This window comes from Antedon mediterranea, chromosome 4, assembly GCF_964355755.1.
Source record: "Antedon mediterranea chromosome 4, ecAntMedi1.1, whole genome shotgun sequence".
Classification (NCBI taxonomy): Eukaryota; Metazoa; Echinodermata; class Crinoidea; order Comatulida; family Antedonidae; genus Antedon; species Antedon mediterranea.
This window is the reverse complement of record NC_092673.1, coordinates 13,649,737-13,721,825: the sequence shown is the minus strand read 5'-3', so window position 1 is coordinate 13,721,825 and position 72,089 is coordinate 13,649,737. Positions and strand designations below refer to the sequence as shown.

Here is a 72,089-nt window from a genome sequence, read left to right as displayed (position 1 = left end):
GTTTCATTGGAAACCAGGTTCAAGGTCAGTTTTTACAATATTGGAAGTTTTCCTTCAGTTGGGTGAAGTCCAGGTTTTAATGGAAACCGAGTTTGAAATTCCTAGCGCCCATGTTAAGCGCCTTATACAAGGAAATTGATATTTCAATAGAGGGGTACATTACTTAAAATTTGTGACACCTTAATTTTGTAGTATTTGTCCATAGTGTTTCAAGAACGAATTCTGCTCATTATAATATAGTTTTAATTTATTTCCACATCTGTTCAATAAATTGCCCCCAAATGTTAAAAATAGTTTGATAATAATATTGATGAATAAAGAGATTAAAAAAAACAAACAATACATTGCCTTTTGTTTTTCCAGAATTAAACATCAAGACTTCTTAAAGGCCAGGTGCGGGCAAAAAATTTCTATTGATCATACATTCCAATAATTATCGATCTATAGTTTCCCCTATGTTTCATAATTTTTGGGATTTTATTTGTGTTACACGAGCTTGTTGAAAATAAGCATTTTCATATCAGTGGGGGGATAGTTCAAATTACACAGTAAAATCTCTATTCTTTTGTATACACATTTTGTAAATAGAGAGGCATTTTAAAAAGCTGTGAAAAATAAATGGTGTGGTAAAAAAATGTTATCAGATGACTAAATATAGGTATAACTTGAATATTACATTTCTGATATTTTTATTCAACTTCAGATTTTTATTTTCATGCTATAGCAAAAATTATCCACCGTATATCCACCATCTTTTTTCACCGTCTAGGGACATGTTATTACATTAGGTTAACTACCTAACTACTGAAAAAAAGTCTTCCTGGTTTTTATGGAATTTTGCCAAATTTTGTATTTGACCATATTAAGGGAAATTCATGTTTTTTCGTCTCGATTTCTGTTACAAATATTTGATTTATGTACAATTAACCAAATATTATATTTAAAATTCATGTCTGTACCTGAGCTTTAAAAACCTACAAAGAAAATGAATTTTCTATAACTCCAAAAATCCACATGATGGGCATGTTGATCATTTGCACTGGAAAGTGGGTCTTGGCCTGGTGAGCTCATCCATGCATCATTTAACAGGCGAAAGTGAGTAGTTGGTGGTATGCGAAGTGGCCTTGCACAAGCATTGTCAGTAATAAAATCACATTTAACATTCTGCCAGCTAGACGCTTAAGCAAAAAGGAAAATATATCGTTATACCTGTAAGAAATACTGTAAACAAGCTTGTGTACATTTTATCTTGATTTTTTATATTTTTTTTTTTAAAACAGGCAGAAGAAATTAAGACAAAAGAGCAAAAGAGTACAAACCGGTTAGTTACTTGTTTTTTGTTAAGATACAGTAGTTGCCAGCATTTATAAAATATAACTAATTTATTTTTTTATTTTTTAGTTGATATATTTAATTTTAAGATCTTTTTTGGATAATTTAATAGTGCTTACTTTTTACATTTATTTTAATATAATTATTATTATTGTAAACTTTTTTTTTGTATGCATAAAACATATAATATCATATAATAATATGCTGTTTTCAGTCTAAAATAAATGTGTTATCAATATTAATCAATATTAGCCTGATTGATTGTATAAAGTGGATAGTTCAAGCTATATTATTTATTTTTATTTATTACTTCATTAGATTAAAAACTCCTACACTGAATTGATGAGAAAATATTACATTAAAAAAGCACTATCATAAATTATGTGATTTTATTATTATATTTATTTCAGCATGATCTGGGACAACCAAAAGGATCAGATCCCAATAGGAGAAGTAATTTTGGCTAGATCTTTCCAGTTCAAGAGGGCACAACTGAGCGGGGAAAGGCATGGCTGATGCAATGAAGGCCTGTGAATACAAAGTTGACAGACGGGCAGTGCGAGATCGCATATCTTATTTGATGGATAAGGTGAAAGGAAAAACTAACAAAAAAAAGGCAGCCAGTGGAATTGCAGTAGAGGAGACAGATGAGGAAAAGCAAATAAGGGAAAGTATTAAAGAAATTCATCCAAGAAAAAGAGGACATAGAAATGTTACCAAAGGAAAGAGGAGTTGAAGAGAAGAAAAAGGCTGATGGTGCAGAAATGAGAAAACGTGCATGCGAAACATTTGGAGAAACACGGAAAAGGTAATGCCAAATATATGTAAAATGTAGAGGCAGATTATTTTTGTAAATTTATTTTTAGGCTTGGTGGTGAAAGTAGAGGAGGAACAGTGGGAATGACGCACTCAGTATAATTCAGAAAAAAATGGAGATGGATCAGCAACTGCGAAGGGAGGAGATGGAGAGGAAAAAAGAGGAAGAAGAAAGAAGGAGGGCAGAAGAAAGAGGAAGGGAGAGACGATTTGAGGCTTTTCAACAGCAACAACTGCAACAACAACAACAAATGCAGCAGCAAATACCCTTAACAAAGGAAAAAAAAACACTTATTTCATTTTTTCATTTCTTTATTCGACAACAAGCGGTCCAGGGATTGCGACAGCAACAGAGCACCATAACACATTTGTGTCCGCAATCCCTGTAACATACAACTTAATACAAGTTAAAAATGAATAAAAAATATACAGAATATATAAAAAATTTAATTAATTTGTATTACTGTGTTACACAATTTAAAATACTCCTATACAATTAAAATAAATTTAGCGTACTTTTAAGTAAAACACTTAAGGGAAAAATATCCAATCATTTTCCCTCATAAAAACCTCATTTGCATATTCAATAAAAACTTTTGCTAGCAAAAAAAAAATGGCAGCAAAAAAACAAAAACCTGATTGGAAAGATGAAGAAAAGGAGGTGTTGCCGAATACGGAAAACGAACAAATATTTTAAGAGCTGCTTTCGATAGCAATATAACGTACAAACAAAAAACACAAGCCTGGCAAGAAATAACAGCTGCCGTCAAGCAAACAAATCCAACTGCAGACAGGGATTAGCAAAATGTAAAAAAATTGGAAAACCTTTGTCGCAGGCTATGGGGAATATTATGTCTCACAAAAAAGACATAATGCAAACAGGTAAAATTTAGTTTAATATTATGACTGTTTTAAGGCCCAAACCTACAGATACAGTAACAATAATGTTTTTCGATAGTTTGGCATGCTTAACGCATGGCACTTTTATGTTACTTATATAACGAAATTTTTCAGTCCAAAGATAGCAATAAATAACAAAATATGTATGTATTTGTACAGTATAACAATAATATTGTAGTATTAGCAGAACAATACAAATATATAAATTTATTCATTTAAGATTCAAACAATGCAACTTGTGTTCATTGACTTACCGATACCAAGAGTACACAGACGGAATTCATAATTACAACGACAACTGGTTAATATCCTTGCACCTACTTGTGTTTTTACGCCACAGTCAGATGGTAAGTTATCGTTTATCATTATTACCATCACCATCTTCACAACCACAAATAGCATCTATTGTTTTGGCCTACCTCAATTGGTTATAGCGTCGGGTTCGAATCTCGATTGGGGCGAAGTATCACCCAGTATGTATCTCTTTTTTTTTCAGAGTCACACGGCTGCCAGTAGTGTCCTTCATGCTTTAGAAAACACCATAAACGAAAAACTACCATCAAAAGTATTACTATGTGGTTTGGAGCACTTCGAAGCCTTAAGTGACCGATCTTATAATTTTACATGTGTTGCATGTGGTATTCATCCCCCTATCCTTACAACGAACTTGCAGAAAAAGGCATGTTTTTCATTGGATGGTAAGTTCATGGACTGACTATTCAGTAGGCCTATATCATTAGCAATTTAAAAAAAATGTGTGTAATCCCCGCCCAGTCTCATCCCAGAAATATAAATGGAGGATACGTATAAGCAATTTACTTCAGATTATTAGAAGTAATACATAGCAAACCACCTTGAAATTGTAGTTTCAGAGTTGGAGCTGCCGGACCTTACAGATGAGAGCGACCGTTGACATTGAAGACTTTTGGACGAACGTAAAAAAAGAGAAGCTGATGAATGGGTTACTCACAGGTTAGTGTTTTTTTTTAATTGGATAAAATAATCAATATTATAATTACAAATACATGCAGAAATAATATCAACTAGAGGGTACTCCGAGAGTACAAACCTCCGCCTACTGTAAAATTCCCCTACATAAAATTCCCCCCGAAAATGTTTTTTTTTTTTTATTAGTTCTAAAGTGTAAATAGGCTAACTGCACACTACAAAGTTGTGGATGAGTGTTTGGTGTAATGGTTATGTATCCAGCCTCTCACAGTTAAGGTCCCTGGTTCAAGTCCCTGGTTCAAGTCCTGCTGAGAGTTTTTTTAAATTTTTTTATTAATTTTTTTTTTTTTTTGTGGACCTTGATCTTTAACCCTGACCCTTCAAAATGTAACCAAAATTATATGATGAGTCATTGATCATTGTGGCTAAGTTTGGTGAGAATCGGATCAAAACTGTGGTCTGTAGGCAGTAATATAGTTTTTTGTTAGTTGTGACCTTGACCTATGACCTTTCCCCCTCAAATTCGAACTCGTCCGAGATTTTTGGGCATAGATCATTGTGTCCAAATTTGGTTAGAATCGGATAAAAACTGTGGCCTCCAGGCTGTTCACAGACACACAAACATACAGGGGTGAAAACATAACCTCCTTGGCGGAGGTAATTAGGATAGGAGTTAGGATACAAACTGACCAGGTAATGTTTGATGTGCTTATGCATTTATTTTAAACAAGGCCATATAGGTGGCTGCAGTCGCATGCTCATTAGTGTTTACCGACCAACCTACCAACTGACCGAAATTACTGAACATGTTTAAAAATGTTGAACTGTTTAAACTTTTGACGTGCTCGTATAACGTAATTTCGAGTTGAAAAGTAAGTCAAGAAAACAGAAATCGGGCAAAAAGAGTGCGCAATAACATTTAACGCGCAGTGCGCGCGCAACAATCTGCGCACTCATGGCAATTTTGTAAACGCTTAAAATTGCCTGAAACGTACTCTTATTTCACCGAAAATAAATTTTGACAATTTTTAGCGCGCGAGTACCAAATTTTATTTAATTGTGATTCATGGTTGTGAAGATATGATTACAAACGTGATTTTGTTAAATCGTGCGTAGACCGCGTAATTTTTTATTGCACACCGTGAAAACATAACCATATCGATTCCTGGCCATTATGAATATACTGTGAAAAATTGACTTAGCTAGATTAAACTGATATCAAGATAAGGTCAGAAAGCGATAACGTAAATAACTTATACTAAAATTCATCTTATAGTAGAGCAGTTAATGACCTGAGCTGTGCATTTTATTACCAAAGCATGAAACTTGGCACAAAGTTTCTTTGATGTATATAGATTCAAAATATCGGCGGGTGCCAAGTGTCCAACGTCCGGTATGGCGGCCATCTTGATTTCAAAATGGCCACCATAAAAACAAAAAATGTTCATATCTTGGCAACTATACACATTAGAGACTTAATTCTGGTCTCAAATTGTTCACAAACTATATATTTCTATTTGCTCTAATGAAAAGTTTCGTCCAAAAATGACCGGAAATGACGTTTCTTACAGTTTGACCTTTGACCTCGTATTTGTATATCTCTGTAACTACTGGTCATTTTCAATCGATTTTGGTGTCATTTTGTTCAGAATAAATACATTTATATTTGTAGTAATGAAACATTTTCACATAAAATGACCGGAAATACAATTTATGACCTTTGACATAATTATGTGAACATACTGTATGTGGTTAAATTGGTATAAATGCACCTACTTTTTTTAAGAAGGGGGTACGGTGCCCGATATTTAAATTAAATTGTTTCGACTATCCATTTTAGATGATATTGGAACTGATACCGTTATGATAACAGACGACGTCGATGTTCTTTCCGATTGCATCGTAAATGAAACACCTCAAACAAGGACAGAAGATTATGAAATCCTGTCGCTTGGAAGCGAAACAACGGCATCAATAGACGACAGTGACACTGTTGCCGTCAATGCAATGCCAACAACACAATTTCATCACGTCATTGACTCGCTTCCAGAATCTTGGGACGATGATATGAATGGCAAGATATTTTCTTTAAGATACTACTTCTACTACGCAATGATAAAATGTATGATGATATTTATATTTGTTTTTCCATTTAACAGCTTATGTTGAAGAAACCCCAAGTATAATTGATGCAATAAATGCGTCTCGTAAGACTGCATCAGATGAATCGAACTGGGTAGAGTAGTTAAAAGAAAAACTTGTGCAATGTGGTTTAAAGTTGTCAACACCGGCAACACCAGGTGATGGAAACTGCCTTTACCATGCCCTTGCATATCAAGCCAATACCTTTTTGAAATGGACTGGTGTCACGCACATTGATTTGCGAAATTCGATTGCTGAATTCCTTGAGGCACACAAGACACAGGTGAGTTTCGAATGCTATGCACGGTCGAGGCGGCTTATCTATTCAAATATTATATACATCTTATCATTTAAATGATTTTAATTGCAGGAGAAAGTAACACAAGACATTTTAGATATGAATTTGACGTGGGATCAGTTCATCCGTAATGTAAAGACGCCTGGTGTCTGGGGTGACTAGATTGTTTTAACAGCGGCTGCTTGGATGTTACGGTGCAACATCAAATTAATATCGGCAACATTAACAAGAGAAATATGTCCTCCAAGTAAAACTAATCTACCAACCATTCACTTGGGTTATGTCACAGGTCTACATTATACGTCAATAGAACCGATAGGACAACATAACCTGAGGGCTTGTCCACCAAAGGTAGGTACACTACTATGATAAATTTCTGTAGTACCATTAACATTAATATAACATTCATAGATAGTAAATTGATCCATTGGATTGAAACATGTTGATAAAATAGCATATGCACGTACATACATATAAATAGATTGACGAATTTTGAACGCTGTTGAAATAATAATAACGTTTAATTACAGAAACGGTTTTCAGATAATTGGGTGTGTGGCACAACTATTTCAAGTTGTACCCAGAAAAAGTCAACCAGGTAGGTACATTGTATATTTCTCTTGTACGATTATCATCTCCTTTATTACACTATATTGTAAAATAACAACAATTGATACATTTTTTTTCAGAAACCATTCAAAAATAACTGAAGATTACATACTTTCAAAGGTGAGCAACATAATTTCATGTGAATTCATTCAAATTTGTAATGAGAATGATTGAAAATAAACAGCATTAATTTATTTATTTCAGTTTGAAATTACAAGAAAAAGAATTCTTGAAATTATGCAAGGAAATGTTACATGTGCAAAGTAAGATACTTTATGTATAAACTATGATATATATATATAGCTGTAAAAAATATTAATAGCAAAATATTACAACAAACATTGCAATTACCACTGTATAATTAATATTTAAACAAAGTTAATGTAGGTAAATTATTCAGGAATTTGTCCTGGAGAGTCCCCATGAAGTCAAACTTCGAGAAAAAAATATTGCTGGTTTTGCCGAAGATGTCTTTGAAGATGAGGTAGTCTATGGAAAATATATAAAGTTTTTTTTTTATTGATATACATACTGTACGTGTAAATAAATAATAGGCATTATACAATTTTTTGGTTCAATGGTAAAGATCATGTCTTTCTTTTTCAGGCATATGATTTTTTGTGTGTGAATCTATTTAAGAAGATGTGTTACAAAACCTACACAGACGTAAAGTAAGTAACCACTTTTCCATACTTCAATACAATTAATTAATTCATACATTTTTCAACCGATTCTGCTACTGTCCCTCGGTGATATCTGTATAACTATAGAAAGTTTAAGAGCTGCTTTCGATAGCAATATAACGTACAAACAAAAAACACAAGCCTGGCAAGAAATAACAGCTGCCGTCAAGCAAACAAATCCAACTGCGGACAGGGATTAGCAAAATGTAAAAAAAAATTGGAAAACCTTGTGTCGCAGGCTATGCAGAACATTATGTCGTACAAAAAAGACATAATGCAAACAGGTAAAATTTAGTTTAATATTATGACTGTTTGTAGTCCTATAAATACGTTTTAAGGCCCAAACCTACAGATACAGTAACAATAATGTTTTTCGATAGTTTGGCATGCTTAACGCATGGCACTTTTATGTTTACTGTATATAACAAAATTTTTGTTGTTCTGATTTATAAAAGAAAATATTATTTTGTTATTCTGTCCAAAGATAGCAATAAATAACAAAATTTATTTTGTGTCTTATTAATTAATTTTAATGTGTTTACTAATCTTTAGTGCTAATCAACAATTTTAGCAGCACTGCTGCATGCACCAAAAGTCTGCCAAGTGATAGCCGATTTTGAGACTGGAATCTGGTCAGCATTTGGAAAGCTGCTGCCCCAAGTTGAACTCAGGGGATGCGGATTCCACTGGGCCCAAGCAATATAGAGAAAGGTACAATATTGTTGTTTATTGTTGTTAAACATGAGCATAGAAGCTGATTACCATTTTTGTTTGTAAAAAATTAAAATGAACAGTATATGGTTAACCTTTACTTAAAACTTACATTGTACTAATTTCTATGCTCAAAAAGAGATAGTGTAATGTTATTTACATCAGGGGATCATTATTATCTTGAAATTACTGCCGTAATGTTGATTTATGAATTACTATTTGTTGATGTATTTATTAATTAGTACACTGTAGTATATACATTACAAAAATAAAATATGGCATTTTTCCACACAAGAGAAATGTAGAACAGCTTATTACAATAACAACACCAATAAAAGGTCGAAACGCTTTAAACATATTATTAGCGTAATCTCCCGAAGGTTAAAAAATATACACTTACAAAACAGTACACACGTACATCGGCCACCAGATGATATATCAACAACATAATGACCCTTCCGAACTTGCCTGAAGGGCAAATTGAACCTACATTCAAAAAGCTCAAAAGACAATGTCCAAAAGGACAAGATGGCTTTAAAAAGTTGAATAAGTATTTACTTTATTTGGAAATGTTCTTTTTTTCAAACCAATAATTAGTAAACTAACCTTGACATCGGACAGCTTCTTAAGAAATAATGACGATCTAAAATTTATAAAACCTTTTTAATTTAAATTTTTAGCAGTGGTTAAAAAGCTTGGTCGAAGAGACCAAAAGTAAAAAGCACAAAGACAGAAAAGCATGCAAGTACTTTTCACTCAGCATATTTTTATGACTGTAAAGGGGCAGAATGCTAAGATGCAGTATTTATTAAACTCCTCATAATTGCTTAAAAAATTAAAGTAATCATTAATTAATTAATATGTAATATCTATAATAATTGTTTATTAAAAAGGTTTAGTGCATGCAAGAGTGTGGTAGGCATGACAAAATATTTAATTAATTTAAATTGTTCAGGTATGAGAGTGGAGCAGTAACAGACACTGAACTATTTATAGATGTAATCAAAGGGAGTGCAGAAGCCGATCAAGTGGATGCATTTACCACGATGATAATAAAGAAGATGAGAAGGATTAAGGAGGAAGACAATGAAGAAATAGAATTGTTTAATAACAAGATTTCTTGATTGCAACAATGTTTATATAAAATCACTGGTTCAGTTCCTACAGAAGATATTTTTTAATAAAAAATATATATATATATACTGTATATAAAATGAACAAGGAACTAATGAAGCAAGTGAAATTTGCAGATAGAAAATTGAGAAATACTGCCGAAAGAACCGGCAAAGTATAATTGAACAGACTTTTTCCGACTATGATTTTCGAATAAAATCTCAAGCTATAGAAATTGAGGGCCTAAAGAGGCAGTTGAGAATTCAGACAGCGTAATCCAAGAAAATAAAATGTTCTCAAGAAAATCAACCATCCAGCAGTCAAAAAACTGAAAGCGATGAAGTTTTGTTTTTAGCATTGGATACAACACCATTAACTCCAAATAGGAAAAAGAGTAAATATGATTATTAAGTATCTTTTTTAAATTGAATTGCATTTCTTAAAATTTGCTCTGGACATTTAATCATAACTAGTCTAAACTTGACTTATCAGATGATTTACAAATTTTGAATTGTACAATCAGGAACAGGGTCTACAGGAAATCCTAAAAAACACAGACAACTTTTAAATGCAAATGAATCATGTTCTCCTCTGTGTATCACTTTATTCCTCTTCGAAGTCGTTATGGAGACTGTGCACAGGTTTCAGTTCAGCAACTTGGGGGAAACTGTAAACAAACAAACATTGTTTTCACTCTGGCATGGGCTGAATCCGCAAACAAGAAAAATGCAGCAAGTGGTTTGGAAAGGCCGGCCTATTTCCATTTCCAGTGGAGGCAATCGATCAAAAGATTCAACCCTCCAAAGTGCTTATTAGACTTAGAATTTATTACTTTTTCAGAAGCTAAAGCAAACAAAAAGGCCTAAGAAGATGCCGCAAAAGAAAAATGCGAAAAAGAACACAAAGCAAAAAAAAATTGAAGGACCTAGTTACAAAACAAAACATTTGCAGTGGCATTGCATAGGCTGGTGTTGTGGAATTGATGATAATGCAATCTATGCTAGAAAATAAATTGACCTAATTATTTAATTGTTTTTCTGTCCATTATTGCCTAAATCATCTTGTTGCCTTCTCTGTGCATCATCTCTTTTGAACCGTTTTGACAATTATTATATTATATATATTATATATTATGAATAGCCCATACAATATAGAACAAAAAAGTTGACTTCCATTTAACTTTTCATTAGGTACCTTCTACTAATAGACTAGTATCCTACACTAAAGGATTGGTCATTTAATAAGAAATGCACAAGAATGCAGAAGCTAGCTTGAACTGAGTGCTACTACTGTATATCTTTTCTATCTATTAGTTTAAACCCTAGGTTTAAGTCAAATATATTTTCAGGTGTACAATTTTAAAAACTGTACAGTTGGCATCGGTGATATGATACTTTCATATAAAAAATTAATCAGATAATTGTCTGTTTAATAATTATGTTTGAAATTATTTTGAATTAAAATGCAATTCTGTAAGTAGTAAAAACAAATCGGTAATATTTGAAGGCAACATTATATAAATCAAATTTAAAAAATTTACAATGTAAACTTTCATGCATTTGTCATGGATGTATACATAGTTCTATTTGCTTAGACCTATTTTTGTAGTCTCTCGACTATATATATTATATGCCAACCATTGTTATGATATAATATTTTTGGTCAATGTAAATGTTTCTTGAATTGAATTGAATGTTTTAACGCCTTGCATTAAATAATAACAACCCTACCTAGCCATGAGTCTGAATATTTATGAAAACAGGTGGTAACATGATTGTTTGTAGTTAAAGGTCATTGCTCTGTATATTTTTATCTGGCAATTGAAAAATATATCTTACAAAAATATTTTGACACATTAAAGTCTAACTTAAATGAACCTATAAAGTTGAAGTCCACAATGTTGTTTAGTGGTACAGTACATTGGAGTCAAAGTCAAGTATATAGATAATTCACCACAATTTGGTTGTTTCCTCTTAGTTTCTTTTGGTTTGTTTCCATTGACCTTAAAGTTAAACAACAATTCTTTTCAATGTGTCTTCGGGTACAAAACCACAGGTTAACCATCTTCAGTCTTAGTTGTCTGCTTGCACTTGGCTTATATATTACAACTTTCTCTGCTTGATAAATAAATTTGATTTATTGTTTTTACTTCTTTATAAACTGCAAGCCACTTTAAGCAGACAACCAACCATTGCTTTAAAACAGATGTTTGGATGGTGATTTGAGTTTCAATCTTTTTAATGTAAAGATGACATTCTTTCATCTGCCTGTGAGAACACAAAAGTTGCCTGGGCTAATGTAGAAGAACAATCAATATCACTAAACTTCTACAAATCATGAGCATGAGCCCACTACCATCATATTCTGCTTGATCAACACGACATTGTAATAGGTCATTGAAGATCAGTATTTCTTTCTCATTTCCCAAAAATAGTTCCATACTATACGAAATGGTTTAATCCTGTCATGATAGTTTGTGCATCCAAAGCGTGTTCAACTTCTTTATTGTTTTATTCTACAGGTAATATATTCTGCATCAATTCTCCACTGCCAATAAACTGTGCACATTTCCATTATCATAGAATAACAACATCAATATTCAGGTTTAATTTGTTTCGTCATATTAAAATTGACGAACTTCATCCCTTCCATAATGTAGCTATTAGTCATACTATCCCTAGAAGTGGATGCTTTTATTAAAAAGAGATATCGTGATTCGTTTGTTGCTAAGGGTCATCTCTCTTCTTTGATGAAGATTATAAAGATAATTGTGGATGCTTTCCTATTTCTCTCTTTATATATTTTTTACTGCAAACTCTTGTAATTTCTTCGGATTGGAGATAATATAGTTTTCTTATGACTCTGTTCTAAGTTCAAAATTCATCATATGATCTATGTAATCTTCATAACATGGACAACAAAACTTGATTCAGACATAAACTTCTAAGTTGTGGTATGGAAACATAATACGTCCGTTCTTGAAGTTTCCAAAAAAATGGTTGAGAGATATAGAAACAGATAACAAGATGTTAGCCTGTGGTATTGTAACAGCGACACCTTTTAAAGAAATGTGTTGAATCTGCAAAGTTTTCATATATATTTTAATGTACTGGGTTTGTTTTTACACTTACATAACATATTCCTAATTGTTAAAAAGTCGATATTGCCAAATAAAAAAATAAAAGTACAGAAAATGATCTTTAACTCCAGAAATCATGTTTGCACCTAGTTTATCTAATTTTGTTTTTGTTTGACTTGTAAATCAGAACTATACCTTTAGCTAGCTGAATTAGTGGGGTTATTTTGCTTACTCTTAAAAAAATGTTGACAGCAAATTTTATAGCAGTGGGAATTTAAAGCATGAGAGGCACCTATACTAGACTCAAAATGCATGCAGAAATATTATTATCAAAGAAGGTTAACCAAGATGTTATATTTAATACATACAAGGAAAACAGGTTTGCTATTCATTTTGTATACCAAACACTGATATTATTTTAAAACAAATTATTTATATTGTTTGCTAATCATACTTATGCATATGTGTAGATCAAAGAAAATTTATTTAGTACAAGACCCTGATACGGGAAACCTTTCCAAATATTACATTAAGAAAGTAAATAAATAAAAATCTTCTCATAAGTCATATGTTGTAGGGATGTTTGACGGAAAGTTTCAACTCAATAACAAAATGGGAATTCAACCTATATATGTTGTAAAGAACTTAAATGAACCTTTCCTTGACTTTGAAAGTAATTAACAAATTTGAAAATGTGAACACAAGTATAACCAAGTCTTAATTGAAACGGGAAAATCTGTGAATCTTTAATGATCTAGGTTTGCTAAGAACTGTATATATATGCTATTAAGCTTCAGGAAAACGCTAAACCATTCACACTAACTACGCCAATGAGGATACCTCTTCCACTACAAGAGCAAACAAGGTGTTATATCGCCAATTCAAGAGAAAAACAACATGCACGAATATATAAATCAAACACTTTGCAGCAAATGCTATGAAGAACGTCCCCATGACTAAATTCAAGCGTGTCTAAAGACACAATATTATCAAAGGTCATAACCTAATTATAAAGACGGTCAGCCAGATAAAACCCGGAGTAGTAAGTAAGTAACTCCGGGTATAATTCCATATTGGAAACAAGGAAAGAGAATCCAAAGGACTTTTACAGATTGGAACATTTTTAAAAAGTTATAAAAGATGAAGCACGAGCACATACAGACGGGGCACAGAGGAAGTATATTTTTGGGCAAATGCAACTACTGGCTCTTTTTGACAGATGTCAAAAATGTAGAGGTATGGCATGTATCAGCTGCAATTTTAGTGTCAGGTAAGAAGATGAACCAAAATGTATATTAAAATAATTTAACCAACATTTTGCTTTATTTATAGAATATATTACATATATTACTGTACAGTAACACTAAATTGTTTGATGAATTAATTTGTAGAACAGGATCTGTAAACACAATTTTTAAGGGCGTTGAAATTCATCAATGTTGCTATGTGACAGAACATTTTTCTACCTTCAAAAGTGGCAAGTGCAGAGATGTTTCAAAAATAATCCTTCTCAACAGTTCTTTATTATTGTCTGTTTTGTTATTTTTCACCATACAAATTATTTGTGACATTAAGCTTGTTATTGAACGGAATTAATGCATATGAACTTCTCGTAAGTTGAGTTCTACTGTAAAAATGTTGAATATTCAACCTAAATCTTGGCCAATGGATTTTTACTTTACTAGATAGTTGCTACTAGCTGAATTATGAACAAAAAGAACAATTTCAAAGTGAAGTGGAAATCTCTTTGTTGTGAGATATGAGATGTCATCCATATTGAAGTTGTACAGGTATGGCTAGACCAGTGTACTATAATAATTTACTTTGGTTTTTAATTACGCAGGGATTTATCAAGGTCATTCAACAACAATCAAGAAAATATTGAATGGAATGAAATATATTGAAGCACAGCAGGCCATCAAAAAAAATAAAATATTTATATATGTTCCATGAGTTAGTCGGGTGAAAATGTAGATTAATTCAGGGTAAAAAAAGTCCTTGACAATAAACTATAAATGCATATCCTATTTATAATTTTAGGCCTATCGATCATTTTATAAAAATAGCAGTTATTTGACTGACCGTTTTTTTTTATACGCCATTATGAATAATTGGATTTTAATTTATATATTAACACCCGGCTGAGTATTGTGTTATGTTTATGAATGTTCATATTTTTTACAGAACAAACTCAGAAAATGTTAGCCCCTAAACATTAGACATTAATCAAGTCTACAGATCATTAGTAGATACAATTTAGAAGACCTTTTAAATATGTTCCACAGTATTGGTGAATGTACATTGACAGCCGATGTATGGAATACGAGCTTGAAATTGGTGAAAGAAGTGAGTATGATATTATTGATATTTATTATGTGATAGATCAACAGTGATGGACTAGTCCGAATTTTACATATCGGGGCAAATTACTGGAAAAATATGACAATACTGACAATTATACCCCGCCAGTAAAAATGCGGAGTTGATCCGGAATTGTATAACCAGAGTCATAACCGGGACGCAAAAATGCGGAAATGTAGGCCAGTGTAAACGACGTAAAACGGAATGTATTCAGCGTGAAGTCAACCCGGGACACACCCGGGATGAACCCGTGTTGGCGGTGTAAAATGCTCAACGTATCTTTACCCGTTTACTATCCTCGCTCAATAAGTAATTTTAAAATGATAATATTTTGTTTTTAAATAATCTGCAAAATTAAATTGGAAAAGAATATTAATACTTTTAGTATAATAATTCTACGATCGACGATACGATCCTATCACCGCGGTAAATATAAACTGAAAATCAAAAAGAAAGATAAAGTTTTAAAATCATGCATATACCCAATGGACTACGGATGAAATACAAGTATTATTAAGTATCAGAACAGATACAGAAATCTGTAAAATGGTGAATGGTACCAGCAGGGAGAGGAGAGTTTATGAAGCGGTTACAAGGAAGTTACTAGTGAGTAAATATATCCATACACATAGGCCTAGGGCCTAGGCCTACTAGTACTAGGGGCCTATCTATACTGTACCAGCTAGGCCTAGGCTAGATGCTAATAGGCCTAGGCTAGTTTTTTAAGTAGTCCCTAGTCCCCTTTGGCCTAATAATAATAGGGCAATTATATAACTTGGTTACATACTTAATTAGCATAGGCCTAGGCCTAGTCTTTGCCTATCTAGTAGGCCCCTATGCCTGGGCCTATATTTATTATATAATAGGCTTAGGCCTAGACCTAGAATAGATAGAGGCAGTCTAGGCCTAACCTGGTTTTCATTAAACTAGCCTAGGCTTAAATTAGCCTACTCTAGCCTATATAATGAATAAGGCCTAGCTATGCCCTATAATAGGTAGGCCTATATAGACTATGCAGGCTATATATTTGCTGTTATAAAATCTAAAAAAGGTAATGGTTGCTTCTTTTCTATTATATAGGAAGTAGGTGTTGTTAATAAAACACACCTCTAAAAAAAACAAGGACATCTGGGGAAAGAAGAAAGAACTTCTTTGCTTATGATCTATGCTATTCGATCTGGGGACACACCCCACTTGCAAGACCACTGACTGTTATCAGTTCAGTACAGGGTGGAAACGTGGAAGAGCAAAGTAGTAGTAGTAGTCAAGAGAGCGATAGTTGTATGATAGTAGGCCAAGATTCAGAAGAAGTAGTAGTGGAAGAACAACAAAATGCTGGCCTCGTACCAAATTGTAAGAAATATTTTGAATAAAATAAATTAAAATACAATATCCCATGACTACGTCTAATTTACAGATTACACATCATACTTTCTAAATCTAATATTAAATTACTAAAATTTTTGGTTTATCATATTCATGAACACAGTAATATTAGGCTAATAATATTAATATTTATGGGCCTAACTATAGGCCTATGTCACGTGTATGACGCATAGCCAAGATAGGCATAAAAGGGCCTATTTCTATTGCTAAATAAATAATGTGTTTATTTGATAATATAATTAATAGAGAAAAAAAGATAAACAGAATGAAACACAAATGGAATTAGAATCTGATCTAGGCATAGTAGAGGCAGGCATACTATTAGATGATGATATACCAGCAGCAGCAGTAGAGATAGGGCTTGACATTGAAGAAGTCTTGTTAAAAATGTTGCCCCCAATTCAACAAGAAGTGGACAAAGTAGGGTGTGTAGAAAGCGACGACCACGAATTGGACGACCCCAACGACCTCGAATTGGACGACCTAGAATTGGACGACCCATAACACGAAACCGACGACCCATATAGCCTAGCCTAGCCTAGGCCTAAGAGTGGTATAACATCCCGAAGCCGAACATAGCCAAAGATCTTTAAACCATACCTTATATTATTATAATACTCGCAAGCAAGCAATTGATTGAAAAAATACAGAAATGTGTCGACACGAACAAAAAAACAGATATGGAACGCCAAGAGTGCATCATTAAAACTGCATTCGACTCGATTAGCACACGAAATATCATAAACATGGCAAAGCAGGTCAAAACGGCCCCTTTTTCAGCGGCGGGTAAGTTAATATTGTTTGTACTGTGTATATTTTTTATCTGTCAACAATTTTAACTTCTATAGGAATTTTATATAATCAATGTAAATTTATAGGTCTATATTATGTCATTTGAATATTTAATATTTAATGTGTTGTACTGTATGTATGTTTTATCGAGGGCATGATCAGTTCTATTGGAACTGGATAGGCTACCCTCAGTAAAGATGGTAATAAATAAAATAAATAAAAAGTTAACCAAATTCATGCCACAAGCATCCAAAGTGGACATTACCAAGATCCGCCTCTCTGACACAGAATTTGACTCGGCGTTAGTGTCTGCTCTAACTACATTCAGGAAGTATCCTGCAGGAATGTGAAAGAGTGACTTGACAGGGGTAAAACGAATATCTGTGCCACGGACTGCAATTGCTCGAAGAAAACGAATGGCTGTTGGTGGCCGGAAAAGTGACAGGCGGGGACGGCCTAGTAAATTGGCCCGCATCGCCGAACATGGATATTCAGCTAAAAAATCAAAATCATCAGAGCTGCTACCTTCCATACTACCCAAAGGCCGCCGCCGAGCTCAGCCCCACAGCCTATCTACATGCGTTATTGCCAACTCGTCCCTTGGAAAAGCGCATTAAAGTGAAACGCCGGAGGAAAAACAGTTTCCAAGAAAAAAAAATTATCCATAGTGCGATATCCTTTGCGAAAACCAGCCTGTTACCTGATTTAATATATCACAACTCTCCATCGGCATTCAGTTAATCTTGAGTTGAGTAAATAGATATATTTTTTACCTAAAACTGGAATCAATGATACCCCTCTAGTTATTTGGAGCCTTACGATTTCCTTTTTTAAATATTGGTACAAATAAACTTGGAAATTTCCCATTGTAAAAACTTGTATTTAAAGATGTATTGTCCCTTTGAATAAATAAAAATGAAAAAAAAAAGATTTTAAGTCTGTATCTCAGTTAAATGATTTTTTAAAAATCTAATTTTTGGTCAAAGTGAATAAATATTATGATACGTCGTACGTGTATATTGTATATGCATCGCATAGCTTAATGCTAGCCAGCGGATATCAGCACGGCAGCGGGAAATGTGTTATGTTGGCTTGGCGTGCCTACGATGTACATGGGTTATGGAAATGGTTTTACCCAACAAAATTAACAGAAATAATAAAAAAAGAAATACAAATAAATGGTAGCAAATGTAATGTTTTTGCAGATGAATGCAGATTATTATTAATTTAACTGAATTTAAGCTGATTATTTAATGAATATTCACTTGTGACATTTCAATTATTGTGATCGTTATTATTTTATAATAGTTTGCTCCGTGGCGTAGAGAACTTTATCAACCAATCAGAAGCTGACGTCGTGGACACAGGTCTGGACTTATTTTTGAAAAGTAAATTGTTAAATCCGATTGACTTATAATTACATCATTCCATGTAGCTAAACGTTAAATTAGGTTTTAGATTGTAGAGTTAAAAGATATTAAAAATTATTTTTAAAATATTAAAAAAATATGGACCTGTGTCTCATCTCAGCCAAACAAAAGAAACAGCAAGCCATACGTGATGCCTTTAAAAATTCTGACCTCGAACACTAAAGTCAAGAAAACGACCTACAGTTTATTTAAGCGAGCCAACCTAAGGTGGCGACTTTTCAAGAGGTTTGCGGCAGCAATCGGGCAAAACCATAGAAGATACAAACGCCCAAATGGTACATAGTAATTAATTATTTTTTTCATTTTCGTACGATGTAGGCCTATTGCACACTTCTAAAGCATTTCATATTGGTTTTAAATTTGTTAATATAATTACATCAACAGGTGGTGTGAACATCAGGTACAATCATAATTTACCAATCTTGATAGGCTACTGCAATCAACAAATATCGCACCCACATAACAGGTCTATGGTTTAAGTGAAGCCAAAGTTGGAGGGAATTTTATACATGTTGACCCGCATTGATCACCTGTTATTTAACTCTATAAAGTACGATATACTACTAGAAATCCGGCCTTTAACTAAGGTTTTGCAGAAAGCCGATATCATTCTACCAGAATTGGTATCGATATGCAAGTCGATATGTCAAAAAATAACAACGTTGTCCAGCATTATCAATGATGCGGACTCGGATGTGTTTACCGATCGGATGCGATTTCCTACAGCCACCAACTAATTGATGACATCCATGAAGATGATGCTGTGTTATGGCCAAAGAGGGGGACAAGAAATGACCATCCAGTACAAAAGTACACTTATTTTGGATATCTCCTCGAGGGATCGTTGGATGAAAGCAAAACTAAATGCCTTTAGCAATTTCAATAAATTTTCCATGTCCTAAAAGTTTCTATGCATGAGCGTCTTAAATGTATTACGGAAGATCATTTCTTTGTCAGTGTTGCCCAAATTAAAACGACAGATGACTTATTCCACAGCGCAAATACTGTGATTGAGAGGTTTGATGTCGTTTTAAGAGAAAATGGGTGTGACACGACAAGGATTTGTTCATAAGTAGATATTCTACGCAATCACGTTTCTGTATTCATGGCTGAAAATGATTGGCCACAAATGTTTATGATGAAACATCTCTTGGGCATATTAGCAACATCTTGCATGTATTAATCAAATTGTGTTTGGTCCTACCCACTGGAAACGCTGAAAGTGTTTTCGTTTTTGTGGAGAACATTCACTAAAGGTCGTCAGTCGATGATGAATTCTACGATGACTGATATTCTTCGTCTACGGAACGATCGAGACTACAGCGTTGACCGTTATAATAAGGCTATCGAGTTATTTCTTACGGTGTAAACAGAATGTCGAGAATAACAACGATTTTCAATTTTAGACTGTTGACTGATTTAAAATCTATTTTTAGAAATTGAAAACAGAAAACTTTACTGCTAATTTCCCTAAAACTATATTTAATGGAAGTATATTTGTATTGTGTGATGAAGTACCTAAACATAAAGGGAAAATACTACTCATTCACAAACAAAGGAATTAAAAACCATTTACCTTATTTTAAGTTGTAACCGCTACATTGTTTTGGCCAGTCCATTTCTTCAAACAGCGAAGTGTGTCCCAGAGTATTAGAACAGCTATGACCGCGAATTGTTTAATCATCAGTTATTTTTAACTGTTTCGAAGACAGTTGTAGTTTAGATGTTGAAAATTATAAGTTAGACTTAAAGATGTATTGTCCTCCTGAAAAATAATTTTTAAAATATTTTTTGTTGAATATGGAATTTTAAATTTACACAATAGTTATCCACTATGACCAAAACTCAGATCTAAACAAATTGTATTTACCTAAAAAAAATGTAATTTAAAGCAAAAAATGGTCAAATTGGCTGCCAGCCAATGGATTTTTGGTTGAATTTAACCATTTATATGTTATAGTCAGGCAGCATTTGTATTTTAAATATTTGTATTTACTTCATATATTTAGCCAAGTTTGATTTTTCACTTTTAAGTGATCAAGGACATCACAACGAACAACTTCCAACTTGTTGTCCAAATTCTAAACGCGTTTTTCATTCGCTGGGGGCGCCTTTTTCAAAATGGCCGCTTATGCTATCAAGTACTTGTATCTCGGCAACCACTAATCGTAGAGACTTGGTTTTAATCTTTAAATGTTCGTAAGGTACATATTTCTATTTACTCTAATGGAACATTTTGACCAGAAATAACTGGAAATGCCATTTCTGACCATTTGACCTTTGACCTTCTATCATCATATCTCGGTAACTAATGGTCACACAGACTTGAAATTTGTTTCAAATTGTTCGCAGTATGCCTTTTTATATTTACTGTAATAAAATGTTTTTTTTTAAAGCAAACAGAAATGCCATATCTGACCTCTTCCCCTAATGCATGTACCGTATATTTCGGTGTATAAGTCGCACTTTTGACACGCAAATTTGACCTCTAAATTAAGGGTGCGTCTTATACACCGAACATAAATGCCTCACCACACAGATTGTACATAGGCCTAGGCTATCGTCACCTCGTTTGCTAGGCCTGAGTAGGCTAGGCCTAGCTAAAGTAACTAACTAACGTAACGGCAACCTGCTTCTGCCTAGTTTTCAAGGCATTTTAGCATGATGTTATACTAAAAATATGATGGAAAGATTTGTTCATTATGGCGATAAAATTTCATTTGTAAACGTTTACGTACGATTGGAATAGTATTTATTTATACAGTAGTTATACGCACGATCGCCGTACCCCCAGCGCAAGCCCTTCTTGGCGGCCACATGGTGTACGGTATTCGACTAGTATATTCTCCAGGTGATTATAGCCGTATCCGGATATTCACCCCCTGGACATTTACCCCCCGGAAAACTACCCCCCCCGGACAACCACCACCTGGACCACTACCCCCTTAGGACAACTACCCCTTTAGGACAACTACCCCTTTAGGACAACTACCCCTTTAGGACAACTACCCCTTTAGGACAACTACCCCTTAGGACAACTACCCCCTGGACAATTACCCCCTAGGGACAATTACCCCCTAGGGACAATTACCCCCTAGGGACAATTACCCCCTAGGGACAATTACCCCGGACAATTACCCCCTCCTCCCCGGGTAATTACCCCGCGGACAACTACCTCTGCTGACACAATACTCCCCGTAGGACAACTACTTCCTGGACAATACTCCGAGGGCAAATAATCTTTTAGGACAACTACCTCCGTAGGACAACTAACCCCTGGACAATTACCCCCTAGGAACAATTACCCCTTGACAATTACCCCCCCCCCCCCCCCCGGGTAATTACCCCGCGGACAACTGCCTCTGACACAATACTCCCCGTAGGACAACTACCTCCTGGACCTGGACAATACTCCGAGGACAAATAATCTTTTAGGACAACTACCTTCGTAGGACAACTAACCCCTGGACAACTACCACCCAGAAAACTATCCCTTTAGAACAACTATCCCTTTAGAACAACTACCCCCCGGACGGACAACTACCACCCAGACCATTCAACAACCTGACTCTGCAACAGCGTATAATAGGAATTAATAACTATATTTTAATTCGTTACTTTGACGAATTACTATTCATTATTGTAAACAAAAGTAAAAGATTGAACATAAATATAGCCTGGTATAAACTGAAGATTGTCACACATGATCATAGGATAGTCGAACGTATTATATAGTACTCCCTGTATTTACTGTAAAGACTGGGTTCGCTAATAATAATAATAATTTTTGCGTCAGGACAATGCTTCGATAACCACTGGTCTTAAAAGAATTAATTTTTGTCTCAAATTTGTCATTTGTATTTTTGTACACTTGAAGAATAATATCACTTTTGATATTTGACCTCAATGTTCACTCACCGAATAAACGGCGATCTTTAAATAAATTCCCCTCAAATAAACGGTGACCATGTCATTCTCATGACACATCATATGGAATAATCGGCGTCTATTTCCATTAGATTATACCCCCTCCCATTGAATAAACAACTTCCTTCCAATAAATGTCCACCTAAAAACCACCTAAACAATAAACAGCCCACGCCGTTTTTTTCAATAAATACGGTACTTTAAATCTAGCACATCTAGGGCCTAGCGTGCTGTTAAACAGAATAATCGGTTAAAAACGGGTGTTTCGAAACTAGAGACCCGAGACCAGAGACCATGAGACCCGAGACCCAATACGAAAAGGGAGACCTAAATATACGAAAAGGGAGACCCACGTACGAAAAGGGAGACCCCACTATACGAAAAGGGAGACCCCACTATACGAAAAGGGAGACCCTAATATACGAAAAGGGAGACCTAAATATACGAAAAGGGAGACCAAATATACGAAAAGGGAGACCCAAATATACGAAATGGGAGACCCAAATATACGAAAAAAGAGACCAGACTATACGAAAAGGGAGACCCTAATATACGAAAAGGGAGACCCAAATATAGGTCTCCCTTTTCGTATTGGGTCTCGTGTCAGGTCTCTGGTCTCGGGTCTCTAGTTTCGAAACACCCGTTAAAAACAGATGATTTCATTTTTACAGAAACCGGTCCTATATATTTGTCTACTTTTAGATTGGGGGGGGGGGGGGTAGTTGACCGGGGGGTAGTTGACCGGGGGTAGTTGACCGGGGGGTAGTTGTCCTAAGGGGGTAGTTGTCCTAAGGGGGTGGTTGTCCGGGGGTTAGTTGTCCGGGGGTTGTTGTCCGGGGGTTGTTATCCTAAGGGGGTAGTTGTCCTAAGGGGGTAGTTGTCCGGGGGGTAATTGTCCGGGGGTAGTTGTCCTAAGGGGGTAGTTGTCCGGGTGGTAAACATCCGGGGGGTAACTGACTAGGGGGTAACTGTCTAGGGGGTAGGTGTCCTAGAACCGATTATAGCATGGACCTAGCGTATACACTTCTTAGATACATGGATACTAATCGAATACGATTGTCCGTGAAAACGTCCGCCCTCTCGAAATGATCAAGCGAGGCTAGCACACATGTACGTGTATACACACATGGTCATGCACTCGATGTTGCGGCTGTTGAGGCTGGGCGCGGCCGAGCCTAGGTAAGAAAAAACCTAAATAAAGGACGCCGTTGCAGATATAACAAAATATATTATTACAATAATATTGATTACAATTTTAAAAAACATTGTTTTGATGAAATATAAGGTGCGTCTTATACACCGACGATATAAAAAATACTGATATTTTACTCTCAGTTAGGAGGTGCGTCTTATACACAGGTGCGACTTATACACCGAAATATACGGTAATATCCACAACTGAGAGACTATAGATTTGTCTAGTATTGTTTATAACTTGTACCGGTACTTGTGGTTTTCTTGATGATATCCCTTGTTCCAAAATCAATATTTCAAATCACCAATGGAACTGTTATAATAAATAAATACATACCATAAATATTGATGATAGTCAGATTCCCTTTTCAAAATGCTCTGCTTAGCCGCTCCATTTAATCTCATATTCCTTATGTCAAATATTTAACTCAAGTTTAATAAATGGTATTATACCAGATGACTGGAAAATAGCAAGAGTTACTCATATTTATAAAAATAAAGGTGCTAAAAACGATATGTGTAACTATAGACCAATCTCAGTGATTGGCCACATAGCAAAAATAATGGAAAAGGAGATACAGTTACAGGTTATTGAATATCTTGTAAATCATAACTTAATTAGCATTGATCAATTTGCCTTCTTAAAAGGCCACTCAACAATAACATCCCTACATAGGGTTGTTGATAAATGGTTAGAATATTTAAATGATTCAGAAATGATAGGTGCATGTTTTCTCTATATTTCAAAATGTTTTGACACAATAAACCATGATATATAATATTATATAAACTAAACAAATACGGTTTTGACACAGTATCAGTTAAATGGTTTGAAAACTACTTAAAAGGGAGAAAACAATTTGTGTTTTGTAATGGTAATAAATCTGATTTTGAGCTAATCAAAATTGGAATTCCACAAGGGTCAGTCCTTGGACCGTAACTATTTCTTATTTTTATGAATGATATTTATGGGAGTATGTTTCCATAGGTGTTTGATCATAAAATGACTGGGGTAATAATGTTCAGCGCTTGCTTATGAGAGAGCTTGCTTATATGCGCTATATAAGAATGAACTATTATTATTATTATTTATTTCACAGTCTGTGGAAACTGGAACATGTAATGTATTTGCTGATACCCCTTTCACACCAAAACTCCGGAGTGTCTCCGGAGACACCCCGGGGTTTATGACCATTCGAAACGTCGAGAAACTCCGGAGATACCCCTTTCACACCAACCTAGCAACTCCGGAGTTTTGTAAATAAAAATATAAATACCGCCCTCTATTCTGTTCGTTTACATCGCGACGATGGACCATCAAAATCAATCAATTTTACTAATTAATCACATGTTATCAAATAATTACCTTTTTTTATTACAAATCAACAACGCCAATCAACAGTTAAGTTTTTCTATAAATGAAAGCAATTCCAATTTCAGAAAAGGACGCGTCCGTCGTTGTGAGAGATTTTGTAGGCTGCAGCAACAAACCATCACGGCCCACTTGATCGCGGCGACCGTCAGATCTTCAACGATCGAGCGAGGCCTATGGGCTCGAAACAGAGAGTATGGACGTTTATTTTGGACTTATGAAGTCAATCATTATAATAATCAAATTTTTCGTTCGCATTTCCGCATGTGTCGCGATACATTTAATAATTTATGCGAGTTATTGAGGCCCGAGATAGAGAAGAGCGACACAAATTTCCGGCGATCAATCCCATTTCATGAACGAGTAGGAATTACTCTTTGGTGGTTGGCAACGCCAACTGAATATAGGTACTGTATTGTATCTATCTCTCTAGTGATTAATAATTTATTTCATTCTACTATATGGCATACATAGGAATAACAAAGATTCCCTTCAATCAATCAATTAGTAAATTGGTCAAGGTGGGCACTGGACGAGAGAAGCCCTTGATCAATATCAGGACCAATCAAGGTGCTTTAAACAGTCCTAGCTTTGTTTGTATCAAACCTGTTAGTGGCGGTAATTATCGCTGTTGGTTTCGATTGAATAAAATAAAATAAAATAAAAAATAATTAATTACTGAGATCAGCCCACTCCTTTTTGTAACTAAATATAGGCCTCCTACATTCTCTAAATTCTTTTACTCCTACCTTGGAATTAGATATATGTCCATTACATGAGTCAATAAAAATATAAGGCTATATCAGAATTATTTCCTATATCTTTTTAATCTAGGCCTAGGCCATATATGTGAGCATATTACACGTAGCACCTACACACCGAGAAGTTAGAGTCACAAATGAATGATATAGCCGATGCGTGCAAATGCCAAGGGCTTTTGCTTGTGAGGAAATTGTAACATTTTGTTACAATTTTCATCATCTGTTTAGGGGTCAATAGTTTGCTTTTACTATGTTTACTAGGCCTATATAAACAAAACAAAAACTTATAAAAAAGATTTAATTTCCCTTATAATATGGCCCGTAATATGGATAGGCATAATGAAAATTCACTCTGCACCATTACCATAATTGATAACTCAAAATGTTATTAGCTATATTACCTGACTATAACAAAATGCTTTTTTTTAAATTGTCAGGTCACTGGCCAATATGTTTGGAATAGGAATATCGACGCTATGTACAATAGCACATCAAGTTGTGGCTGCCTTAAAGAATAGAGAGTTTCTTCAACGCTATATTTCACTGCCAAAGGGTATATGCGAATTTTTTTTTTTTTTATTATAAAAATACAACATAGTTATTTTTCCCTTGAAAAAAAACTTGGATCATAAAAATCAGTAATTTAAAAAAAAAAAAGTCAAATTGACTAGAAGTTCTTTGTTGAATTTATTCGATTATTTTGTATTTTCTTTCTACGAAAATGATTAACTTTATTGAAACTGCAAAATGGCCTATTCAAAGTTTTTTTTTAATCCTCATCTTCCATGTTTTTGTACAATATTGTACAACTTATTTATTTTATCATTTACCAAATGGCATTTTTTTATTTACAAATATACAGGTCAGAGATTAGATGATACCATCAGTGGATTTGAACAGAAAGGTTTTCCACAATGTGCTGGCGCCTTGATGGTACCCACCTTCCGGTTCTCGGCCCATCAGAGAACAAGGCGGACTATCACAACAGGAAAGGATGGTACAGCATCATTCTTCAAGCCGTTGTGGACCATAAGTATAGGTACCATATAACAATTAATTTATAAGTTACTGTAACTGGTATACTGTATCCTTAACAGTAACTGAATGATATTCTTTCACACACACACCATTCTTGATAAAAATTGAACAGCTGATATATATGCAGGATGGCCAGGTCGCACACACGATGCTAGGGTCTTTGCCCACTCAGCTCTGCCTGAATTAGATGCCAACAACAATGGCCTACTCTTCAGTGCAGAGGTACGTTTCTTAAACATGTTTGAATATTACTATACATAAAACATTTTATTTTACATGAAATGCAATTTAGATACTGTACAGTACATAATATGTCATCTCCCCTTTTGTGTTTGTAGAAAAACAAGCAGTTGAGTGGGTTGAATGTCCCAGTGTGTTTAATTGGCGATCCTGCATATCCGTTGCAGCCATGGTTGATGAAAGGTTACATCAACAACAACAACCTAACTCCAACGTCATTTCAACCGGCAATTAAGTTCAGCCAGAGTTGTAGTGGAAAACGCCTTTGGAAGACTTAAAGGGCGATGGAGACGACTACTTAAGCGCAACGACACCTCCACAATATTTTCAAGTGACATTGTTGCAGCCTGCTGTGTGTTGCACAACTTTTGTGAAATTCACAAAGATGTGTATAACCCACAGTGGATGTGACAATAAATGAAGAGGTGCAGCATGGTTTGATTCAACCCGATGAAGATCCAATTAATGACCGACCTGAAACAGCATCTGAAATAAGAGATGCTATTGCAGCATACCTCACGATTTAATTTAAAAAGTAATTCAAATACCAATAAGCTTTGTTTTTTTAATTTTATTTTTGTACACCATTTGTTAATTATAAATACTGTATGAATGTGTCATTTTCAAATACAGTTTAGTAGTTTAATCAATATTTTATTAATTTAGTACATATCTTACCTTAATAATAATTTTTATTTATTATAAATTCAATATACTGTAATTATATAACAACTTGGTGAGGCAGCATAAGGAACATATGTATTAATAGACAAGTTCTATTTCCTCTGAAATATGGTGTAAGAAGCATTTTTGGGTAGAAGCTGGGATCCACTTGATTTAGGATATTTCGACCTCGCTGATTACGAATATGGCGGATCCCAAGCGAAATTCGGCCATCTAAGGCCTTAATTTGCATAATTAAAAATGGTGGCCATTTTTTATAATAAATAAGATACAGGCAAAAAAGTGTATTTTTACTTGTGTGAACAGCGCCCTCAATCTTCATTTTTTTCCCAAAAACTTTGTTTTAAAATGGATATGAAACAATGTTAAAAAAAATGAGTTAGTTTCATTATCGGAAAGTACGCATAGAATCATGTCAGTGACCTTCATGCTAAATATTATGGATGTCTGGGTCCCCCTCTAATCGGTGACAAAAAATCTTTTTGTGACGTCACAAAAAGAAAAATTTGCATTAGGAGAATGCGTCATTCACAGACTTTTGCAGATTGGCTCTATACTATTACAGCGTTGGCTTATCCGCTTTACATTTTTGTTTATGAATATGTTTTAAATGTTTTCGGATAAAATTTTTGTTTGTTTGTCAACCGATTATTTTTTAAAATGAGTTTTAAAATCTGTTCTTATGGCAATCTTCTGCAAATTGACTAACGTTTTGCACCGGGAAGCTGGAGAAACGTAGATACAGTGCGCATGTGTGAAAATATCAATTACACGACGATCGCTATGGAGAAACCCCGACGCCATTTTTTTTCCACTATCGACGGAGGAGTGTTTAGTTTATTTTTATCATTATTTTGGAATGGATAGTGAAGAGGAATATTTTGTAGCGGATATAGAAATAGAAGAAGATTTATTACCAGTAAATCCTGACAATTTAAGACCGTTCGATAATGACCCACGTCTACCACCATTGCAAAGGCCCGCAGCAGACGATCGGTTAGGCCTAGGCCTACCTCCTGACGCTCATCGGGCCAGGGAATTCGAACGGTTTGGGCTTCCACCTAACATGCATGTTAGGCAAGGTCGAGAATGGTAAGCGATAAGTAAGAGAGATGTGATGGGACCCTCCGTTTTTTTAGACCTACTTTTGGAGTTACTGCTGTTCCCACCTTTTCGATTTTTCACTCTTTGTACTCAACGCGAAAATAAAGCCTCCCTGTCCTGCCTACTAGGCCTAGGCTAGCTAACATAGGCCTATCCTAGTACAGAGGCCTAGGCCTAGCTAGGCCTATATAAATATAGTCCACCTGCTACTAGGCCTAGCTATATTAGAGATAGAGCTAGAGGCCTAGGCTATATTCAATAGTCCTACTACTACTATAGGCCTAGGCTCATATATGATATAGCCTAGCCTAGTCCTGGCTAGTTAGACTAGTACTATCAGTATCAGGAAGTTGTAGTTATTATAATTACCAGGCCTAGTAGTAGGGGTGTGTAGAAAGCGACGACCTCGAATTGGACGACCCCAACGACCCGGGCGACCTCGAATTGGACGACCTAGAATTGGACGACCCATAACACGAAACCGACGACCCCTATAGCCTAGCCTAGCCTAGGCCTAAGTATGGTATAACATCCCGAAGCCGAACATAACCAAAGATCTTTAAACCATACCTTATATAATACTCGCAAGCAAGCAATTGATTGAAAAAATACAGAAATATCGCCATTTGATACTGAATGTGTTGACACGAACAAACGAACAGATATGGAACGCCAAGAGTGCATCATTAAAACTGCATTCGACTCGATTAGCACACGAAATATCATAAACATGGCAAACCAGGCCCCTTTTTCAGCAGCAGGTAAGGTTTGACCATGGAGGTATATCCATGGTTTGACCAGCTCCATGGTTTGGTAAAAATATTTTTATACCTCCATGGTTTGACCGTATACAATGCATGTGTGAAATGTAAAGCTTTCTTATGGCCCTCCCCATGCAGGATTAGGCCAAGTTGAGCCGCCGACAAGTTGAGGCGCCGCCAGAAAACGTTATTTTCTATGAAACGTCAAATGCTTACTTTCGCTGGTGCTCGTTTCTATTTAATAGAAGTTCTATTTATATTAATTATTAGATATAACGATGTATATTCCAAAGTTTATATATCACGGTTTTTAGTATATATTATTAAATATTATAATTAAAGAGAAATAATTATGAATATCTGACTTGTAGATTCCAAAATATAAGGCCTAAAACATGACCGAAAATGATCGTTTTTAGCCAAAAATGACGTAAACATGTTGCCCCCTCAGGCGGCAGTTGAAGTAAAATAATTGCATAAAATCACCGTTTTTTAGTAAAATATTTTGTGTATTAACATTGTAAAATTCAATAAAATATGATATTAAAAGATAGTAAATAAAAAATAATAATTATTTAACCTCATTCGAAGAATATCAATACTCTATTAGTCCTGAGAGACAACGTGATTTTACGTGGTAGGCATACACGCGAGAAAAATATTATGGAGTGCACTGCATTTTTACCTTGAAAGATTAAAAACAATTAAATTATTAAATATGACTACTTTCCTTTGCTGTTTCAAACCAACAAAATTGTAGTATGTAATTATTATTTATTTTCATGACACAATAAACCTAAAGACCATGAACTTATGTAGGGCCTACTAGGACACCACTCTATCACTACGCGAAATGTCGTAAAAGACGCACTGGCCGTTTCATAGAAATTACCGGCGGCTCAACTTGTCGGCGGCCCAACCGGTCATATCCCCCCATGCACATGTTACGCTGCTTGGTAGGCCTATAGTGTTCGTTATAAGAAGACGAGATGTAATTATACGTCCATGGTTTAACCATGTATTGTATAATATTTATTTCTTTTTAATTTATTTTTAATATGTCGAATGCAGTTTTAATGATGCACTTTTGGCGTTCCATATCTTTTCGTTTGTTCGTGTCGACACAATCAGTATCAAATGGCGATATTTCTGTATTTTTTCAATCAATTGCTTGCTTGCGAGTATTATATAATAAGGTATAGTTTAAAGATCTTTGGCTATGTTCGGCTTCGGGATGTTATACCACACTTAGGCCTAGGCTAGGCTATAAGGGTCGTCGGTTTCGTGTTATGGGTCGTTCAATTCGAGGTCGCCCGGGTCGTTGGGGTCGTCCAATTCGAGGTCGTCGCTTTCTACACACCCCTAGTAGTAGGCTACTATTAGTATTATTTTAGGCTAGGTAGGAGAATTACTTTTAGAATATAAAAAATAGACTACAGAGTAGATTAGTATAGTAGGTATGTATGGTAGGCTAGCTAAGCAGAGAGGCAGTCCACCATATTAGCATTTTGTACATTAGGTCTAGGCTAGTAATAGTATGCTAGTACAACCTATTATTATGTAATGACTAAATGTAGGCATAATTAATTAAATTAGGCAGTACATTAAAATTACTGCAACTACACTTTCACAAATCATATTAATTATCTACTGTATATATTTAGGGCTCTACTATACACGTTGCGAAAGTAGGAAACAATGAGCCACATTAATGTGTAATCTATGATTTTGTTTAAATAGGTGTGAATGTGGAAACTGTGTGGAAGAAGAAACATGGGAGAATAGATACTGTTGCCAACATGTAATATTAATTTCTAATAATTAATTATTTTCAGAAAAAACACAAATTCAAGAATTGCATTGTCACATGAAGAATGAAGATATAAAATCAAATTTCGAATATAGTACGGTATAGTAGGCCGTTTTACAGTTTTAGTAAATAAAAAGACAAAATAAATGGCTTAATATAACCAAAAACCCATTAAATCTGACTCGGACCAACTATTTTTTGGCTTTAAATTAATTTTTTACATGTTTTCTTTGTATTTTGTTACAGGTAGAAAAAATCAACAACAAAAATAAGGAGGGACCTCAGCACACTGGGTGCGTAACAACACACCCATGGTTCGAACCTGCAATTTTAAACCCAGCAACACTACAAATTGCGTATTGGCAGTATGTCTCGCAATACCAAGAACATGTGGTGGAAGGTGCAATAGAAAGGTACTGTACAGAGTAAAAGTAAAAAGCAAAGTAAAAATATATTACATCATATCATATGTATATCAATCTACTATTAATTTCCAACTGGAGGAATGTACATGACGGGAATCTTACAAGACAAATAAATAAATAATTTGAACACAATAACATGTATTTTTCTTTTGTTTGTACATTTTTCCAGGCGATACAGATATACTGCATACCGCCAATTTGTACGTTGGTGCTGGGGGTTTCTTGGCAAGGACCGAAGAATACCAATGCCATCTTGTGTTATGAAAAAAATACGAGATGTTTTCCCAGATGAAGCCAACAATTACACAGGGTTCAAATATCCACCATTGGATAGATAAAGTAGACTCCAATTCATTATGTTGTAGGTTTAAATCTGCTTAGTAACTGGGCTACAAACTCATTTTTGTCAGGTTTTGGCATTTTCTCTGCAATAGTGCCTGGGTCACACATTATCTCTGGTGTGTAATATAGTTCTTTTGTATTTGTTTTTGCCATGTACATTGCCATTTCAATGACGTTAATTGCGTATTCTGAAAGGAAAACCAAATAAATAATAATAAGACTTTTCGATTACAGAAAACATATAATTATGTTATATTTTTTAAATAAATAAATCAATCTTACCAAAAGTGGGGTTAACTAAATGTTTTTTTGCCACCCAGTCTTTTTTGGCTCTAGAATACCACAATGAATACTCTTTCTCGCCTTTTTTATTTTCTTGCTGGCATTCTCATTACAATGCAGTGCAGCAATGTACGTTCTGAAAATAGTAACAAAATTTGTTTGTCTTTCACCATTCCAATGACTCGAGTAATTTTTGTTTGTTTCATTTTTTAGCTTGTTTTGGGAAGATGTATAATACTACCTTGCAATCATTCCCTTGAAACGGTATGGATGCATTTTTGGAGCGAAGTGATTGATAACTTGATGGAATGATTCGTTAGAATATGTCTGGATAGTAGGTGATAACTGTTGAACTGATTTTAAAAGATATGAAGAATTCAGAATCCTCAGCTTTAGAGCCTGTATTCGAGATAATAACAAATCATGTGTTTAGACATTACAGTAAACATTATAAAATTGTAAAATGTTCGTTTGTCAGTGTGCAATTTTCACCTTGATTGAGATTGGTTACTACTTAATTATACACATGAGATACTTACTTGGGAGAATGTAATCCTGTTCTTCCAGTTCACCATGCATGCATTTGGGATACAAGGGAGTTTCATGTTCATGTATCCCTCTTACATGATTGTATATGCTTTTAAATTTTTGGACTCTTAGTTCCTTGTCGTAACTCAAATCTTTAGTCTCGGGTGTAGTTGACGCAATCCAATAAATCATAGTTACAATAGATTTGATCCATTTTGTTATCTGGTCACAGTCTTTAAGCTTTACACCCTTCAGACATTGTTTTTTTACACCTGCATGTCAATTTAAGAAAATACAGTTTTTATATTTATTTAACTAAGCAGTTTGATCATATTAAACATCTTCAAATAGTATACACGCTTTTTATTTTTAAAAAAATCAAAAATATTGTTGGCAATTAAATGGACAACTGTACTGAACAGTTGAGTGTATAATTTTATAATAATAACCATATTAGTGCTGGTCCAGCAAAGGTGATGAATTGAAGTAGTTAAATACTTGCCTTTAGCAACATGCCACACATCAAAGTAGAGTATTATATTCTGCATGGAATTTTTGAGGTAGGCAGCTACACTACTATGTCTGTCGGAAACAATTCTTTCCACGGTAACTCCGTAACCTTTTAAAACCATCAATGTTCTTTTCAGCCCCTCCAGTTCCATTGCTGGTGAATTCGAACATTCATCTTTCTGTAAAACAAATTCAGTTAAAAAGTTATTACCAATAATTTAGGAGGTGGCATGTCCAACATTGTTATAAGCACAGTACAGGTAAAGTATTATGGTACAATGAAGATGGAGAAAATTTGACTTGACGACTTACTTGGACCACTTCAATGTGGATTACTTTATGGGTGTCTGCATCAATTGTGGTATACGTGCCAAACTTGGCTGTATGTCCTGGGCTATCGCAGCGCATATCACATGAAATATTCATGTTGCTCTTGAAATTGTGTTCTCTCTGCGCTGCGAAAACACAGGACACAGCTGGCAGCAAATACCTAAAAAAAAAACATAACACATCATCGAGCTCCAATGAGCGTTTATTGCTGTGAATAATAATACGAATTTGTAAAGCGCCAATTCCAGCAGTAAGTGATTAAAGGCACGGTGTATGAGAGAGCTAATTTGAATTTGAGTTTTTAAGGCAGATTTAAAGGCGATAGTAGAAGAACATGATCGAATTGAGGCGGGTAGGTCATTCCATAAGCGAGAGGCAGCAGAAGTAAATGAATGCGATAGACCATTTAAAAAATATAATAATAGTTGTACTGTACTTACCATTTCTGGTGGTAAAAATATGTTCTATCAGTAAAAACTGCAATGTTTAAAAATCTTATAGCTCTTAAAAACTGTGTTATACAACAACCTAGAAATATAAAAAAATGTATTTATGTACTGTAAATAGTGTCCATGTTGATTGAACCGTAAACTTTTAGATTATTTCAAGCCTTCATAAAAATTAAAAAGAATAAACCTTATCTTACATGACACAAGAATAGCGGCAGACAAAAGAATGTTAAACAAAAACATTTTTCCATGTTTTGGTTGGCTCATCCATTCAAATTGATAGTCGCAACTTCGATTTCTGCACTTTGACTCTATCTCTACTGCTGTTCCACACTCTCTCTTTATTTTTCTATCTGCTTTCCCTCCACACTGCCGACACCTGTCAAAGAGAGCCATTAATTCTCTTTGACCAACGATATATTTTCGCTGATCTCTAACAGTATCCGCTGGTTCTATATAATCTGTTTGGTCATCTGGAGCAATGTAGTCCGCATCTGCATCGTCATGGTCACTATCACTGTCGGATTCCGAATATAAATTGAATGCGCCACGTGTGCCTCTTATATTTCTTCCTTCATCATCTGAATCTATTGTGAAGTAAATTTGTCATGTCAAAAAACAGCATTGACAAGTATTTGATTGACATCAAATCAAGATATATAAGTGTGCAATAAAAACAATTGGCCTTAAGCTCTGTCTACACTGTCAAACTTTATGTGACAAAAAAATGTGATGTGCCCATATATGGACATGATGATGTCATAGAACCATCATATGTAAGCATAGTAGTTTGATAGTGAAGACAGAATCATCAATGTAAAAAAGTTTAGTATTAATATTGGCATTACCTGAAGACTGCACATACTGTCCTTGTGCCTATGTACAAAAATATAGTAATTATTACATTTAAAAAACAGTACTAGAAATAATTTCCATAGGGATTTAATCAAAATTAATCTAATGACTCCCTGCATTAATTTTAATTGGTAGATAGGCATAGACTTTTTGTATAAGCCTTTTCACGAAATGGAAGACATCTTCGACCGATGACAAACAATGCTGTGCTGGATTTCAAGACACCATGTTAATTAAAAAATTGTAACCCCTGAACGGATGGATGATCGTATGAGAAAATAAAGTTACTGTAACATTTTCTTAAAAGATTGGCCTAAAACATCACTGTATGTCTGAAAAAAAATTAGAAATTGTTTTTTTTGTTCGCTTAAAATCCCTAAAAAAAAACACCCGTGTATAAGCATAAGCGTTTGTCACCACCGTTTTTCCCGCGATGCAGTTGCGGCGCCTATTATGCTTTTATACACTGTGGTGTGCTATGTTATTTCTGTTGGTTACGCTTCCCTGCACAGCATTGTTTGCCATCCGTGAAAAAGGCCTACATACCGACGATGTACTTGGACCACGGCTGGCTAAAATCTGAAAAAAAAGAAGAAATAAATAAATAATTTCTGCGTTTTTTTGGCCTATGCGTATTTACCAGATTGAACTAATCTAAAACGATTGTAGGCCTAAGACGGTATAATAAGTTATAGAGTCTAGTGACAATGCTAGACCCTGTATGCCGCATACCATTATTTCGTACGGCAATTTAAAAAGTACTGTGCGTAACGCGCGTTCAAAATTTTGCTATTTTTAAATTAGCCGTCATGCATCTACGAAGAAGTTTAGGCCTACACGGAGATTATTTCTATCCACAATTATTATACAGTAGAACCTGTGTTTTACGTACCCTGAATTTACGTTCCCTTGATTTTACGTACGCTTAAAATAACCGATGACGTCATCATTTTCTTACATTGAGGGCGCAATTTAACAACAACAAAGCACACAAAGCCACAATCATGGCTGTGTGTGGAATTCTGCTGTGTGTTTGAGTCAAGCTACGCACGTGCATTTAAGCAGCGACTGTTTTTATTGATAGAAAATACAAGAACATTGATATTTTAAACTTTATTTAAACATCTCACAGCCTGTATATACTGTACAGTACTGTACTTTTCTAGTTAGGCCTCACATCTTGCTAGGCCTGCTAGCCTAGCCTGGCCTGAATAGTCTAGGCAAGGCCTAGCTAGTGACAACCTGCATCCTGTTCAATAAAGTAGACAAACAGGGTAGCCTTTATAGCTACGATCTCTACGTATTTGGGGTCAATTTAAGGTCAACCTTGATTTTACGAATCCTTTGTTTTACGTACGCCTTTCGGTCCCGTACCGTACGTAAAATGGAGGTTCTACTGTATTTCAATTCATAAATTAGGGCCTAGGCCTAAATGGAGATTGTTTCTATTCGTAAGTTGTATTTTAGTACAATACCAATATTCTATCTGGGCAATTTATGATAAACAAAATGTTTTGTGATTTGAGTACTGTATGCCTACCCTATTGACCTCTCGCCTCCGATTACAGGTCCGCATCTTCTTTTTTGGCTTCGTGCTATCATCCCTATTCTCTTCTATTACTGGCGATTTCAATGTTGGGAAAGCGCCAGGACGAAGACGGTATCTTATCTTTTTCCCCTTCTTTCCCATCTCTTGCATTTCGGTGTGGTTTATGTTATCTTCTATACAAAAATGCTCGGTGCATATTTTATGAGACGGCTTCCAGATGTATCCTTTTCTAGTTAATTTTACGAAATCCTCCCATTTTTTTAAAGTTTCCACTTGGTCCACTTGGCTTGGAAAAAGGAGAAAGGATACATGTGGGTGGGATGTTGGGGTCCTGTTGCACCCTCAAATACAGCACGCATTAGGCATTGTTCGGAAAACCTTATACTGTACTATCCAACTGGACAACTGCACTGTATTCAACTCGATTTTTTCTCAAACCAACGTGTCCCAGAGGACGCGCATGCCTCCTCTATGGATTTTCCAAAGGGTCATGTCAGTGTGTCACACGCTGACGCTGGACAGACAAATTTTTGAAATTTTTTTGCAATGATAGAGCTGCCTGTCCTATATAAGTATATACAGTATTGGCCATTGTTTTTAACCAAGCTTGATAACCATCCAATATTTCAACAACTAGGTAGACAGCTACATCATAAATAAATGGTGAACAAAAATAGGCCAATGTTTGAAAATGGTTGACTAGGTGTGTAATATAAAAAATAGCATTGAGACAAGTGTACATTTAATTCATTTATTTTCATTCAGCAAGAAATTAAATAAATATAAAATTATATAGGCCCTACTCTTTCAAATTGACTAAAACATATATTATTTATTATACAATTAAAATGTTTATAAATCTGAACAATACTCCTTGGTCCACATTTTAAGATTCTTCTATGTTTAAATAGAATTATTATTAATGCAACATAAATCTACAATGCTGTAAAATCAGTTTTTAATTCCTTGCATTTCTTGCCACAACAAGTCAATATTCCATCTGCAAAGATAAAAGATAGTAAGTATATAATATATATAAAGGTAATTGGTATAGCCCCTAAAACTCGACTGGTACCATAGGTAGGCCTAGCTACTGCCCAGTAATGGTCGAGTAAACAAAGTTTGAGTAATATATAAGTCAAGCTTGTAACTTGAATTAACAGCAGTATTTTTAGTAAACAAAAGGTTAAATTAAATAAATAATATAATTCATATATTTAATAATACTGTACTACAGTTTATATGATGGCCATTATTTAGAGTCACGAATAAAAAAGTAGAGCTTACCCGTTTTTTTTTTCATCAGGTACAAATTGTCCACCTTTTTAGTTTAATGCACGATGCGTGATATTCAAGGCAATCCATCATCATTCAAGGTCCATTCAAGAGGTGCTCTCGTCTTTTGCCGTCTACTACTACCATTGTCCTTCAATTGGGCTTATATCATATTAGGTTTTATGCAAAAAACTTCATTAGGTAAAACTGTAAATGAGGCTTTAAAACCAACTTTTCATCTTCGGAGAAAATGTAAACACTCTCGGTCGGCCGGCCTAGCCTAGAATCGGCTTGACATGTGTGTATCGTGTGTGTGATGTATGACGTGTGTTGTTTACGTTCGCTTCCTGTCCGCTTTGAAAGAAGCTCATTGGCTGTAGTTGGGCATTCTTAACCAATCACGAAACAGCTGCTGCCGTGGATGCAAAAGCGGGCGTTTTAAATTAATCGGAAGATTCCGCGTACGTTTGTTTAGAACGTTAATAAAATCCAAGATGGCATGATGGTTGGTCGGCCATCTTTCGATGGTTTTACACTTAACATACCACTTTTATAACGTACTAGGTCAGTTTCTGAAAAAATTGAGAAAAATATTCCGATAGCTTGATATGTTTGTTGAGGTTATTACATGATGCACATCAAAAAAAATATTTTAATTTTGAGCTAAAAGTCCATCTTTTTGGTTTAATAAAAGCTATCTAGCAGATATTAATACACAAAATTCATATTTTATTGGATAGATATTATGATTATCTTTCCAATAAAATATGCGGTTTGTGTAAGAATGGCTGTACAAGATTGTTTGTACTGGACCAAAAAGATGTATTTTTAGCACAAAATCAAAATCTTTTTAGCATGCACCATGTAATAACCTCAGGAAAAATATCAAGCTATAAAAATATTGTTTTCATTTTATCTCAGAAACTTACTTAGAAGTTACACGTCACTGACAACAAATCTTTTAAAAAGTTACAACCAGCTAAGTTTATGAAACCACATGAAAATGTGGTATTTTTTGGGGAAAAATGAAGATTGAGGGTGCTGTTCACATAAGTAAAAATACACTTTTTTGCCTGTATCTAATTAAGTTTTAGCCATAATAATTTGAAAATAGTCTTATTTGATAGACAATTAAATTTTCTTTATATAAAAAAAAATAAATTTTATATTAAATACACATATTTTCTGATAAATTCATGTGAAGTGCTTAAAATCAGCAAATATGACACATTTTAATATTATAACAAATGCTAGTGATGTTAATAAATTACAAAGTTAGTGATCATAAATAGAATTCTTTTACACTTCTATAAAATGTTGTTATTATACAACATATAAATGTAAATTTTTCGAACCATTTCACAAAAACAACCATTTTACGGTCAATAGTTTTTGAGATTATAGAAATATGTACTACCAGTACAGGTCAAAGGTCAATAAAAATATTTCGGGTCATTTTCTTGAAAAAGTTCTCATTAGACTGAATAGAAACATATACCTCCAGATTAATTTGAGCCCTATTTAAAGTTTGTCCAACTATTAGTTACGGAGTTATATGATATGTAGGTCAAAGGTCAAATATGCAAAAAATCATACTTCCAGCCATTTTTGGACAAACTTTTCCATTAGAACGAATATTAATATGCATCTCCCAAATAATTTGACACTAAAATTATTTCATTTAATCTAAGCGTTGCAAAGATATGATCATTTTGTTTTCAATGGGTCAAAACAATCAAATTGAGGTCAGAGGTAAAAGATGAATTTTAGAAATTTGACAACATAGGTTTTTATAACCAGCATGATTCAAATATTCATAAAACACAATGTTTACACTTTCCCCATGATCTGCACACGAAGGCACTTTTTTTGACATAGGGATCTGGACTAACACAAAGATAACTTACTCTACACCCACCACTCCGCATCCGGTATAAGAAGAAACAGAGGGAGAAACATAATATGGTTCAACCCACCATTCAGTACGAACATTAAGACAAATGTTGCACGAACCTTTTTACAATTAATTAAAAAACATTTTCCCAATGGACACGTATTACATAAAATATTTAATAAGAACAATGTTAAAGTAAGCTATAGTTGTATGCCATGTGTAAAAAATGTAATTAGCAAGCATAACCACAATGTACTGAACCCCCATACAGAACGAGAAAGTGCGTGCAATTGCCGCAACAAACCCGAATGCCCCCTAAATGGTTCATGCCTCGCATCTGAAATTGTCTACTCCGCCAACGTCATAACCAATAACGAAACTAAGACATATATTGGTATGACGGGTGGGCAGTTTATTAAAACTAGGTTTAACAATCACAAGAAATCGTTCAAAAAAGAAACGTACAGTAAAGAATCCGAGCTCTCAAAGTACGTATGGTCTTTGAAAAGTAATGACGTAATGTTCACAATTAAATGGAAAGTAATTAAATATTTCTCCACTAAGAACGCCGCTTATGGGCATTTTAGTCTTTGTTTAGATGAAAAGCTATGTATTCTAAATGCAAACAAAACAAATTTGTTAAACAAAAGGTCTGAACTGATTTCAAAATGTCGTCATAACAAGAAAATTTACATACCACCTGACTAAAGCCTTATAACACCTCGAGATACGGTATTGTTCAGTCTATCTGAAGATCGTTTAACGTGAAACACCGTGTAATAGACGCCCGTGTTCTATCTAATTCATAAATATATATTCGCTCTTGAGTTCAATTGAGCACTTTTGCTGTCTCAACGCATCTATATGATGAAGGGCTAGTGTTGCCCGAAAGCTCTGCTAACTTTTCTGGCTGTTTACTTTATCGTTTTGATTTAGCTTTTTGCATTTTATTTGTATCTCCATTGAGATCCAGCCACTGATACCCACAGCATTGTCATTTTTTTCAGTAATTAGGTGATCATTTAGAATAAAATGATCACCTATTGTTATTGTACAAAATCTTTATTATTATTCTTTCTGTACACTTTTTGTGTATCGAATATCTCAAAAAGTTGAATAGCAATGATCACAAAAATTTCACAATGTCTTTGAAATACTCTAACTTAGTCCTAATAAGCTTTTCAGCATGATCACTCATCCGTGACATCATTTATACGCCATTTTGTGAAATCACATTATCAATTATATAAATTTCAAAGAGCGCGCATTGCGCTTCTACGTGTCAAATTCTCTTCCAATCCTTATATTTATTTGCTCAATTCATTATCTATTTATTATTTTGATAATTCCATCATACCAAAAAATTAGAACATGATGTGGGTCCCGTAATTTCACCTATGCTACACTGTATATAGATATACAGTATATACTGTACATATTGTATGACACATAATAGGTACAACTCCGCACTATAAGTGTATGCATCATGTTATAGGATGGCGTACATCAACTTTTTACGATCGTATGGTAACGTACATGCATGTTTAAAAAAAGTTAATTTCATTAAAATGATAAAAATGATCACCTATAATTCGTCAAAGTGACGAATTAAATTCTAGTTTGCCTTTGGATTTATATATTATAAACACATCAGGCATATTATTTATCAGTTTCAGTGTCTAAATCGTCTTATTTCCATGTAAAAATGTGATTTTTCTACCGAAGAATAGTCATGGCCGTATCCGGGGCTGTGCCATGTTATCTGTAATTGAATCCTGACATATCAGATGTATTATTGGCATGAAATATTTTTCCAAACTCTGCGCAACAGTCAGTTAGTGCTTTTGACAAAACATTTGGCCGTTTATGCATTTGAGATAAATTAAAATTGTTTAAAATGGATATGAAAGGATTTTAAAATTTCACAAAAATGACTTTGTATGAATCCTTTTAATGTTAATAAACAGCACACAAAAAATTAGATTCAAATACCTAGTAGAACTTGAGAAATAAATTAATTAAATTTTGGTATAAAACGTCCGCAAAATGGCCGACCAACTGGCACGCCATCTTAATTTTTATGAACGTTCTATACGCACGTACGAGATCGTCAAATTTAGAGTTTGAAACACCCGGGGTTGTAGCCACGGCAGCAGTCGTTTTGTGATTGGTTAATGAATTTTAATACAGTCCAATCACCGCCTTGTTTCGTTCGCGGTCTGTGTGGTGTAAACAAAATAAACAAACCCATCCTACACGAGACTCACGTGTTGCAAGCTCCCTGTTGCTGCAGTCGTAGAAAATATCGATATTTCACAAATCAATCAAAAGTTATGTCTGCAAAGATTGTATGTGAAAAGAAGAAAGGGTGTATTTGTACATCTCACACTAAACCACTCACGCAGACTACAAATTAGGCTAGGTCTAGTAGACTATATTTTCTTCTAAATTCGCTAGTACTATAGATACTAGGCTAGGCCTACACATGGAGTTACTCCATGGCCTACAGTACAAGAGAGTAGTAGTCGCCGGTCCACCGACGAACCTCCAGGAAGTGGACAAGGCGCGGGCGTAGACGTATGTAAAAGGCGACGTAAATAAAAAAGGTAAGCTTGTGTTGAACTTGTTTTTGGCTCTGACTTTTGTTATTGACTAATAATATAGTAATATAATAATACTAAGTAGAGCAGAGGTGAGGCAGAGAGGATTATTATAGTTTAGTTAGTAACTGTAATTAAATAATAACCTCTTTCTGTTTGTTACCAAGTCATAAAATATAATACTATAGGGCCTAGGTAGGATTGAATAAAAATAATAGTACATTTCCATCCATTTATTGGTCTTATCTTTGCAGATTTATGGAATCAACAGTACATGAGATGGCTTTGAAGAACTGTAATTATAGTACTAGTAATAAAATTGTAAACATCAACAAATTATATGGCAGAAATAGTGTGTGGAATGAATTTTATTGAACAAATGTATCATAATGAGTTTGGAACAAGCAGGATTTTTCAAACGGGACATAAATTACTTTTGAGACCTGAGTGATACATTTTAATTCTATCAACACCAGCCAGCTCCATCATATTCAAGAGATGGATTCTTTCATAAATGTCCATTGTACATAGTATTTGGCTAAATAAATAAAAAAAGAAGTACAGTAGTGGTTTATTTGTTTATATACCCAGACCCATTTAGATGGTTAAAAACAAACACTATATGATGCACTGCTACTAGTGTACTGTCTGGTAGTACATTACCATAGTTACAGTATGACTGTAACCCTAGCACTCACATCTAAAGAATTCTATTATGCATATTTTACTATTCTTCATAAATATTTAGTTCTGTAATTGTAATTGTCTGCGCTCATTCTATACTTGGTGTCTTAGTATACTGCATATGTATCGTGCAAGCATGATCCAAGTAGCATCTATTATAAAGTACGCTGGGCATCTTTCTATTCACCTGAAAAAAAGGAAAATGAATAAGCACATGTTTATCTGCCCTCAAAACAAAATAATAATTTAGTATAATGTATTATGTAGGTTTGATCAACAGTTTAAAATAGCAATGCTCAGTATCTGTTACCTTAATATTATAATTTGACTCTAACATTTGCACTTCCATTCCAATCAATAAATACATTTGCTTATCCCGTCCATCAATTATCATAGTTGCACTCCAATTATAGACCTGTAGGTAGGTAAAAATACAAATGAATTGTTTATTTACTGTATTAATAATATATGATACAAATACAAGCTCAAATACCCCTAACTAGGCCTGGCCTGTTATAACCTTTATTACTACATTAGAGAAAATCCACCTCTACTCTATTCATTTTATTGGGAATCCTATATTTATTATTCAGTGTTGCCTAGGCTAGGGCGGCATGTAATAAATAACAAAAAAATATTTTAATAATGCGTTAGTCAGGACACTACAGCACACACCAATATTAATAAACATACTTATAAATAATGTGTATACATAATACAGTAACACAATTGTGCCTACCATTAACACCCTCAACGATACATCAAGGAGCATACGCTCTCAGCTCACCTCTGGCCGGGCGACTAAACACCGTATCCAGCAGTCATCGCTACTAAAAAGGCCTAGCTAGCTCCCGGCCATGGCATTGTCAAACACCATTTACTCGTCCAACCGTTTCTTCAAAACGATGTTAACACCCGTGTTAACAAGACGATGTGGACGAATTTCCATCAATTTCAGTTAATTACCACGAAATAATAATAAAATGAATGTTTCAATAATACGTGTATAATAAATAGCGAAATAAACATCGCTCGCGAGAGGAGGGTCGACTCGTCGAGAGAGAGGCCAAGGAGATCGAATCTGTGATTCTCACGCATGCGCAAAATAACTCCGTGTACCCAGCAAGATAGGCATTTGGCTATGAATTTCGTAAAAGATGGCCTTGAAAAACGAAATTAAAATCCGTTTAAAAAAAAACATGGTTGATAATATGAATTAATTTTATTCAATTAGGCTAACATACTTATCCAAGAATAAAAATATCAAAGCGATAAGTAATTACTACCATGCTTTTGCATCAATCAATGATTTACTGCTAAATTCCTATCTCTGTAATACAAAAATAACTTTTAGTGACGTCACAAAAAGTTTTTCACAGGTTTCTCAGGGGCGTTTTGAGGGCGTTGTCGTTCTCCAAAACATTAAGTATGACTATGGCAAGCTTAAAACTGATTGATCTACACGTTGAGCCAATAAAATGATATTGCTAGGAACCCTTTCATATCCATTTTAATAATTTTCAGTCCGATTCGTCAACCCGGGAATGACACGAACTGCATGCTTTTTACACTGCAAAACACCAACCCGGGTAAATGAATAATCAAAGTATTACCCTGCCCTCTCACGCATGAAGAGACACCCTATTAACGGTCTGCCCATTAAACCTCCAACAATTTTTTTTATAGCAATATTGAGTCTACTCGTTAATAAAAATAAATAACAATCATACGTTTTATTTATTAATAAGCGAATAATCAGAATCAGTTTTAACTTAATTGTATGTACATTAAATACTATATTGAGAGAGGATAGCAATAGCAACCAACGGGGAAAACATATGCAGGACTGTTTACACCACCAACAGGCAAGTGCATGGGATTGTCCCGGGTTGATTTGATGCTGAATACATTCCACAATGTCAATACTTACCCGTCGTTTACACTGGCCTACATTTCCGCGTCACAGGTACGGCTCTGGTTACACAATTTCGGATCAACTCCGCAATTAACGGGTGGAAAAGGGATATGTATGGCATTGTCCCAATGCACAAATTTATTACGTAGTTATAAGCGTTATCCTTTTCTTTATGCTGCGACTAGCCTTTTTCAGTAATCACTTACTTGGCCTAGTCTAGTAGGTCTACCTGGAGAGGCTAGTCATTTAAATAATTTAAGGGTATGTTCAGACTCACGGAGTTACGGTGGAGTTATGTAAGCGGTGTACATATTTTTGTGTCTGAACCATGCCGCGGATTAGCGTTAGGGAGCTGTAACTCCGCGCCAGTGGCGTTAATAACTCTAGCGGGAGAGGGTAGATTTCATAACGCTAATCCAGTGATGCACCAGTGATTTTAACCTTAACCAATGAAAATACACGACCATGATTAGCAGACAGCAACTACATACCCCCGTACCTTATGATACGACAGTGAAATAGCTATGTCAAATGTATTTCCAGGTTCAGATTTTAAAGAACAGTAAAGTTGGCATCAGTGATATGATATTTTCATAAATTAAATCAATTATTCAGATAATTGTCCATGTAACAATTACGTTTTAAATTATTTTGAATTAAAATGCAATGCAAAGTAGTAATGCACTTGTCAATTGTATGACCCACTATACGACCCCCGGGAGAGGTGCGTCATTTGTCCGATGTGCGTCATACTTTTGAATACCATGACGCACCCGTGCATCAAAAAGGTGACTTACCTTTAGGTGACCATGACGCACCCATTTTGACGCACTGTGACCATGTTGTTTATGATATGGTGGGTGGTAAAGTGACGGACATTGACACACCTTGTTCATTGATGTGATGTACCATCTAGGTTTTTTGACGCACCCCTGTAATTATTATACAATTGACGAGTGTATAAGAACAAATCAGTATGGTAAACATTATATACATAAAAAAAACACAAAAAAACATGTAAACGATGTAACGTTCATGCATTGTCATGAATGTATACATAGTTCTATCTGCTTTGACCTGGTCAGACGCCCGTATTCTTAAACCGGACTTTAGTCGTAGTTCGAGCTAAAACTAAAAAAATGACGTCATTTTAATTCATAAACCGAACTTCAACTAAATCACCGACTAAATCAGGCCAACCTCGACTAAATCGAGACGGATTTTGATCGATTTTTTTAGTCCTGGAGGGGGCAGGCTAAATAGTCGACTAAATGGTTTTTAAACGATGTTTATAAAAAACGTAACAGTCATTGAGTTGTTATATTGGCCAGATATTGAAGAATGAAATATCTATATTTATATTAGCTTAATTAAATATACATTGGTATAAGTTATAATAATGAAAATCATCTTTATTTACAACTGTATACAAATTACATTATTTTCTTCGCGCAAGTCCGACTTGAGCTACATCACGCCATAGCGACAATGGGAGATGTGGCAATTCACCACGCGATGGAATGTTTAGGGGGCCTAGTGCTTTCTTGTTACGCTTTGAAGTGCGTGGTTCGTCGCGATCATACTTTGTTGGGGGCCTAGAAAATATAAAAGTTACCGTACCGCCATGGTTCCTAAATATATTTTGAAGATTTTATTTGTTGTTAATCAAATATACTTCACTGTTAAATTAATACTGATATTGTTCTAATAATTAACGATTAAAATTATTTTTCATGTATATAGTCCTGATGCGTAAAAAGTGTTGTAAGAAATGGAAAGTGATATCAATGCGCAAAATTTCGTCTGCTCCTCAAATACTCTCTTGTCATTGGCCAATGTATAGCCTTTGTTACCCAGACGTGTGCAACTCGACTAAAAGCTCGACTTCATTAAGTCGAACTGCAAACTTCGACTACTTCGTTTTTTAATCGAATTTGAAGTAATAGCTCGAACTACGACTTTTTCAAGTCGAACTTCGAACTACGACTAAAGTCCGGTTTAAGAATACGGGCGAGAGTGTTTTAAATGCAAGGCATTAGAATGTTGATCGTTGTGTCTGTACACCTTGGCTTTTAACGCCACGGATTACCGTACACCTTGCGTAGATAACTCCACCGTAACTCCGTGAGTCTGAACATACCCTAATTTACAAAGTGGTTATGGGATTCCGGCAGAATCAACGCAATTAATTGGTCAATTGAAAATCGCTCATGCATGCACATTTTTTGGTACATTAACTATTCCTGAGATGAATCTGACAATGGGGCTAGACCACATGCCTACACAAATGAATAATTCGAAAAAGACAAACTTTAAAACAGGTCACGTCTAACTCTAAGCATCGGGCTAAGCATACAATAACCGTTTTGCTGCTGTCCTCCCCCGTCAACTACAATTACTGTGAACTCATCTTTGACTTCGACCATTCGTTACTCCTCCTCCTCCACATGTAATGATGTAAATGATTTTTGTGAGCTCGCACGACGCACGACGCGTCGCCGGAGAGGGAAGAAACCGCTTTTGTCTATGGAAGGCTATTGGGGCCATAACAACAGTTGAAGCTAAAACACCCTGAAGAAACAAACGAAGGTTGTGTAATACAACATCTTATTTATCGTCGATTACACTGGCCTACATTTCCGCGTCCCAGGCACGTAAACCTAGGCCCTAGCTAGTAATATTAACTATTCGTGAAATGAATCTGACATAATGGGGCTAGACCATGCCTACACAAATGAATAATTCGAAAAGAAGAAACAAACGAAGGCTGTAATACAACATCTTATTTATTTATTTGGTATCAAGTGGATTTTCCCAGACAAAGCTAAACCGTTTTTTGTATTCGATTGGGACTTTTTTTTACCGTTGAGTATACTTTTTCCGTTAGTAGGTCTACTTTTTGAACGGAATATTTTGAATGATGACATTGTTGCTTAACGAATGATTTTCTTTTAAGTACAATCCGTTTACAATTTACAATTCGAATACAAAAAGTTCTCAGCGAATCTTTTATTGACAACGAAAAGTTCCAAATCGAATAGCCTACTACAATTCATATATTAACTATTGGATATTCCAATAATAAATAATATAACTATAGTATAACTATATCATAATTTTTTTAACTGCAACGTCTCATTTTTAACGCGACGCGACTCTACAGCTAATTATGTCGGTCGGTAGGTTGGTCGGTTGGTAAACACTAACTTGAGGACGCGACTGAGGCCATGTGTATGACCTTGTTTTAATTAATTACAATATTAAGAGATAGTTAACAGATAAAGCCAACTCCTCCAAATGGTCGTTCGAGATTGATTTCGTCGATACTATATTTTTAAATATGTTTAAAAACGTTAATAAAAGTATCTGATAGCAGATCTGTCATCATCTCCTTTATAATAATTTCGAATAGGCATTTTCAGCTTTATTTTCACAGTCAAACAGTCCATTTTGAAAGTTAAAACCAGATGATCACTCTGACCAATAGCCGTCTTATAACGTACAACATAATATAACAAAAGTCCAAAATACTAGGTATGTTACCATCTTTAATTCTCGTTAGTAAGGTAAAAGTCTTCAGCACTGTAAAAAAAACTTTTGAGAGATGATCCCCAAAATCCCCAAAAAAACATGAGGGGAGTTTGATTGATATTGCCAAGTACAATTAAAACAATAATTCGATGTCACCTTCTCGACTTGATTGTTCCACAATAAGTTGCGAGAAATGTTGACTCTCATGATATTCATATAAATTGACATTAGTTTACCATTCAGTGACTAGTTCGGAAGTGTTGGTTTACGCTGTCGAGTAGTTTACAAAACCTGGTATTTGTTAAACGTTTGATTCAGACCATCTCTGATATGGTTTTTATCTTCTTGTAAAATATTTTTCAGAATAATAAAATAATAATAAACCTGTCATCTGCTTATTGAAAAGGCCTTGTTGACAGATTAGAATGAAGGTCGTTGACATAGATGTTGAATAAGGTAGGCCCTAAACATGAACCTTGAGGAATTCCAGATAGAAAGTTGGTCCACGAAGAGCACTTTCCCTGATACACGACTCGTTGTTGCCAAAACAAAATAATTTTAACCAAGAAGATTGCCATCATACCATACGTTCACTCTAGCTTTGTTGTGGGAATGTCATGCGATATAGAGTCAAGAAGATAAAGAACCATTAGACTGTCATTATATTTTCTTTAATTTTAATTGCATTAGTTTCTATTTTTACCTGATCATTGCCTGCTTTAAAAGACTATGCCTAACAATTACGGGATAATAATACTAAAGCTTCTTTATAAAGTACAGTGCGTTGGGTGCCTTATTCCACACGTTATAGAGTTGTAGGTACATGGGCTGCGCATTCATGTAAATTTCGTTATCTATCTTTTTGGTAACAAATCCCAAACCTAAATAATTTACAACAAAAATTATAGGAGAGCAAAGCTGTTCAAAGCTATTAAATAGTAAGTTGTTACTGTAGCACGTTAACTTACCGCTAATAGGACAATAGAATGTTACGAAATTTTAAGAACGATAGTAATGAAAAGAAGAGTCCACATATTCATAGTGGTAATGTATGAAACTCTTACGTTGAAGTATAGGCCTAACACAATAATGAGAGAAATCGACTGGTAATGTATTCTAATAAGGAGAAGTGATAATGACATATCGTTATTCATCTCCTTTTTAGGTAATGGTTCAAGCCGGGAATAATAATGATTAATTAATATTTCACTTTCGAACCAATGCAAGAATTTGGAGCAATGAAACTAAAATAATTTTTCAAACAGTCAATTTAAGTATTTCTGAAATTATTGACGTTATAATCTCATTTTCAAGTAAATTAATTTTCACTTTCATCTTGAGACAAAACATATAATTAATAATGGTTTATTAATATTTAATTTTGTAACAAATGCAAAAATGTAGTGTACTAAACCTCATATAATTCTTTAAAGAACCGATTTAATTGTTTAGGAAAGTATATATAATACTATACATTATAGCCTACTTTCCTTTGGTAAATTAATATGTTTTTGTGGATACCTTTGTCACCTAACTGTCCAAAAGATAGGCTAATTGATAACCTCTAGAAACCTTCGCAAACATCAAAGGTATCCACAAAAAAAAAAGAAAAAAAAGAGAGCTGTTTTAAGCTTGGCCCAGAACAATGCTTGTCTCTCTGGATGTTCTTCCTATTCGATATAAGTTGTGTAGTGGTCAATATCTTGTGTAAGAGTATCGGCATGTCTTTAGGTGACACCTTCTCAATTAGTACAATGACCAATAAATCTTCATGGTTGTCAAACATGCGCATGCGCGCCATCTCTAACTCGAAGTTGCACCACTCACTTTTGGAAAATTGTTTGGAGACAACTAACATACCTTCCGACTAAATTTAACAGCATTTTTTTTACTATCTGGAAATTGACATAGTGTATGGTAGGTGTATTGAACTGTCACATTTGTTGGCTCAATCCATTTTCTAAACCACAAAAAATCACAGTCACAGAGAAACTTGTTGTACGCCACATTTATAATCTGTAATTGAGTCAGATTTTGAAGTTCAACATCCTCTGTGATTGTAGTCAGACGGTTGTTACCAATAGTCATTCGTTGTAATTGCAATAATCCTTTAAATTCTTGTAGTGGTATACTGATAATATGATTGTTGTTTAGATATAAATATTTAATAACTGACAAATTCTGAAATGTGCCAGATTTGATATAATTTATATAGTTTCTTGTAAAATCAATTTAAACTAGAAAGCCATTCCAAGAGTGCATACCTCCACCTACTGTAAAATTCTCCTACATAAGATTTCTCTGGTAAAAAAAAAATATATATATAGGCCTATATATTTGTGTGTGTCTTAATGCTGTAGTTCTCGAGAAAATGCAATTTCAGTTTACTTGTTACTTTAAGACTGCTCGCCGGCTTTTGGAAAATTCTTTCTTATCTTTTAACACTAGCAGGTCTGAAAAGTATACTAAAAAAAATGGTCCAGAATTGGGACCATGGTCCCAAATGGTCCCAAAATTTAATGGTATGGTCCTTGACCACATATCTATCTGTATATTCATTTTGGTAAAGATCTTGTAATTTCTTTTTGAGTAATCCTCCAAACAAACAAACAAACAAACTAGCCTTCGCGCATAGCGCGATACTTGGACAAATCAAAATTGACCTCACCAAAAGTGTGTGTCTTATGCTGTGTGATTTAGGCTAATTTCACTACAATCATGTGTATACGAGTTTGGTGTAAAGGTTATGTAACCAGCCTTTCAACTAACAATAGCTTCAGTCGACTAACAATAGAACAGCAACGCGACAAACACACAGGTGAATTTGAAAAGAATTAGGTTTTTTAAACTATTCGCATAAAAAAACCTGTATATTAAATCAACTTATGTTTTAAAATTACAAATCACAAATTATAACTCTTGCCTCTTGTACAAAAATGTTTTTTTGGAGAAGTAGTTCTCGAGAAAATGCAATTTTAGTTTACTTGTTACTTTAAGACTGCTCGCCGGCTTTTGGAAAATTCTTTCTTATCTTTTAACACTAGCAGGTCTGAAAAGTATACTAAAAAAAATGGTCCAGAATTGGGACCATGGTCCCAAATGGTCCCAAAATTTAATGGTATGGTCCTTGACCACATATCTATTAGTCCAGTCAAAAATCACCCTCACCATGGTATAAGAACGTACCCTAATAAAATTTCATCCGTAGGTTCTATGTATATAGGTAATAACATTTCTTGATGTTGCGTCTTGCAAAACTTGGGATTTTACGAGAAAATTAGACTTTTATACCCAATTTATAACCGCCTCATGTCGTATTATTGTGTACAGCGAATTCGACGAAGCGTGACTAAAATTACGAGACGCCGTTAGCGCCCGTTGAAAAATGCATTAACAAAGCTAAAAACTTACAAAATTAATAGTTTATACAATAATTTAAATATAGTTTACAATAAATTGTATAATAAAATACATAACATATAAAGAAAACCCAAGTATAATCTCAAATATTTACAGATATGTGTTTCAAAATGTACAAATCAAAATGGCCTTCCATAAAATAAAGTGCGCCCTCACTCGTCATACTTTTATCGGACTTGTATACAGTATATACAAGGCATTAATATATGAAACACGATGCGGTTTGTTAGTTATTGCCTCTGCAAGAGGCAGAATATTATATTTTCACAAATATATTTCTAATTTTTATCATGGAAAAAAAGAATTGTATATATTTAAACACATTACAACCTCCAGTATACCATCATGATGGATTAAGTGTATATTTGTATATCTGCTGAAGCGTAATGATCTACTAGTTTTGCTGGTTTTATTTTTAGACATTCTTTTTTTTTCACAGCATTACTTGCGTTGATATCACAATGCATTGCATATTTTGAACTATCATTCGCGATTATGATCTTAATTAGAGTAAGAACCAATCATTTAAGGATAATCCATTTCGTGTAGGCCTATACGAAAGATACTAGGCCCTACCTCAAGTAGCCCTACTTTCACTTTCCAACAATTATTAAGAGCGTATCAAAGGGGCTGGTTGGCATTCGTCTGAATCAACATTTATCATTATTCCCTTTCACCCGCCGATGCCCCCACTGCCAATGGGGAGGAGGAGCCGGTTTGATCCTCTCTGAATCCGTCTGGCCTTCACATCGTACCGATGTGTGAAGTTTGAGCCAATAAACGTCATTCATGACGATTCTTTAAGTTCGAAGTCGTCTTCCAGAATTCAAAGCATTCTAAATTTAAAGTATTTTCCCGTTTTTCCACCGTTCACATTTCACTAAATAAAAGAAAGTGAGAATGTTGGAGTGTGATGTAAGATTCGCGAGAAACGACATACTGTATTACCCAATTCTCCCAATTTTTTAAGACGTGACGTATATTAAATACATTCTAATATAAAGTGTTTTGGTTGAGAGTAGTCCTACAATTATTATTGGACATTTTATACACAAAAGCATGTCATAAACGATCGGTTCACCTCCACGGCCTGAAAGTTCTCACTTGGGACAAAAAAGTAAAGTCCAGAACAAAAGTTTTATATGCATTTATTTCAAATATTGTTATCCGCCGAGTCCGACGCATTTTAATGCATTTAAATAAAATTTAAAAAGCTTGGGAGAACACAGTAGTTTAATTTGTTGGCTTATTCAAAATGCTTATAAATGACGTTTTAAACCTAAAAGATGTAGGCTATTTTTCCCAAAAGTGAAGATGAACATTAATTAATTAATTAAATGTAAAAGAATAACACAGTTATCCGTCAGAAGTCTTCGAACAGAAAGAATCTTCGGTGGCAGGATTACATTTTCTAAAACACGAAATTGTCTCACACATCATACGATATGGATGCCAATAAACAATTCAAAGAAAATTAAACAAAACTAACAATCACAAGGATTCTTTGTTGCGGATAACCAATGAGAAAATATTTCAGAGTACCGTACTTTATTAATTTAAATCTTTATTATATCGTATACGCGAAATGGACTGTCATTTAAAAATGATTCTTACTCAAATTAATATTGACTATAATCGCGAATAAACAAATGCATTGTGATATCCACGCAAGTAATGCTGTGAAAAAAAGAATGTCCAGAATATAACTAACTAGCTTAATCCATCATGAATGGTAGACTGGAGGTTGTAATGTGTTTAAATATATACAATTCTTTTTTTCCATGATAAAAACTAGAAATATATTTGTGAAAATATAATATTCTGCCTCTTGCAGAGGCAATAACTAACGAACCGCATCGGGTTTCGTATTATTAATGCCTTGTATAACCATCCATACAAGTCCGATAAAAGTATGACGAGTGAGGGCGCACTTTATTTTATGGAAGGCCATTTTGATTTGTACATTTTTAAACACATATCTGTAAATATTTGAGATTATACTTGAATTTTCTTTTTATTTTATTATACAATTTATTGTAAACTATATTTAAATTATTGTATAAACTATTAATTTTCTAGGTTTTTAGCTTTGTTAATGCATTTTTCAACGGGCGAAAACGGCGTCTCGTAATTTCAGTCACGCTTCGTCGCATTCGCTGTAAACAATAATACGACATGAGGTAGTTATAAATTGGGTATAAAAGTCAAATTTTCTCGTAAAATCCCAAGTTTTGCAAGACGCAACATCAAGAAATGTTATTACCTATTTACATAGAACCTACGGATGAAATTTTATTAGGGTACGTTCTTATACCATGGTGAGGGTGATTTTTGACTGGACTATATCTGTATATTCATTTTGGTAAAGATCTTGTAATTTCTTTTTGAGTAATCCTCCAAACAAACAAACAAACTAGCCTTCGCGCATAGTGGTCCAGAATTGGGACCGTGGTCCAGATTTTAACCAAAATTGGGCAGTGTCGTCCTTGCACCAGGTGACATGTATGGTTTTGAATCAAAACTGTGAGCACTAGAGTGATGACAAACAAACAAACAAACACACAAACCAAACAGATCAACATACTTGGCCAATTTTCAATTTGGCCAAGTAACAAACACACAAACCAAACAGATCAACATACTTGGCCAATTTTCAATTTGGCCAAGTAACAAACACGCTACCGAATACATAAATTATAAATTATTCTTTTGCAATTACTAAATACATTAGGATATATTATTGTTAATCCACAATATTGTAGATGTAATTCTTCTAAAGATACTAGATCAACAAACCACTGTGACAAAAGATGATTTAAGTAACGGTTTTCATTCATAGATAAACGTGTTAGTTTTTGCAAGCCACGAAATGCATTAACATCAATGGTTCTATAATTTTAGGCTGGTTTCTCTACAACGGCACGTGTGCTTTGTTTTGTCTAGACAAATATTAAACGTGCCTGTTGAGCTATCGTGTTTCGGCAATAAAACAGACTGACAGAAGAAGTTACCCAGTTTCTAACCCGTGCCCCCCCCCCCCCCCTTAAATCCGCGGCTGAATTAGACTGGTTATTATCAAGACTTAAATATCGTAGAACAGTTAAATTCTGGAAAGAGTCGTTCTTTAATGACCCAATACTTTTGTCATATAGATTGTAAAATTCAACATCAGTTGATACCGTATCTTGCGATGGAATGGATTCCAATCCCTTTTTTGAACAAAACAAGCTGTGAGTGTAGTATAATTCCGTTTCTTTCCTATAATATTTCTCACATTTCTTAGGACATCTGAAATCATCAAGCGGCTGAGTTCCATTTACTAGCGGATTGTATTTATAACACGCTAATTGACCTCTAATTATAGGACAGAATATTACAGAAAAAACGATTGTATTCTGAAGATTAACTCCACATATTAATCATAGTGGTAATGTATAAACCTTTCATGTTGAAGTACAAATTGACTGAATAAAGGCCTACAGTATGCTAATGAGGAAGCGATGATAAAACCTCCTTTTAAAGTGAATAGATAAGTTTCTTATTTGACAAAACAGATCATTATGATTTATTAACATTTCACTTTCGTAACAAATATACAACAAGTGTCGTTTAATTAGAGAAGCATCAGATTGTTATCATATTATTAATTCCATTTTTATGTTTCCTATTACTAGGAAGCATAAAGGAAGCATAGCATTGCTATGATGTCTACATTTGTATAACCTTGATCTTGTTTCACTATCAAAATGGTTTTCGACGATCTTAGAGCTTCTCCAAATCTCTTGGTGCATTCTTCCAATGTTTAGGATCCCAAAGCAGCCTTTATTTTTGTTTTCAATTACGAGACCTACTATTATATTACATAATAATAAAATAATGATATTCTAACTGTGTACAGCAAAATGAAAAAAAAAAAGATATGTTATTTACAAATCAGTGACAGCAGTTTGTTATGAAAACGCCAACACGATTTACTAATTATGCAAATAGCATGCGAAATGTCATGTACGCAAAGGGTAGGTGTTGCTTTGGTTTCTGAACGTGAAGGAATACATTTGCATCGTTTTAAAAAAGGACTCTATAGCAAAAGCTGAATTGTATTAGTTGAATAAAGGATCGGTGTATCGTGATACAGTGAATAGCAGCATGAGTGAGTATTTCAGTTTTTATTAGCTTTTGGTCGTCGACTTTCACATAAGTTTAGAGTTTAGAATATGTATGGAGTTTAAGGTTGAAGTAAGAATTAGCCAATCAGATACCACATGTACTTAGAATCGGCACAAGTCATTTATAAATTTTAAAAATACATTAACAAAGCTGTTGTACATAGCGAATTAGATACGAGATGAAGACACAATAATAAGTTGTTTACAAATGAATTAATGAATTATTATTTTCATTTCATTTAATTTCTTTATTCGACAACAAGCGGTCCAGGGGTTGCGACAGCAACAGAGCGCCATAACACATTTGTGTCCGCAACCCCTGTAACATACAACTTAATACAAGTTAAAAATGAATATAAAATATACAGAATATATAAAAAATTTAATTAATTTGTATTACTGTGTTACACAATTTAAAATACACCTATATAATTAAAATAAATTTAGCGTTGATCAAGCAGATATTTTTTCAATTTCGACAGGAAATTTTTCAAAGGAAGAGTAACTGCTTGATCTTTGATTATGGAGGGTAGTGATGACCAGGAAAATTGTTGATAGACGAATATTTTAAAGTATCGGTACGATGGCGTTGATTGATATGGATATTATTATTTACAGTACTACAAAAAGTTACATTATAAAAACAACGAAATATAAAGGAAATTAAAATCATTAAACGTCTATCACGTAAGGATAACCAACCCAAAGTTATTAAACGTTCGTCGTATGATATAGGTCCGCAGTGGGGTCCCAGAATACGTCTTGAGGCCCGTCGCTGAACCTGTTCGAGGCGTTTTATGTGTCCTCCATTTCTGGGGCCCCACGCCGGCAAACCATATTCTAGAATAGGTAGCACCAAAATCGCGTCTGGAGAACAATTTCCGGCTACAGAAAAATAAAGCCTAACATTCGATTAGCTTTAGATATTAGATTATCGATTTGAACATTCCAATTCAGTTTAGAATCGATATGTAGGGCCTACTCTTAAATGTTTATGGCTATCAACCACCGCAATTGTCTCACCATTAAGAAAGTGCAACGGCTTAACAAAGTTACGCTTTCTGGTGATATGCATTAATTTAGTTTTGTTGACATTGAATTTCATTTGATTCTTATCAGCCCAATTAGATAAAATATTTATATCATTTTGCAAATTAACAATATCGTTGGCATTTTGTCTGTGTCTATATAGTATTATATCATCTGCAAAAAGAAAACATTCAGAAGAAACATTATGATTAACATCGTTCACAAACATATTGAATAAAATTGGACCAAGACAACTGCCCTGAGGTATACCCGATGTAACTGGAAGTACGGAAGAAGTAGCCTCCCTGAAACAAACTTTCTGATTCCTGTCAGTCAAGTATGAAGATATCCATTTCCAGATATTACCTTGAATATTAAAATTTACAGCAATTTTTGTTAATAAGATGTCGAAGGGCATTTTATCAAATGCTTTGCTCATGTCTAAAAACAGAGTATCAATAATTGCTGGCTCACGTTTGTCAAGAATTTTTGACCAGTGATAGGTAACATTATTGAGTTGAGTTACGCAAGGTTTATGTTTGACAAAACCATGTTGATTAGGGTTAAGTAAACCGTTGTCATACGTAAAGTTAATCGATAATCTTCTCTAAAATTTTACACACCAATGAGGAAAGGGCCACTGGTCTATAATTAGTTATCGCTGCCTTATCGCCAGATTTATGAACTGGGATAGTATTTACACATTTCCAATCATTGGGCACAGTACCAGTATTAAGGGAAGTACGATACAGCAACCAAAGGGGATAGGCAATTGAATGCGATATCGGCTTGAGTAATTTGACTGATATTAAGTCTGGTCCAGGGGCGGAATTAGACCGAAAAGTAGATATGGTGTTAATTATATCATTCGGACTAAATGAAATATCAGCAAGTACAGGGATTTTAAGAGAACAGAGGGGAGGTTCGTTAAAATTAAAATGAACGTTAACATCATTAAAAATAGAAGTAAAATAAAGATTAAAACCCTTTACAATGTCTTCAATGTTGGAGTAATGAGAGTTATTCGTTGGATTAATAAATTTACTGGGTAAAGAAGATGAACGTTTTTCTTTCACAAACGCAAAAAAACGTTTTTTATTGTCAGCGGATCTGAATAAATTGTTTACGTAATCCTTATATGATTTCCTGATGGCATAGTGAACTTTGTTTCGCCATTGCTTGTGAGCATCCCAGTGTTCTTGTATGCCAGAGCGTCTAGATTTTTTAAAAAGTTTCTTTTTCTTCTGAATCATACGTTTAATATCCTTAGTTATCCATGGACTGATCTGTGTACGTGCTCTGCTTTTGACCCTCAGGAAACTATCGCGAACTGCGGCATCAATAATGTCCATGAAGCCACTCCATAATGCGTTTACGTCATTTTCGTTAAAGAACATACTGGAAGGTGCCAAATGCAAGAGATTATTTAGATGATGGAAGTCACCGCTGTTCCACTTAATAAATGAGCGTATTGTGGATGTAGTTGGTAAACAGAGACGACAATCGATATCAAATTCAATTGCATGGTGGTCGCTCTCGACTGGATTGTCAACGACGCTTATATTTCTAAGGCCCTGTTCAGACCCATGGCGTTAGACCGTTTTAGCGTACAACGTTACTATCAAGGTCACGTTACAAACCGCAGAGAAAAAAACGAGGTGTTCAGACCCATAGCGTACGATTATCGTTAAAACGGAAGTACGTCATCCAGGTTGTTTCTAGTTGCATATTCATGTGCTCTTACCCACGTGTTTTCATCATTATTTCCACTGTATATAGGCCTAGATCTCAGCCCTACAATTATGACAAAATTTGCCGTAAATAAAACATACCTCAGCATTTATTTAAGAAAAATATAGTAAAGCCAAATTTCTGTTTCTATTGTTTTTATTTTGTAGTAAAAAACATTTTCCCCAGGCTCTTGTGTTACGAAAATAAAGCAGGCCTCGTAATAATGAAGAAAAAAATGATTGTGATTAGTCTATCCAATCCAGTCAAAGATATATATTATTTGGTCCAGTCGGTAGAAAATAACCCTTAACTTGCTAATAAAAGGGACACAGCTCCCCTTGTTTTTGTTTACTGATTTTTTTTAGGAGTTAGGGGGTTTTCAGCATTAAACTTGTCCAGTCTAGTCTGCCTTGTATGAATGAGTGACTTGATGTCCCACGCTAGTTTTTAGCTTGAATGAAATGCGTGAATGGCTCTAGGCCTAGCTAGGCCTAAAAGCGGATGGGATCGTAGTCCCTATGTTTAAATACAAGGTGCATGTATTTATGTCATTTGTTAGAAAATATAATGGTAATCAGTTGATAATAGTTTGTAGCCTTTGTAACAGTTGTATTTGTAGTGTAGTTAGGCCTTATTTATTCTGGCCTTTTTGTTATTGAAATCCATCTCACACATTGACGATACAAGATGTCAGCCTAGGTCAAACCTTGTTTCGCGTCATAACAGGAAACGTTCTGATTGGATACAACGTTGACTTACAGTAGCGTCGTACGCTAAAACGGTACTATCAACCGTTTTCCACTACAACGCTACAACCGTTGTACGACGCGTTGTACGCTAATCCCCAACTGTTCAGACACACATTCTTTTAGCGTCGTACGCTAAAACGGTCTAACGCCATGGGTCTGAACAGGGCCTTACTGAGGCTCCCGTGTTTGAGAACACGAGATCTATCTGTGAGCCATCATTAGCGTTTGTGGAAGGTCGAGTATTTTGGTTTACTAATTGATCGAAACCATACATGTTTAACACGTCGATGAATTTATGTGGTGCATTTGGCCAATTGATATTAAAGTCGCCCAAAACGACAACCGATTCATATTTATGGAATGAATGTTCTTGGCTAGCTAGTGCAAATTCAAATTGATCCCAATAAGAAACAGTTGAGTCTGGGGGTCTGTACACAAGGCATAACAGATGCGATTTGTTGTGACATGTGATAGAGACCCATAACATTTCAATGTTCAGTTCAGATGCAATAACCTTTGATTGCAATGTGCTGTTTATACCAATCAGTAAACCTCCGCCACGGGTAACAGATTCGCGATCGCGACGAAAAATGTCAAATTTATTAGAAAAATGTAACATCTGCGTATCATCCTCGGAGTTCAACCATGTTTCCGTTAAGCATATAATGTCTAATCCATCTGATTTAGTATCGCAGAAAATAGCCAAATCAAGAGACTTATTGCGAATACTGCGACAGTTTGAGAGTAAAACCGAAACAGATTTTTTGGTTGGTCGATCACTACGGGATTTGTCAGATTTGTTGACTGGTCCTGGATTAGAATGGACATCCCCGGACGTGAGCAATACTTTAAAGTTGGCGGTTGAGTTTGGATAGTACTGTGTTGGTGCTTTGAAAAATTTCCGTTTGTGTGGCCTGGCTACGAATCCATTGTTGATGATAAATGGAGGGTGAATAGCGCGAAAAACAAAAGATTGTGTCCCGTACTGATCGATGTAATTATAATACATATATTTATGCACGTCGCCACTAATTGATGAATATAACTTCATAGGTAATGATTTATCAGGACTATGAATCATAAATATAACAGTACAAGTCAGTGCAATTAAAAAACGAAAATTTAGAATGGCACATCTTACCGCCGCCATACTCTGCTCCGTGAACACAAATTGCTGATTGAAATTCCGGGTTCAGCGATGGTATGAGAGCGAGTTAGGCCCAAGGAGTGGCTCTGATGCTCCAAAAGTATTACAGGCGATGAATGCCAGTGAGGGGTAGCAAGGTGAGCAGAAGCGTAAACAAAATGTAGCTTAGAGAGCTCCACGTGAACACGTCCGTTCACGTCCGTATTTGTTTTTGTTAAAAAGTAGTTATATACAAATTGATCATTCGAATGACGAGGTATCAATTCTTAATAGTTATTTTAACCTCATAGAACATTTAAAAGCATTATATACAGTATTGCATTTAGGCCTAAAGTACATTAAATTTATAAGGCAATATCATCCGGATATTTCTCATTGACAAGTCACAAAGTCACAAATCAGTTTTTTTTTTATCGATAAATAAAACAAAAATACAAAGCAAAAAATATACAAAAGGACCAGGGAGACTTCCATTAAGGCCAAAATCCGCATGCATGGAAGCCACTCGCCTAAAAAGAGCACTACTGCCTAATCTCAATACTATACATCATACCCTTTGCTAGTAGATGTGAATATGGTATTAGTCAGAAAGCATTGGCTTGTTTGCCCCCTTGTAATTAGAAATGATTGAAAACCAAATCGAATTATTGTAAATATCCACCATCCTAGAAAAATGTGTCACTAAATGTTGTAAAATAATATATGTCTAATGAGGATACTTTCGATGGTGCAAAGCTTTCTAGGGGTTATCAATTAGCCTATCTTTTGGACAGTTAGGTGACAACAGAGCTGTTTCAAGCTTGGCCCAGAACAATGCTTGTCTTTTTGGATGTTCTTCCCATTCAATATAAGTTGTTGTGGTCAATATTTTATGTAAGAGTATCGGCATGTCTTTAGGTGACACCTTTTCAATTAGTACCACTATCAAAATATCTTCATGGTTGTCAAACATACGCATGCGCGCCATTTCTAATTCGAAGTTACACCACTCACTTTTGGCAAAATGTTTGGAGACAACTAACAAAACCTTACGACAGTGTTTAACACCATTTGCAATGTTTGTAATGATTGCTTCTCCTGGAATAAAATCGCGATAGTCGACGCATAGTTTAAAATTACGCTGCACCTCCAACGATGGCTGTAAAACATCAAGAACCCATTGTTGGTCTTTGCTGTTGTAACAGACAAACACGTCATACAGAATATCTTCTCCGTTGATAGGAGGAGGTTCTTGGTTGCAAATTCGCTGGTATTGTTTACGAAGGCGTCGTCGTTGGTTCCAATACCTACATTGAAATAAATAAAATTCATTGACATAATGCAACATAATTCATAAAATAATTTTATCTTGCTTCTGATTTTAGCAGAGGGGCTTACTTACTTACAATTAACTTATCTTTAGCAATTTGATTATAAAAATAATAAAAACGTATGGTTTAAACATTTATAAAATGTTACATTCAATATGATTAGGTCTAAATTAAAAGTTTGTTGAAAAAAAACTAACTAATCAGATATTGATATTTCACTTAAGTTTTGTTTTCGTATACATAACAGCAGGCATTTATACTTGAATGCACCTGATATTACCTTAAATAGAATCTGTAGCGGTAAAATACTGCACACACAATTACAATAATAAGCCCAGCTGAAACAGATGGAATTGTATATTTAAAGATTTTTTCAAATTTGCTGCAGTTTAGTTCATTAGGATTAAATTCCATCATGTTCTTGTAATGGGTGCAATGATATGGTTTACATTTTGTGTTGTTGATATGTTGAATTGTAACATTCGTTGTCCCAATCCATTTTCTAAACCACACAAAATCACAATCACAACGAAACTTGTTGTACACCACATTTAGATACTTTAATTGAGTCAAATTTTGAAGTCCAACATCCTCAGTGATTGTAGACAGGAAGTTGCTACGTAGAGTTATTAACTGTAATCGGAATGAACCTTTAAATGCGTGTGGTGGTATACTGCTAATCTGGTTGTTGCTTAGATGTACATATTTAAGAACTGGTAAATTCTGGAAAGTTCCGAAGGGAATATAGTTTATAGAGTTTCTTGTAAGATCAACTTTTATTAGTTTTTTGCAATTGTTAAATACCTTAGGATATATTGTAGATAATCCACAATGCTTTAGATGTAGTTGTTCTAAAGAAACGAGATCATCAAGCCAGGGCAAAAGTTTATACAGCTGTGGGTTATAATCCATTGTTAAAGTGGTCAATTTTTTCAAACCACGGAATGCATTAATATCAATGTTATTATAAAATAGCTCGTTGTTATTAATATTTAAATATTGTAGAACAGTTAAATTCTGGAAAGAGTATTTCTTCAGAAACAAAATACTGTTGTCTTCCAGTTTGTAATATTTAACATCAGTTGGCATCGTATCTTGCGATGGAATAACTTTCAATCCTTTATTTGAACAATACACTTCATGACTGTAGTATACTTTCCTTTCTTCCTTGCAATATTGACAGTCACATTTCTTAGGACATCTGAAATCATCAAGCGGCTGAGTTCCATTTACCAACGGATTGTAATTGTAACACGTTAAGTTACCGCTAATAGGACAGTAGAATGTTACGAAAAGAACGATAGTAACGGGAAGAAGAGTCCGCATATTCATAGTGGTACTGTATGAACCTTTTACGTTGAAGTATAACGTAATAATGAGAGAAATCGACTGTACATGTATTCCAATAATGAGAAGTGATAATGACATTATTTATTCATCTCCTTTTTAGGTAATGGTTCAAGCTGGAAAAATAATGATTTATTAATATTTCACTTTCATAGCAAATGCAAGAATTTGGTGCAATAAAAGTGAAATAATTCCTCAAACAATCATTTTTATTATTTCTGAAATTAATTGACGTTATGATCTCATTTGTAAGTAAATTGTGCAAATTAGAAAATAATAACTTATTATCATTATCACAGATTTTATGTGACCAAAAACTCTCAACATTTTCAGTTTTACTTTATCATTCGTTCAAAACGCGACTATTATGAACGCTGAATTGAATAGGTAGTGATATTTCTTGCTTTCTTATAATATTAATTTCAATCATCAATATTAATAGATTGTTTGAACCGTTTATACAACCTTCCTTTATTGTGAATGAGTTTCTTATCATCAATGGATATCGACGGTTTTGACCTCTTGCGTCTTGTTCTATGAGGTATACAATCATTAACACACGCTATAAATTGTTCCAAGTGTCATTAACATTTCGAGTAAAAATAGATTACATTGAAATATCACGTATCTTGTCATTCAGCTTCTTGTCATAGTTAGCCTTAGAGCCTAGATCTACAGTCCTTGGAAATTATTGTCGGTTCAGAGAAATAGTCCAGTTATTTAATAAGCGATAACTTCTAGAGTCGCTATTATTATTATTGTTGGACCAGTAAACATTGAAATCTCCCATCAAGATAAAATTCTACTTTCTCCAGTAAATGATGATATATTATGGAGGGTGAAAGCTCAGATTTTATTGCAAGAACAACCCCACCACCTCTACGGGATGGACGGTCCTTTCGAAAAATAACATGTTCCTGCGATGACAATACGCTATCTGGAATGTTTTTGTTGACCCATGACTCCGTGATGCCACCCTCATACACGTTCTTCTTTTCTCTTTTCCAGTCTAAAATTGTCTTCAACTTGGTTGTCATGTTTCAAAGCAGCCACTGATTCTGCTACTACCTCAGTCGTTTAAAAAAATCTACTCGATCAGTTACTATGGGTATTTTTTTTGTTCCTAACCCTAAACTTCAAATGTATTTTTATTATAGAGCCACAATTTTCTAATTTTTGTATATGTATTTAAATTGTAACATTTTTTATCTGTTTGAATTCTTTTGTATCTTTCTTTATGTTTGAATGTCGTTTGTGTTTTTTTTAAAGAGGGCCTCTTTAAGTCAACTGTACTGCTGTAGTTCAGCTTTTAGAGCTACCCTTGTAAAATAAAGTTGAATAAATAAATGTTTATATTTTAAAGTGAAATTTTAACTTTGAATAAACGAAAATAATTTCAAACAATGTAGTATAACTACTCCTAGGTGTTACTATTAGTAATGACTTAAGATGGAATCTTCATGTTAATGATATCGTACGTAGGGCTTCGAGAAAATTGTTAATGTTTACTTAGCTTATATTAGACCTTTGTTAGAATATGCTTGTCCTGTGTGGCATGGTTACCTAACTGGGGAGAAGTCTCGTGCTATTGAGAGAATCCAGAAACGAGCTCTTCGAATAATACTAGGGATTGATCACATGTATAAAGAGGCGTGCGAGATCATCGGTCTCCCATCGCTTGCGACGAGGAGGGTGGGTGTGGTGTTGTCTTTTGGTGAGAAACTTCTTGCCTCTGACATATTTCGGAATATGCTCCCTCATTGTCGCGAATATGATGTCGGCCTTCGGTCTCGCCCCCTCCCTATTCCGTTTGGCAGAACTGAACGATTTAAGAAATCACCTGTTCCTACTATGGCTAGACTGTTAAATAATGTTTTGTAATGTTATTTTGATAATCTGCTTTTTTAAATATTTTTTTTAAACCTGTTTTTATCATGGTTGTATTTAATATTGTACGACTACGGTTTCAGCCTGTAATGTGATTGACCATTAATAAATGAAATGAAATGAATACCCTTTCCAGATGTTCAAAATATCTATTTAACTTAAACAAGAGTCAACGTGTCATCGAAAACTGGAACAAGCTTCCGACAACAGCCACCAACGCAACATCAATCAATGCCTTCAAATATTTTTGGATTACTAAAAGGCGAAAGTCGTAAGATTATTTAGAGATGGTGGAGCGGTATTTCCGTAAAATCAGTAGTTACTAGGCCTACTACAACATGATTTTGAGAGGCATCCCTTGCCAATTTATTTTTTGCCAAGGAAGCAGACAAAAAGAAGATACAAGAGATGATCATCATTGGAGGTTTTACTCAAGCCTATTACCTTCGCGGCCAACTCACCTTTCGGTCAGCTACTGTGTTTTCAATTTAAATTATCGCGCGACGAAAAAAATGTACGTATATCGTCTGTTTATCTGTTTAAGATTACGTAATTTGTTAACCATTTGATTGGTCAGTTTCAACGATCGCATGACGTAATTTGCCAACCATTTGATTGGTCAGTTTTAACGATCGTGTCGTTTGAAGTTGGACCGAGTTCAACTTCAACGATCGTAAATTTGTTTCAACGATTTTCAGCGTCGAAAATTACCCCTTTTCCTGTAAATCGTTGAAATTTCAAGGAAATGTACAACGACGACGTAAAGACAGTTTTACCCCCTTTCCAGTAAAGTCTCGATTCAACGCAACTCAGCGTATTTCAACGTCGACAGGAAAACAGGCTTTAGAACGCCCAAGCAAAGAAATCGCACACCATATTCGAACAAGTCTCTCCGTGTTTCCTGGGTCCTCCTTGCTTCCTCCCACCTGGTAAGTACAGGTCCAGGTAATCTCTAGTCCAGGATTATCCTTAGTCCTGGACTAGATAGTCCAGGACAAAGGATAGTCCAGGACTAAAGATAGTCCCCTTTCATGAATACCGGCCATGTCTATACTATCTCATCTTCCTGATGTTGACAATGGAGAGGAGATCATCATGTGTTCCATTGACTGCTCTTACTCTGCTTCGGACTTCTTCATTTGTTCGATGGTACATACACAAAATCTTTCTAAAACATAGCTACTGTTCTTTGGAACACCCTAGCAAAGAAATCGCTCACCACATTCAAACAACTCCTCGTGTTTCTTGGGTCCTCACATTGCTTCCTCTGATCCCACCCACCTGGTGGAGGTCCAGGTGATCTCGTAATCTTCCTGATTAATTTTGACAATGGAGAGGAGATCCATCATCATCATGTGTTTCGATGGCTACTCTTAACTCTGCTTCGGACTTCTTCAGTTGTTATTTGGTCTTTATTATAATGTGATACCCAAAATCTTTCTATATCTTTGGTCCAGATAGCCATAAAACCACATCATCCTGCACTGCGCGCACTCCGATCCCGCCTCCGTTTACCATTGCTGCCATATCGCGCGCGAGAGACGTACATAACTCGACAACAAACACACCACCACAAACCACCACCAGCATGCAGCCGCCACCACCACACACACGAGACTCGACACCATCCACTCTGCACTGCATGTTGTTCATAGAAAGGAAGACAAATGTAGGCTATGTCATGGGACATTCAGATCAGCACTGATGCAGATGATGTTAATTTGTTGTCATTGATTGACTGGCAAAATGCTGGAGGTACAGTATAGGCCTAGGCCTAGGCATAATATAATAGGCCTAGGCCCTAGGCAATCAAATTAGAATGTTTTTTTTATTCTAGCAATTAAAGTTAAGAGTTTTAGAACTAAAAATACTAGGCCTAGCCCTAGGCTAGCCTAGCCTATAGCAAGAGTGTAAATTCATTCAAAAACAAACTTGACAAACAAACACACACATATGACTCATGAGAGAAGAGGCTCCTTACGAGTTTAAAAACTCATGAGTCATTGCCTCTTAACTTTACTAAAAAAGGTAAGAATTACTAAAGGTAAGATATTACTGGCCTAATACTACTAGGCTACTACTACTAGCTAGGCCCCTAGGCCGCGCCTACCTATAATAATAGGCCTAGCCTAGTCGTACAGAGCTAGCTATGCCTATAATATTAATAGGCCTACCCCTTAAATCACTATTAGGCCATGAAAAAAATAAAACATGTTTCTTGTCTGGGTTTTGAAAAAAAAGGAGGATGAGGGGCTTTTTATTTTTCAATATGGCCGCCATTTTAGATTTTTCAACAATTCCTGGTGTTTTTCCGGCAACATAAAAAAAATTAAATATAGAAAATAAGGCCAAATAAAATTAATCAGTTTATCGTCCGGGATTTAAAAAAAAACGTAGAGGGGGCCCTTTTTATTTTTTGTTTAAATTTATGCGAATTTTTCCAATATGGCCGCCAACTTATATTTTTATTCTTACATTTATTAAATTCTAAAATGTATGTAAATAAAAATACACTTGAAAACAGTCTCATTTGAACACTAATAATTTTAATTTAAAACTAAAAGCATTACCAAGGCATAACCTAATTACAGTACTAGTACAAAGCTTTAAATATTAGGTCTATTTAAAGTTCAGCATAGGCCTAGTTCTTTTGTTGTGACGTTTTTACACTTTTGGAGCAAATGCCCTGGTGTTCCTTTTCTTGGCAGCTTTGCCTCCATCCTTGCATCCATTACATATAGGATAGCTCCCTGCTTCTTCGATTAAAGACCCCTTCCCTGCAATTTTGGACGTTTTTTGGAAAATAATACATATATATCACTTTAAAAACATTAAACCATGTCATTCCTTGTCTTAAATGTACGTTTTATGGTAAATTATGATAAAAAGTGAGAAACAATGCACTACCTAAGTAGCTCGCGGCGATCGACCTCTCGTGGACGGTCTTAGGCCTAGCCTAGCTAGGCTTAGTTTTGTAGGCCTAGCTGGTAAACATCGATAACGTACGAACATCGTACGCTAGCTATATACCTAGCCTGACGTTGTATAGTTGCTGCATTAATTGTCTTTCTATTTTTGCCAGACTCCGTTGATACAAATTGGGAAAACCCGGTATTTTCGCTGAAAAGTTAGGAGTCTTCCATTTGTTTTGGCTTCACGATCGATCGAAAAGTGGGCGAATTACAGGTGAAAAACAAAAATATCAATCCGCGCGCAATGCATTTTGGGATTTATAGCGGGCCGCTATAATTATTAGAATCGATTTATTTTTCACATTTTTAACCGTTTAAAGACGAAAAAAGTTATCGCAATAGGACCATATAGTATTATTTTTACATTAAATATAGTTTGTGATCTTAAATTAGATCTAAAAAACGTAGGGAATGGGGCTTTAAGTTATGCTCGCTGCCACAGTATATATTTTAGTCCAGGGGCTTATATCATTTTGTAGGCTTTTGATGTTAATTGTCGGCACCAACGTTTTTCTGACTCAGAATTTTCCGCTGAACAAGAAAAACTTTGGTGCCATTTTTTTCGACCATGGCAAGTGGCCGCCATTTTGATTTTCAAGATGGCGGACTAACTTTAACAAAACTGATCGTGTGTGGTATCATTGGAAAGGGAATACAATACTGATCATTTATTTCCAGTACATCCATACCCCAAAATGCGTAGCAACAGAGATAATCGCAATTACATATGTCATGTGATCAAAATGAGGTCAAAGGTCAAATTTCGACCACCTATAAATACCATTGTGTTTGGTATCGACGGAAAGCTTTTTTTATACTTTTACAGCTGTACATATAGTTTCTACATTCATCACACCATTTTCTAGAAATTTAAAATGTTGTCTATATATATTTCAAGTTTAAAATAAGTGAGTTTATTACTGTAACGATGTGTTAAGCCTTACAACCTACGTTTTTTCGACCTAATTTGGAGTCACAAACTACATTTTATGTAAAAATAAATACTATATAATCCTATTTTGATAACGTTTTTAAACTGTTCAAAATGTGAGAAATAAATTGATTCTAATAATTTAATCGGCCCGATGTAAATCCCACAAGGCATCGTGCGAGGATTGATATTTTCATGTTGATATGGATGCACGGCCAGTTTCGGTCGGCGATCATGAAAAAAAGTAAGAGAACCATAACTTGTTATATGTAAATTGACAGACCGCAGCGTACAATTAACCAGCAGTCAATACCGCGCACAGATATATATGTAGATATTTATGTTTTTGAACATGCTCAGAATGAATTTCTGACTGTTTAGATTGCTTGTGCATCATGCGAAGGTATATCTTCATTTCCCATGTCATGTCATTGGGCCAAAATTCCGTAATAATTATGGACGTTGAAGTAACAGTGTTAAACAGTGTTAATGCTTCAACTCCCTTTTTAAAAGCAATATTTTATTATTTTTTTCTCTCAAATTTAATCGACCAAACTCTCGCAACACCGACTTATTTTCCCTTGCCTGTTGCTGAGGCTTTAATGAACGTTGTTCAGTCGATCAGATCTCAAGATAGACTGACGAAATTTAGGATAAAACTGTCACAACTGGACACAAAATAGCCCCACAGGACTTGGGAACTTCCTGTTTCTGTATTAATTGGTCACCATAGTCCATTTCAACTTTTGCCATGGACACACTGATTGATTTAATGTTACTGATAATTAAGAAAACAGTCCGAACACTCTACTTTAATGAAAATATTACTTTGCAGGCTCCATACTTAACTTAACAATTAAATTGCAGTCATTTGGGTACTGTTATTTTTATTTTTTTAGTAATGTGTTTTGTTGTGGGTCCCTACGAGACAAGTTTTTAACTTCTAGAAGGGATCCATGATAATAATGACTACCAATTACTGCTTTATCTATGTTCACTTTAATATCTTTTTTCTATTTTGTATATATTCATTCATTATTATCTAAATAAAATATTATCTGATATGCCGTCGGTCAGATTGCAAGAAATTAAATTACTGTAAATGATTAAAACACACATATTCTTTTAAATCGTGATTCAGCCAATTATAGTTTTAAAAACAATAGGACCTTACACCTGTCCCTCTGTGTCAATACCAAAGTCACCTCATGGTTACTCTAAATATTGATTTGTAGTGTAATAATGTTTATCATTTCACTACATAACTATTTCCAAAGGTTGAAGCTTGCCACATGTCGTGCAATTCGTAAACCATTCACTACATTGGCACTTTCTTCTCTCAGTGCCAACAAGTGCTCTCTGACTACGGAGATTAAAAACCAACTTTAACCTTTCTACATTATCACAAACTGGTTTGCCTGGCATCTGCATTTACCTTGATGCTGTGTTCGGGAAAACAGACCTAAAGTCCTAAACACAAGTGCACATTTAGGAACATGGGCTATTAGGATGTGGAGTTTGGGCAGAATGTTCTGCTCAGGAATGATGCTACAAAAGAAAATTCCCAATGCCCAACAGCTTTATCACCCTACAGTATTGCAGAACAACCAGTATATAATTCGTTATTGTAAGCGTTCATTAATTGTTACGCCAGAAATGATTAACAATAACAAATGATTTATGATTTCTTTTTCGTATATTATTTTACTTAATATTATTTACTTACAATAATTGTATATTGTGTATTGTACTTACACCTATTTTAACCCATGCTTCGTTATGGAAAAATCAATGTTCCCATAAATTATCGTTCTGTTTGTGAATGTGCACAAACTTCCTGAATCCAATCGTGTATATTGTTCACATTAACAAATGCGATGTCGGTTTCCTTTGCGGATTTTGGCATTACCATTTCACCTACCTCGATATCTGACAAATTTTGTCGTCCTATTAAAAGAATGCGATGTTATTAAATTTAATTTTGAAAATAATGTGATTTATATATTCGGGCAATACCTTTAAATTCTTTGTATTGTGCAGAGCATAATTGGTGTGGTCATATCTGAAAAAGAAAAGTAACATTCTCCTGAATGCATACTTGTGGAGGTCCTTCTCTGCTATATTCTTCTCCTTTTCCATCTTTTCTACGCTTTCCTTACAACTTTCTACTTTATTACTTTGCCATTGCCATTCCACAATATCAGCAGGTGTTTCAAGCTGCTTTCTACATTGAGGACAATGGAATTCCATATTCACTTAATTCCTTTTCTCTTCTAACTCCTGATCACAACTGTCGCAAATAATCCAGCAAATGTCCCCAGCCACTACTCCTTCTACTTTATGCCTTGCGAGGGCACAAGTGGCCAGGGCACATTTATCCGAAAGAGCATTTCCTCGTTGACCATCCATGCACTTTCTAAATCCCTCTAAAAGCGATACTTGATATTTCAAGTCAGCTCTTGCTACTTCCTGCTTCTCTTCTAACAAATTTCGTCGTCCTATTAAAAAAATGCGATGTTATGTGGAGCGATAGTAACCGTATGTGCGATAACATCAATTTAATTTTGAAAATAATAATGTGATTTATATATTCGGGCAATACAGAGCATAATTGGTGTGGTCATATCTGAAAAAGAAAAGTAACATTCTCCTGAATGCATACTCGTGGAGGTCCCATAGACCATCACGCTGTGCTAACAAACATCAAAAGAATGCCCACCATATTCATGTATTGCCACCA

The 72,089-nt window shown here is 34.8% G+C and overlaps 3 protein-coding genes, 2 long non-coding RNA genes and 1 pseudogene across 5 annotated transcripts; 2 read left to right on the top strand and 4 right to left on the bottom strand.

The window, feature by feature from the left end:
• LOC140047571 (uncharacterized) overlaps positions 1-2,845 on the top strand; it is a 2,854-nt pseudogene extending 9 nt beyond the window's left edge.
• Positions 2,846-28,579: 25,734 nt separating this feature from the next.
• LOC140048018 (P2X purinoceptor 7-like) lies at positions 28,580-32,892 on the top strand. Its single transcript, XM_072093029.1, has 5 exons — positions 28,580-28,908; positions 31,422-31,482; positions 31,738-31,904; positions 32,086-32,255; positions 32,754-32,892. The coding sequence occupies exons 1-4, from the start codon at positions 28,676-28,678 to the stop codon at positions 32,252-32,254; spliced, it is 630 nt and encodes a 209-aa protein (XP_071949130.1). The 5' UTR covers positions 28,580-28,675; the 3' UTR covers position 32,255; positions 32,754-32,892.
• LOC140046595 (uncharacterized) lies at positions 32,857-34,753 on the bottom strand. The gene is made up of 6 exons (XM_072091289.1): positions 34,555-34,753; positions 34,349-34,436; positions 33,891-34,068; positions 33,571-33,757; positions 33,080-33,340; positions 32,857-32,939 (listed from the first exon to the last, which is right to left on the bottom strand). The coding sequence occupies exons 1-6, from the start codon at positions 34,751-34,753 to the stop codon at positions 32,857-32,859; spliced, it is 996 nt and encodes a 331-aa protein (XP_071947390.1).
• A 78-nt stretch (positions 34,754-34,831) lies between these two features.
• LOC140047942 (uncharacterized) lies at positions 34,832-35,770 on the bottom strand. The gene is made up of 3 exons (XR_011845001.1): positions 35,759-35,770; positions 35,206-35,233; positions 34,832-34,944 (listed from the first exon to the last, which is right to left on the bottom strand). It is a non-coding gene; the product is annotated as an uncharacterized lncRNA (long non-coding RNA).
• Positions 35,771-42,835: 7,065 nt separating this feature from the next.
• Positions 42,836-44,216, bottom strand: LOC140048017 (uncharacterized). The gene is made up of 3 exons (XR_011845029.1): positions 43,954-44,216; positions 43,525-43,629; positions 42,836-43,401 (listed from the first exon to the last, which is right to left on the bottom strand). It is a non-coding gene; the product is annotated as an uncharacterized lncRNA (long non-coding RNA).
• Positions 44,217-61,641: 17,425 nt separating this feature from the next.
• On the bottom strand, positions 61,642-63,538 carry LOC140047570 (toll-like receptor 2). Its single transcript, XM_072092612.1, has 2 exons — positions 62,493-63,538; positions 61,642-62,188 (listed from the first exon to the last, which is right to left on the bottom strand). The coding sequence occupies exons 1-2, from the start codon at positions 63,536-63,538 to the stop codon at positions 61,642-61,644; spliced, it is 1,593 nt and encodes a 530-aa protein (XP_071948713.1).
• Between the last annotated feature and the right edge of the window lie 8,551 nt (positions 63,539-72,089).

Bases quoted from the DNA above. Each gene is read 5' to 3' on its own strand.
- LOC140047570 (XM_072092612.1), bottom strand. From the start codon at position 63,538: ATGCGGACTCTTCTTCCCGTTACTATCGTTCTTTTCGTAACATTCTAC. The intron at 62,189-62,492 runs GTAATATCAGGT...ATTTCAATGTAG, and splicing joins CGCTACAGATTCTATTTAAG to GTATTGGAACCAACGACGAC.
- LOC140046595 (XM_072091289.1), bottom strand. From the start codon at position 34,753: ATGGCTCTCTTTGACAGGTGTCGGCAGTGTGGAGGGAAAGCAGATAGA. The intron at 34,437-34,554 runs GTAAGATAAGGT...TTATATTTCTAG, and splicing joins TGCCGCTATTCTTGTGTCAT to GTTGTTGTATAACACAGTTT. The intron at 34,069-34,348 runs GTAAGTACAGTA...TTTTTTTTTTAG, and splicing joins TATTTTTACCACCAGAAATG to GTATTTGCTGCCAGCTGTGT.
- LOC140048018 (XM_072093029.1), top strand. From the start codon at position 28,676: ATGGATAGTGAAGAGGAATATTTTGTAGCGGATATAGAAATAGAAGAA. The intron at 31,483-31,737 runs GTAATATTAATT...ATTTTGTTACAG, and splicing joins ATAGATACTGTTGCCAACAT to GTAGAAAAAATCAACAACAA. The intron at 31,905-32,085 runs GTACTGTACAGA...ACATTTTTCCAG, and splicing joins GTGGAAGGTGCAATAGAAAG to GCGATACAGATATACTGCAT.